General features: G+C 38.2%; 3 protein-coding genes across 5 annotated transcripts in view; all 3 read left to right on the top strand.

The window, feature by feature from the left end:
* Window positions 1-7,609, top strand: part of LOC110005928 (uncharacterized) — a 14,896-nt gene extending 7,287 nt beyond the window's left edge. For all 3 annotated transcript variants that reach the window (XM_065950746.1, XM_065950757.1, XM_065950749.1), the window contains 5 exons: window positions 1,572-1,625; window positions 1,748-2,380; window positions 2,478-2,537; window positions 3,917-5,110; window positions 5,263-7,609. In XM_065950746.1, coding sequence (XP_065806818.1) covers window positions 1,572-1,625; window positions 1,748-2,380; window positions 2,478-2,537; window positions 3,917-5,110; window positions 5,263-6,830 — 3,509 coding nt within the window. In that variant the 3' untranslated portion in view covers window positions 6,831-7,609. The remainder of the gene's footprint in view (window positions 1-1,571; window positions 1,626-1,747; window positions 2,381-2,477; window positions 2,538-3,916; window positions 5,111-5,262) is intronic.
* A 12,561-nt stretch (window positions 7,610-20,170) lies between these two features.
* Window positions 20,171-31,911, top strand: LOC110001163 (uncharacterized). The gene is made up of 7 exons (XM_065950770.1): window positions 20,171-20,194; window positions 21,674-21,742; window positions 25,873-25,926; window positions 26,074-26,706; window positions 26,804-26,851; window positions 28,240-29,430; window positions 29,584-31,911. Exons 2-7 carry the CDS (start codon window positions 21,724-21,726, stop codon window positions 31,149-31,151), a joined length of 3,513 nt encoding a protein of 1,170 aa, XP_065806842.1. The 5' UTR covers window positions 20,171-20,194; window positions 21,674-21,723; the 3' UTR covers window positions 31,152-31,911.
* Window positions 31,912-39,195: 7,284 nt separating this feature from the next.
* Window positions 39,196-70,727, top strand: LOC110001167 (GTPase IMAP family member 8-like). Its single transcript, XM_065950789.1, is given in 8 exon segments — window positions 39,196-39,261; window positions 41,983-42,051; window positions 46,215-46,268; window positions 46,416-47,048; window positions 47,146-47,193; window positions 67,903-69,096; window positions 69,247-70,036; window positions 70,038-70,727. Coding segments are annotated over 7 exon segments (3,120 nt in total). The 5' UTR covers window positions 39,196-39,261; window positions 41,983-42,032; the 3' UTR covers window positions 70,420-70,727.
* Window positions 70,728-72,089: the final 1,362 nt, after the last annotated feature.

Raw genomic sequence — 72,089 nt, 5'->3', positions numbered from 1 at the left:
TCGTCTCCACTTCTTTTTAAAGCCAACTGTCACCCTACAGAGGCTCTGCCTTAAAAAGGAGAGGCATTTTTAGTTTTAATAATAAAAACAAGCGATTATCACGTCAGGCCAAATCTTGACCTTAAACAAAGAAATCTAAAAACATGTTCAAAACTTTTTCACCTATAATAATAATAATAATAATAATAATAATAATGATGCATTTTATTTAAGGGTGCCTTTCATGTCACTCAAGGTCACCTTACAGACACAGCAGTAGAGTAAAAAACACGAACACTATCAACTACTTATAAACAAAAACACAAAAACAGCAGCTGTGAGCTGTGATCTGAAGGTGGGGAGATAGTTAATGTCATGGATGGTTTGTGAGAGAGAGAGTTCCAGAGACGGGGGGCCGTACGGCTAAATGCTCGAGATCCCATTGATGATAGGCAGAAAGGAGGTGTGGTGAGGAGCATGGAGGAGGCAGAACGGGGGGACCAAGAGGGTGTGCAGGCAGGGTCCGAAATTAACTTTTTGACTCACCGGCCAAGGTGGCAGGTAGATGAACAATTTCATATCAGTCGATATATAAATAATAATAAATTTAAAATCAGATTTTTGTTCCTGAGTGAAAGATGAAGAAACCAGATGGTTAATTATGGTTTAATTATTCTTTATTGTCAGAACATGAAGAATTATAATTAAACAGGAACATTTCACCATCATAAGCTCAGAGCACGGAGGTAAACAAATCAAGTAAAAAAAGGCAGTGACTAACAATAAATAATACACACACATGTAGGCACACACACACAGACTTACCTTTAAATAGAAAGACATTTTAGCTGTGGACTTCCAGCTGAATGTGAATGTTTGATAGTTGTGTGGGTTTATTTACAATGTTACAATTCACTTAGCAGACGCTTAGCGCTCAGTCTGTAGGGACTTGGGTTGGGAACCGGAGGGTCGCCGGTTCAAGTCCCATTGTGGACCAAATATGGAAGTTGGTCTGGTAGCTGGAGAGGTGCCAGATCACCTCCTGAACACTGCCGAGGTGCCCTTGAGCAAGGCACCAAACCCCCTCCCCACCACCAGCTCAGGAGCGCCTGCTGTGGGCAGCTCCGTCACTCTGACATCTCTCCATTAGTGCATGTCCATAGGATCCTGTTTGTGCATGTGTGTATATTTCAGCCTGTGTGTGTGTTGCATGAACTACAGAGTGTAAAAACTGAAATTTCCCCTTGTGGGGATCAATAAAAGTAAATCTTAAATCTTATTACCGCTGTTTTGGATGAAAAAGATAGTCATCTACCGTTGTCTCCAAGCGTTTCTACAACAAACTAGGCCTACATCATGTCCGGTCCTGACAGTGGAGATGACTCACGGCCAACTTCCACCAGATGCATTATCTCACACTGTCGCCAGTTAGTTTGTTTAATTACCGCTATTAAAGTTATAACTTGCACGCTTTATAAAATGTGTTAGTTCATTTCACCTCCCAGGCTCCGTAGACTTCTAATTTATTTATGTGTAAAATGACATGAAAGACTGTGCACACCTATGACAAAATGTACTTGTTTCAATCATAGATGATCCGCATCCCCTGAGGCGCTGTAACAGTATTGAAGGGTTGCCACCTGACAGTGAGTGAAACTTCTATCCATTTGTATAAGAATATCTGTTTTGGTCACATCTGTATAAACAGAAAGAAAACTGGATTTAAAAAAAATAGCCAGTTAGTCTGTTTACATTTTTCTTTTCACAGTGTCTGAGTTGAGGGTTGTTCTGCTGGGGAACTCATGGTCTGAGAGGAGTTCAGTGGGGAACGTCATAATGAGAGAGACTGTGTTCAACACTGGAAAAGAAGCAGACCAATGTGAGAAAGTCAGGAGACAAATAAAGGAGAAAGACATAGTTCTTATCAACACTCCAGATCTGCTGCATCCCACCATCTCTGAAGACAAACTGACAGAACATCTGACAGACTGTGTGAGACTCTCTGATCCTGGACCTCATGTGTTCCTGTTGGTTCTCCAGCCTGATGACTTCACAGAGGAATATAAACAGAGATTCTGTAGAGTTCTTAAACGCTTCAGAGATCAGTCATTTGAGCATTCACTGATACTGATATCAACACCCAGAGAGCAGGGCTCAAGTGTTGTTAAAATATATTTGCAAAATCAACCCTTAAAAGAGATGATCAGAGAATGTAGATACAGATATATGGAGGAGGCAAACCTTGAACTTCCAGAGCTGTTGACCCGTTTCAGTCAAATTGTGAAAGAACACAATGGAGAGCATGTCATCTGTGAAGGGTTCATGGATGCCCCTGATGATATACAAAGAATACCAAAAAAGGAAACAATGTCCAGAATCGTGGATGCTGTTAGATCTTCTGGTAAGAGATCTGTTCTAATCAAAATGTTTAAACTCAAAATCATTACTGATCTCATGAGAATATGAAGCTGATAGTCAATGATGTCATCTTTTCACAGCTCTTTTTACAGGTATTTTTAGCTGGGCTAACAGGGTGACACCCCCTCCCTCAGGGGAAAGTAAGTAAACTTTCATAAATAGACACATTTTATTATTACTGACCAGTACAATATTGGCGCCACTGTGGTTGACCCTTATCCCCCCAAAACTCATCTCCCTTTAGAGAAAACTTGGGAAATTATAATCACTTTTATTTTATTTTATTATTATTATAAATATATTGTATCCAAAAATGTGAAACCGGAATCCAATAGAGACTTGACTGTATGATCTGATAGCAGTACAAAGTTCAGCTCCCGCACTAAAAAACAACTTGGGCCCATGCCCATAATGCAACAGGTGGTGAGCCATTTTGTACTGATTTACAATCAATCAATCTTTATTTGTATAGTGCCAATTCATAACAAATGCTGTCTTTAGACACAAAAATAGTAGATCTAGACGGTACTCTTTATATTATTTACAAAGACCCAACATTAATCTACCATGAGCACAGTAAAGTTACAGTGGCAGGGAAAAACTGTCTTTTAACAGGAAGGAATCTGGAGCATCACCAGACTCACCAAAAGAGTGAGTTGTATAATTAAAATAATGCATATTTAAGCCATGAACAAGGTTCAAGGTTCAAGGTTGTCTTTATTATCCCTGCTAGAGGGCAATTTGTTTTGCAGTCAGCAGTAAAACACACACATACATACAGCCCGAAATGAGCAAACAACATAGAAAGGACAGTAAATAATAGATAAGAAACAGAGGCAACACAGTTAGTGGTTTAAAAAGGTGATGGCAGCAGGAACAAATGAGTTTCAGGGTGCATATTCAAAATCAGTCCTCTCGAAGGCTTTATCCGATCCAACCCAATTTGGTCTTGGTACCGTAGATACCTTGGAGAAAAAAATGTATTAAACGCTTAAGTTTTGTTAAAGGGCGTGGCCATGGCTGGGGGGTTAAAATGTATGTAAAATTACAGAAAATCACTGTAAGTTTATATATGCAAGGTCCAGCACTGTGAAGCGCAGAAGTTAAATAAGTAATAAAGTGTATTTGTATGTATTTGTGTAAACTGCTTAGCAAAAGTTATGCTGTAATAAATTAAAAGTTATGGACACATTAAATCAGGAAGCATACATGTAAATTACTGTATACTTCCTGTTTTAATGTGACGGTTTAACAGTTTGTAAACAGGTTGAGGAATATAAATATATATAATGATTATGTAGGTATGAACAGACACACACAGACAGATATTGATTTAATGGTTTATATTTTCCTGCTACTGTCTGGATTAAGCTAATTAGAAGCTAACATGAAGATTATGAGTTTTCCTTTCATTAAACCATTGAAAGCTAAATATGGAAAACAGAATGTAAGCTTTAGTTTAACCATGTGGCATGACTTAATGTCTCTCTACACGTTACATTTTATTTTTCTATTACAGTCAGAATTCTGCTGCTGGGGATAAAGGACGACAAAACAACAAAACTTGGAGACTTTATCACCGGAAAAGAACAACACAGGTCAAACTTTAAAGCAAAGCTTTCCTCAGCCAAACAAGTGGTGCAGAGTGGAGAATGGAGAGGAAAGTCTCTAACAGTTGTGAAAACTCCAGAAGTTTTCAGTGTTTCTTTGGAGAAGTGGAGAGAAGAGATGAAGAAGGCTGTGAGTCTCTGTCCTCCTGGACCAAATGTTGTGCTGCTGTTAGTGAAACCTTCTGATTTCACTGAAGAGAACAGACTAACACTGAAGTTCATCCTGAGTTTGTTTGGTCAAGATGCTTTCAAACACTCAGTGGTCATCAGCACACATAAGGAGGATAAAACAGATGTCTCTTTTAGAAGACTCATTAAAGACTGTGGAGAACGACACTACAGTATGGCTGACAACAACCGTGATGTATTAATGCAAAAGATTGAGAAAACTGTTTTTGAAAACAAAGGAACCTTTCTCACTGTCATTGAGGATTCAGTCGCCCCAAAGTCTGGTCTTATGAAAACAGCTTTGAACCTGGTTCTGTGTGGAAGGAGAGGAGCAGGGAAAACTTCAGCAGCTGAGGCCATTTTAGGTCAGACAGATCTTCATTCAGTCTCCAGCTCATCAGAGTGTGTTAAACATCAGGGAGAGGTGTGTGGACATTGGGTTTCCCTGGTGGAGCTTCCTGCCCTGTATGGAAAACCTCAGGAGGAGGTGATGAGGGAATCACTCAGGTGTGTCTCTCTCTGTGATCCTGAGGGCGTCCATGCCTTCATCCTGGTTCTACCTGTGGGTCCACTCACTGATGAAGACAAAGGAGAGTTGGAGACCATCAAGAACACATTTGGGAGTCGATTCAATGACATCACTGTGTTGCTGTTCACTGTTGAGTCAGATCCCTCAGCTCCAGCTGTTGTTAACTTTGTAAATGAAACCAAGTCCATCCAGGAGCTTCTTCAGAGCTGTGGAGGAAGATCTTTGGTTCTAAACATCAAGGACAAGCAGCAGATCCCAGAGCTGCTGGACATGGTGGAAAAGATGCACAAAGATAAATCCAAATCATTCATCTTCACAACACAAACATTTGCACATGCCCAAATAGAAACGATCACAACTCTACAGGCTGAGCTGAACAACCTGAAAACAAAAGACCCAATCATCTGTAAGTACTTTTTATTTTATTTTATAAATATAAATTATACTAAATCACTTTTTAAAATAAACAACCTATTGTTAATCATACCAAAAGTCTATTAATTGTACTCTATAAATTTGTTAGCATTAAAGATAACTCTAGGTCTTCTTTTTTCACAGGTGATGATGATAAGCTGAGTCAAGAGAGTCTCAGGATTGTGCTGATAGGGAAGACTGGCAATGGGAAGAGTTCTTCAGGAAACACCATTCTGGGAGGAAAGACATTTGAAGCCAATTCATCCCAAACATCAGTCACCAAATTGTGTCAGAAAGTACAAAGTGATGTGAACGGTCGTCCGGTCACTGTGGTCGACACTCCTGGTCTGTTTGACGATAGCTTGTCTAATGAAGAGGTTCAAGAAGAGCTGATTAAATGCATCAGTCTTCTGGCTCCAGGACCACATGTCTTCCTGTTGGTGTTACAAATCGGCAGATTTACATCAGAAGAGAAGGAGACATTACAACTCATCAAGAAAGTCTTTGGGAAGAATGCTGAAAAGTTCACCATCGTTCTTCTAACTAGAGGAGATTCATTAAAGCATGATAACAAGTCCATTGAAGAATACATTGAAGAGGAATGTGATGATTCCTTTAAGAAACTGATTGCTGACTGTGGAGGAAGATATCACGTGTTTGATAACTGTGAGGAACAAAAAAGAACACAAATCAGTGAGCTGATAACCAAGATTGAAACAATTGTGACACTAAATGGAGGCAGCTGCTACACTAATGAGATGCTGCAAGAAGCTGAAGCTGCTATAATGAAAGAAATGAAGAGACTCTTGAAGGAGAAGGAAGAAGAGATGAAGAGAGAGATGGATGAGCTTCAAAAGAAACACGAGGAAGAAATGAAAGAAAAGGAAAGAAGAATGGAAGAACAGAGGATAGAAATTGAAAAGGAGAGAAAACTGAGAGAAAAACAACTCCAAGAAAAGCAGGAGAGGATCAACAAGGAGTGTGAGGAGAGAAAGAAAGAACAGCAAAACAGAGAAGAAGAAAACAGGAAAAGAGAGCAAGAGGAAGAAATTAAGAAACAGGAATGGGAACAGAAACTCTCAGCTTTGGAGAAACAGATAAAATCTGAATCAGAATCAAAGGAAACCACAGACAAAAAGCTGGAGGAGACTAGAGAAGAGATGAGAAAGAAACAAGAGACTTGGGAGAAAGAAAGAAGAGAATGGTGGACAAAACGGACACAAGAAGATGAACAGAGACAACAGGAGGAACGAGCAAAACTTAAAAAGCTCCAAGATGAATATGAAAAAGAAAGAGAGATTAATGAAAAGAAAAGAAAGGAAGAGGACAAATACAAAAGAGAACAGGAGGAGAAGGAGAGAAGTGATATGGAGGAAAACTACAAGAAACAAATGAAGGAAATGAAGAATAAGAATGAAGTGGAGGCCAGAAAACAAGCTGAAGAACTCAATGATTTCAGACAGAAATACATGAAGGACTTCAGTGCACTGATAGAGAAACACATGGAGGAAATGTGTGAGTTGAAGCGAAGACAAGAAAGACAACTGCACAAGGCAGAAGAGAGACGTGACAAAGATTACAATCTTTTACAAAACCTCTCAGAAAGCAAAGAAAAACATCTGAAAGAAGAAAGAGAGGAATTGAAGAAAAAGCACGAACAAGAAATAAATGAAATGAAACAAAAATACAAAAGCAAATGTATTATCCTCTGATGGTTCCATCAACTCTGGCTTATGACATTAGCTGATTGAACACCGTCCGTTTTAGTTTTGTGTCTAGCTGGACCAGTGTCTAAGAACGCCACAAAGACACTTCCAATAGCAACTTAGTTCTTGCTAAAGTTTATGGATGTGATGTCATGTAAAACAAACACATGATACCTGTGCCCTAATGAAAAGGACAAGTGCTCATCCAAACACTGGGACCATGACGTCCTTGGAGGAAAATGTTTAAATGCAGACGTTGCTGACGCTGTGTTCTGGCCAGGAGAAATCCGCCACCCAAGCTGATTTGACTCAGTCGGTGACTTCATCTAACATTTAACATAACTAAAATGGTGTCATCTTTTGCTGTTTTATATACTGTAGAAAATTGTAAGAGAGATGCTGCCACAAGAGGGCGCCCTGTGTATACAGTAAAACAGGCCTGTTCCTGCTAAGAAGTGATTCCTGTTTGACTTCTCAATTCAGTTTAGATGTAAATCAAACACAATCTGAATCAGATTGTGTAATTAGTAATTTCAGGTTTTATGATCTTTGTATTTTAAAAAATGTTATCTTTTATTGTAAAATATGTTTTTTCGTTTCCTATAGTTGGTTATACACATTCAAGTTATTTCATTTATTCAAAAAATTAACATCAAGGATTTTAAGGAAATATTTTGGTAATTTTTTCAAGTTTACTTATTTTTGTAGAAATGTTCTGAGGTAAAACTTGTTTTGTTTTTCTTTTTTCTATGTCTGTGATAATAAAAAAAATCTGAACAAAACAATATATTTTCAGTTGTTGCCTTTATCATGGGGAAGTAATATTCTTACTATGTGATCTTACATTTAATAGAAGATATATGAATATCATCTAATCTACAGAGTGATTATCCCACAAATCAGCTGCTGCCTTTCATGATTTAGTTTTAAAGCTGACTTCTAAATTGTACTTTTTATGTCCGGTTAAAATGAATCAGTCAATAGTAGCCACGTTATAAACAAGTCTCTGAGAAACATAAAGCTCTAGCTTTAGAGACACGACATTTACAAACATGTTTTACGTTTCTGAGTGAAGGCTTTCTGCACACAAAGTCTGTTTTCTTTTATATCCAAAATTGCCACTGGTTTGAAAAAAAGGATCTCATGTTGTGTAAATCATGTTTGCACACTGACCCAGAAAGTTTTTCATCATTTTCTTTTTCAGAACAGGTTTGATTTTCTGTGTTTCTGCCTCCATCTCTTTTTGTCTCAGTGTTCAGGATCAATTATGTTTTAATGTGTGGTTACAGTAGAAGGCAGCAGTCTGTCTAACTCGACTTCTGACATCCTGAAATACACCTGGAAGTGATCAGGATAACTCTGCAGCTCTTATTAATGAGGAAACTCTCCTTGATATTGTCTTGTTTTCAGCAAAAGGATGAACCACATGTTTTTATTTTTTCCAACTGAAATGACCACAATATCATCTTCACTAACTGATGAGAACAGTGCGTTCATCCAATCAGCAACAATTCATGTCACCTGAAGGTACCTGGCTTTCCTGTTAGAGGTTAATGTCCTTCTCTGTTTTGTGATTTGTTGATGTTTTTTGTGATACAAAAAAAAATCCTCCGATTTAAAAAAAAAAATGCATGGACATGACGTCGCTGAGTACAGTCTCAGTGTCGTCACCTTTACTTGAGGACATTCACAGAGTTAATGGTAACCGTAAGCCTACAGGAAAACTCAAAATCAACAGCATAATACAGTTTTTCACAAATGCTACAGAAAGACACACTTCTTGAAACCTTCCTCCCTTTAATCAAAACGATGAACAGAAAACCCAGTTTTGAAATACATTCACAAAACCTCTGATTCTTCTGACAGACTCAAACAATCACATGAAAGCAGTTTTTTCTGTGCCACAATCACACACTGTTTTCACATCATACACACAGCAGTCAAAATAAAAACACCACAGAGCAGACGTCACACACTACATCCAAAAAACAAACCTGGTGGTTAGGGATCGCTCCTGAATTATTATTTTTTAATTATTTAGGAAGCAAGTAAGAAACATTAATAAAAATAAATGATACAATTACTGAAATTGCAGTTCAGTTTTCCAAGATAAATATTGATAAAGAAAACCTTTTGCACACCTGGACAGGTGCATAGGAGAGATGTCGACGAACAAAATAGAAAATGACCCCCGCACTCTGTCGTCTGCATTGTACTTTATTGCTTCACTTTAGTACTCCGAACTTCAACAGGTTGATTAATCAAAACTATGGATGGAAGCTCACTGAATATTCAGTAATACATCACAACTTTTACAATTCTTTCACTAAGTTAGTGACTTATATTTATCTATATGTTAATTTCATGTCCATGCACATTTGTTGTTGTTCTTGTACTTTTGTATATTGTTTTTAATCCTTATATTTGGTATTTTTGTATTAGATTTTTAAAATCATTTTATACTGAGCTTGCACCGTGGTTCAGAGAGAAACCTTTTTTTTGATCTTTCTGTGTGTCCAGCACTTATGGAAAAATTGACAATAAAGATGACTTTGACTTTTTGCGCTGTAATGGAGACAAATTACAGAAAAAAGAAACAATGGACCATCTTACCTCCATTTAGTAGAGGTGTGGTCTCTGAAGCGCTTACAGCAGACTTGTGAGAGAGGTTGATTAATCATCAGAATCAACCTGTTGAAGATCCGCAAGTGCAGACGACATTGTGCAGGAGTCTTTTTGTCTTGTATTGTTTTCAAAACTCAGTCACAGTTTACATATTGCATAGCCTATGTGTGATTTTTCATTCAGCCTCAGCATCGTGCCTTTCTGTTTGATCAGGCCGGAGGTCTTCATCCACATCACAGGCAATATTGTCTCTTCCTCATCTAACTCTCAGATTGTATTAATTTAAGGTGTGCACTCTGAAATGGCTTATGTTGGCTTAATTACATCATTAGCAACACATTCAGATTTTAGTCGTTGTGTGTAAACTGTGAAAACTGTGCTGTATTTGTGTTTAACTTCTGTCACCTGTTACCATTATGCTTCACAGGTGTACCATCATGTAGTAAGCGAGAAGTGTTTAGAGTTTTGCAAAAAAGAGAATGAGATTTGCAATTTGTGTCTTTGTAGGTGGACTGTATCTGTTATCACTTCTAAAGCTTCATGGACGGATCCACCTGAAGGGGGAAGGTGGGGGGGGGGTCGGTACCACTCTGTCCACCTGCCTCGTAGAATAGGTATAATATATAGACTGCTCTCATCCATATGCGATTATTATAATGTTTAACCATTAATAGTGTATATTATTCAAACAAAAAGCGGACACATTTCAGAAAGTCAAGTGTCCATTCTGTCCAACATCCCCCTCCCGAAATCTCTGCCGGTTGCTATGCGACCAACTCCGTAGATCGGCACATTTGAGCCAGCTAGCCAACCGACTCCTCTCAACTCTCAACAGCTTGATTACCACAGAAGAGGGAATTTAAACGTCATTTCAGCGGCACAAACTAAAGAAAAACTACAGAAGAAATCTTTAGTCAACTTCTGTTTACAAGTTAACTTGAAGATACTCCTCGGAGATTTGTTCTGAAGCGACGTGAGTCATAGAAGAAAATCAAGCTAGGTACGATGAGTCAAAAATAATTCAATTCAATTCAAAAAACTTTATTTGTCCCCGGGGGGCAATTCAAAGGCACACAGAGCAGTAAATTAACAACAGTGCAAGTAAACGAAACATTTTAACCTAAATATAAAGTGTCAATTTAAATACAACTTAAAGCTTAAACTTAACTTAAAAATACAAAATATAAAAGAGTAGATAAAAGTGGGCAGTGATCGGACTAACAGACGTAAACAGATGTAACCATAACTATGTGCAGTAGTGACCAGATGTAAACAGAACTATGTGCATTAAACGAGAAATAAATATATATATACAGAGCTATGTGCAAGTAGGCAAATACTAAATGATAAATTAATGACAGTTTGGCTGTGTGGTTCTGCAGTCATCAGTGTAGAGGATGAAGAGCAGAGGTGAGAGCACGCAGCCCTGAGGGGAGCCAGTTGAGGTGTGTTGGAGGTTGGAGAAGGTGTTGAAGCAAGTTGAAAGTTTGTCAGCCAGGATGTGAGGCTGCAGGGTGTTGAATGCAGAGGAGAAGTCTGCAAACAGGAGTCTGGCTGAGGTGTTGGGGTGCTCCAGGTGTTTTTGAACAGTGTCTATTATGAATGTTTTTGCATCATCGACACCTCTGCCTGCACGATAAGCAAATTGTAGCGGGTCCATCTGGGAGTCGGTTTCTCTGATGATGTGTTGCTTTACGATCCTCTCCATGGCCTTCATCACCAGAGACGTGAGGGCCACAGGCCTGAGGTCGTCCAGTGATTTGGCGTGGCTTTTCTTGGGGATGGGGATAACTGTGGACTGTTTCCACAGCTGGGGGACTGTGCTGCTGTCCATAGAGCTCTGGAACAGGGTCTGAAACACGCCCCCTAGCTGCTCGGCACAGTGCTTCAGGATGCGGCCACTGATGTTGTCTGGACCAGGTGAGCTGCTCTCCCTTGTCCTCCTGAGGGCTCTCACCACATCCTCTCTGCTGAAGGTGAGTGCAGAGTCACTGGGCTTGAGCATGGACACTGTTCCTTCCAGCTGTGTGGTGTTGTCCTTCTGGAATCTGGTGTAGAATGAGTTGAGATCGTAGAGGAGAGAAGTAGAGCTGCTGCCTGAAACCTCGATGGTTTTGATGTTGGTAGCAGCAGTGTTCACAGTAGCCATGTTTTTGAGGCCCTGCCAAGCTGAGTGGAGGTTCCCCTGTGTGAATTTTTCCTCCACTTTGTTCTTGTACTTGAGTTTGGCAGTTTTTATGGCGTGCTTGACTTCTCTGTTTACCTCCTTTTTCTCCATTTCGGAGCCGGTGAAGAAGACCCTTTTCTTCTTGTTGACGACCTCCTTGAGCTCTTTGGTGATCCAAGGTTTATTGTTGGGAAAGATTGTGACTGTTTTGGAGGGGATGATGTTGTCCACACAGAAGGAGATGTACGATGAAACAGTGTCCACATGCTCATTAATGTTGTTGGAGGGGGCAAAGAGGTTATCCCAGTCAGTGGATTCAAAGCATCCTTGTAGTGTAAGAATGCTTTCGTTGGTCCACTGCTTGATGTTCTTAACAACTTTCTTAACCCTCTTTATTATAGGAGTATATGCTGGAGCAAGCAGGATGGCATGGTGGTCAGCAGAGCCAAGAGGGGGGAGAGCAACAGATCTGTATGCGTTAGGAACTGAACCATAGCATTTATCCAGTGTCTTCCCCAGGCGGGTGCTGCATGTAATGTACTGCTGGTAGCCTTTTAGTGCTTTTTCAGGAGAGCAATGGTTGAAATCGCCCAAGATGAATTTGGGAGAGTCCGGTGATATGAGTTCCAGTTTATTTAATTAAGTTTGTGACGTGTTCAGTGGCTGTGGCTGCGTTAGCTCTGGGGTGGATGTAAACCAGGATGAGAAAAAGCTGTGGAAATTCTCTGGGGAGATAGAAAGGGCGAAGGGAGACAGCCAGAAGCTCAATGTCCGAGGTGCACAGTTTCTCCCTCATGACGATCGTCGAGCACCAGCGTGTGTTTACATAAAGACACACGCCGCCGCCATGTTGTTTCCCAGTGAGCTCACTGTCTCGATCAAGTCTTAAAGAGGCGGAAACCATCAACGTGCAGCGTGTTATCATCGTTGTTCTTATTTAACCACGTCTCAGTAAAAGCAAGAACAGAGGCAGTCCTGTACTCATGCATGTGGTTAATGTTGGCCTGTAACTCGTCCGTTTTATTACGGAGGGAGCGTACGTTAGCCAGGATGATAGATGGAAGCGGCCGTTGTTTACATGTCTCCCGTTTAAGCCTGGCTCTGATTCCTCCCTTTCTCTTTCCCCTCCTGGTTACCTTGTTATTTTTGTGAGCGGAGTTGTCTTGGCTGACTGAGTTATCCCGGAGAATTTCTTCTGGAAGCATGTCTGTATTGATGGCATGATGAGTTTTAAATCCGAGCTGCAGCAGAATGTCTCGTGTGAGATACTGCTTGACTTAATCATATTTAACACAATCGATATGATCACTGAGTCTTTTACAAAAAGTAAATGTGAATAAATTTGTGATAGATCGACAGTTAACGGGAGACTGGATTCAAATTCTGGGTTGACTGAGTCAACTCTGCAGGGGCTCCACAAGATGGCGCCGCTGACCGGCTAAAAACAGATGGAGGTAGGTTGACAATTTGCTCTTTATCACTACTTTAGCGTTTTTTTAATCCCAAATATCTGGTCCTCTTTTTTTTAGACGTGTATTATATAAATGTATTCAGGAATTGTAGAATGAATATAATCAGAAAGCCTTCAACTTTACAATAACCTTCAAAGAAGTAAAGTTAAAGATTTGTAAAAATTACTATTAAAAATATGTTGTAACGAGGGCTGTCGCTATAACCGCAAAAATGAATTACCGCTGTGTAAACATGCTAATTGCGTTAAACGGAGGCAACCCCCATAAGCACTAAACCTGTTCTCTACTGTAAGGGGAAAGCAGTTTCATGAGTGATTCATATAACAGGTAGGGGTCCTACAAGAAGACCATGAAACAAATCTACAGAGACTTTAAGGTAAACGACCTGACATCTTAGGCAGCTTTAAGAAAAGACAATTAATGAAGGAAACTCAAATCATGAAGGATCATCAAGGTGTCGATAACGTTGGAGACTAAAGGAAACCTTTATGAACCAGACTACATGGAGGAATAACTTTTGCAGAAAGAGACGGCCGAGGAAGAAAGATGAAAAACGTGTGTGGTGTTTGGTAAGTTGTTTTATTTATTTAGTACTACTTTCCTGGTGGTTGGTATAGCAGCTCTCTTTTTATGTTGAGGTGGTTTTATACCTCCAAACTTGTATAACTTTATTTAATTAACTTCAGTTTCATAATAATAATAATAATAATAATAATAATAAATTAGATTATATAGCGCTTTTCTAAATACTCAAAGACGCTGAGTTTAACCTTCAGGACTAGAGAAACTAGGCAAATGTATTCTCTACTAAACCTTATCTGATAACAAACATTATCGTGATATATCGTGAATTTGATAACAAACATTTAATGTCTAACAATGATCTTTTGTATGTCCTTTTTTATTATTTGGTACTAAAAGCATTATATATCAGAGTACCATATGCTTTGCTCAATGTTAGCTGACATATTGAGTCTGTAGATAATATCAATGCTTTCTTAAATCTGTTTTTCTCTGCATAGTTTTGTTATAAAGAGCCCTTTGCTGTCTGCCATTTTTTTTGTTTACATCTCAGACACCAGGTTATCTCTCCTTTATAATACCACCGTTTATAATGAAAAACAAAATCATGTAAACTATTCATCAGATGAGTTAAATATGATAAATTATGACTTCACAGACAACATTTGATTCATATTGTGTATTTAAAAAACAACAGACTTCAGTAAGTGATTGACCTGTTGCTTCACCAAATCTTGAAGTTGTATGATTACATAAAGTGCCTGCGCTGCCACAAGAGGGCGCACTGTCTATTTAAACTGGCTTTTTCTCCAGATATTTTTTTTCATTTCTGTTAAAGGAGCTGCAGTTGAATATTTCTTCTCACCTCAGTGTTTATGTAATTCATACTTTCATACTCATACCTACTTTTTCCCATTCCTCTTATCACTTATTCTTCAGTTTTGATCGTAGATTAAACCTGGCTTCGTAACTTTCTGACAAGGTCTACATATTTACTATATTTGATCACAGTGGAAGCAACATCACCTCGTCGTCATAGACAAACCACATGCAGGTAAATCATGCTATTGCTCTCGGAGACTTGGAATGCCCAAGATGGGAAGACCATCTCTTGATCTCTTACAGGGTTAGACTCTGGGCTACTAATGGGTATGTACATCCATGTTTTTCTTCTCCTACGTAGGTAGACTGTCAGGTAAGTCTATTGTCATCTCTCAATGCAGTTACAGTGCAGAAACCTCAGGCATCATCGGCACCAAATCAACAATCTCTAAACTCGACAGTTTTTCTCTGGCTATTAACCACTCCTCAGTTTCTCCCTCCCCTCAGGTTAAGAGTCTGGGTGTCATCCTAGACAGAACACTATCATTCCAAGCTCACATCAATAATGTCACCCGGTCTGCTTATTTCAATCTTCGTAACATTAATCGCCTCCGCCCGTCCCTCCCTCCCAAACAGTACCGCCATCCTCGTCAACACCTTGATAACATCCCGTTTTGACTACTGCAACTCCCTTCTCTTTGGTCTCCCTCTCAAGTCCATCCACAAACTTCAACTGGTCCAGAACTCTGCCGCTCGCATCATCACCAGAACGCCCTCTGGTAATCACATCACTCCTGTTCTACAGCAGCTTCATTGGCTCCCGGTTAAACATCGCATCACCTTCACAATTCTGTTCCTCACCTTCAAGGCCATCCACAACCTCGCTCCGCTTTACCTCTCTGAACTCCTGCACATCAACACACCTACCCGCACTCTCAGGTCTTCTTCTTCCATTCAACTCACTGCACCACCCGCCCACCTGTCCACCATGGGGTCCAGGGCCTTCAGCTGCTCTGCCCCCCACCTCTGGAACTCCCTCCCACCACACATCCGTAATATCGACTCTCTTTCCAAATCTTATCTCAAAACACATCTTTTTCAACTGGCATAGTCAGTCTGATCATTCTCCATCCGGTCTCAGAAATCCTTTACATCCTGTGCATTTGTGTTTTTTTTGTGGTTTTAATGTTAATTTTATCGTTGTGTTGTTACTTTGCTGTTTTTATCTCTGCTTTGTAAAGTGACCTGGAGAGTTTTGAAATGCGCCTTTAAATAAAATGTATTATTATTATTATTTGAATCCTTTTTCTGTCGCAGCAAGAAATTCAAGGGGTTAATTAACTTGACGAAAACTAGATACACAAGTATGAACAAGTAATAATAGAATACCTCTATAATTTAAAGGTTATCAGATAACATATTACTAAGATTACATTAAATTTATTGTTAAATCTCATCAACACCTACTCTAATGACCGAACTCTAATAAAACATTCAGATAGTAGGCCTTTTAGGTCAACATCACAAAGCGTCCTCCTGTAAGTCTGCTGTTAAGATCCTATCACAGTAACTGATCTAAAAACAGTGATCCATGAATACTTTTCCTGAAGTAACCTGCACCCCATGTGTTCAGCCCATTGATATGGTTTTTATTCCTCTTGAGGTGATGACCTATCAGTCAGATTTAAACTTAGCCTAAGGATTTACCAACAAATAAAAAAGGTTAACTTATGATCAGTAGGACTGATTAAACAACTAAGCAAGGTGATAGTTTCTGCCAGTGATGAGAATGTAATTAGTTCCTCTTGTGGGGTGTTATCCAGTTCAAAGCATCTGACCTAAACTAGTCGAACAGCATTCTGTTCACTCACACAACACAGTGACTGATAAAGACTCTGAATCTGACAAACCTATCTTCAATCTAATGACTTCAGATTATTTTTGGATAGAATTGAAATGTTGAAGTCAGAAAGTATTGGATTGAACTACAGCCAAAAGGTCTTAGACTTAGAAACTTTATTTATCCCTGAGGGCAATTTGGTTCCAGAGTCCACCCAGACCATGTATACATTTACAAACAAACAACAGATGGAGTATGTCAGAGACAACAAACAAATCAGTACTTGACAAAGATGAGCGCTGACACCCTCTTGTGGTTACTTTGGGCAATGACACCCTTTATTCTTAATGTATTCTTAAAGTGTTTATTTCTCTTCTGAGTCTTTGTAACTTCATGGCTGTGGATGAAGATATTTAGTCTCTGTGATGTGAATTCTTCCCATGTGGCATAAATGGTGGCCCATGGTGTCCAGAGTTATCACTATAACTAAATGTCTTGCTGGAGTTATACGTGTGCTTTCAGCCACTATATAAGATCCCGTAAGTGTTGTACTTTTCTTCAAGTTAAGGGAACTGAAGAGTTGATCTTGATTCCCCCTCACAAACAGATTCAGTTCATCAGTGTGTTAGACTAAGATAAAGTGCTCAGATCTTGCACTTTAATAAAACCAGTTATACCTCAGTTTCAAAAGTAGTCATTTACATGTTTGGAATACATCATTTATATAAACAAGTCATTTTGTGTGTGAACTTCTTCCTGTCGACAGCAACAGCCGGCTGCTGTAAAAGTGCCTCCTTCCTGTTGGCTGCTACCAGGAAGTGGTGGGACTTGTTTTCCATAGCCAATCGGTAGTCGACATAACTGACACAGCCAATAAGAACAGAGTCCCAGTTCAGTTACTCTGACTGACACATTTTTAACCAATTACATTATACAAATAATCACGAGCTCATGTTCCACCCTCAACTCCACTCTCGTTTCACTTTCAATTATTTTTTGTGTCACAGCAAGAATTTAATCGGGTGAGTTACCAGAAAACTAGATACTCAAAAATGAACAAGTAGCCTGATGTTACCTGTATAGTTTAAAGGTTATCAGATAACGTTTTACTAAGATTATATAAATTTTATTGTCAATTCTTAGTAGGAGATCCATGAAAACTTTTCTGCTGTTTCTGCTGTTTCTGCTCTATTCCTCCTACAAGTCAGCAAGCTCATATTGAAAGTGAATTTATTATATTACAAACAACATTTTGAAAAAAGATTTGTGTGGTATTTTGGTTTGAGTTTTTAATACATTTTTCTAAAAAATTCTCTGAGCTGAGGTGATTTATTGAGAAGTTTGTAACAATCATTCAGGCAGCTTTCATGGCGGCAGTTCGATGTTGTAAAAATCAGTAGGTGAGATTTGCTGAACTACCACTTACAGTTTGCTGATGTATTCGCTATGGGGCTTCAGTAAAAATACACCTGAGATGGATTAATCTTCAGATTCACACACTGTGCTGCATTTATTATTCAGACAGGAAAATATTTGTGTGGTTTTCCGTAATCATAAAAATAAAGGACATAATGAAAAATCCATTATATGCGAGTTATTAAACACAACACTGCAACCTTACTCCAATGTACAGAGATAACCAACATAACTGATATGAACATGAGAGACTGTATTCTTTACTGACCTAACATCGCGATGGCAAAAAATACTGTAAATATCAGTTCTCATAAAAATAACTTCCTTCATGTATTTATATGAACATAAATACAGAAGATGAATAGATACTGGGCAGCACTATTGAAGTTACAGTCACACCTGCATGCTAATGTTTATTAAAGGTACACTTGAGGAGCGCCTCTTTACTAGTCCCTCTGAATACCTGAGAAATTAACATTTTATATCAGTACACCATTGCCACACATTACATACAGTTGTTGCTTCTCGCCTGTAATCATTCGCTGTACTTTGCATTTGCTCATACAATCGGAACTATCCTGGCTAATGAGTATAAGCTTTCATTTCAAATGTCCACTCCTATATGAAATGAAAAGAAAACCTACAAACTCTATGAACACAGACATGTTCTAACTGTCCAAACGATGGAGAGCTAAATAACTTGAATCTTTTACAGAACTAAGGGACAGCTGACTGGCCAACAGCAATGCACAGTAGGCGCGACAGATAGACTAAGGCATATAAGAGTAATATAAAAGAACAAGTAGAAATGCATGAAAGGATATGCAATCTTCATAACAATCAGCGTGAATATTCAGCTATTTCTATAAGCTTAATGTAATTCATGCCCAGAACTAAGCAGAGACTGTGAGACTCTTCACTTTTTCCCACCTGTCACTCAAATCTTCATTCATATCAAATCACATAATTCTCTAAAGTTGTTCATTTTGCGATAATTGACCTTTGCTTGTGTAACATTGCAGCACTTACTATCCTGGGTTTGTTTGTGTAAGCATTATGTTACAGTTCATACCAAAGTACAAAGTAAGTAAAAGCAAACACACAGCTTTGATTTAGTTCAGTCAATTTTTATTTAGTTTCAGGATTTGCACAATATAATTGTTGTTCTCTTTATCGGATACTTACCTTTATTTATTCTTTTGTTCAGTTCCCCATGTGGTCCTGCAGCTAAAGGGGCTGGTTCAGCACTTCCTGGGTATTTATGAGATTGATGATGTTATCACTGACATCATTGGGGCAAATCGACTGTAGTGTTTATCTTGAGTTATGTTGTCTTTGTTTTTTTATTTCTTGCCTATTTGAGTTATTAGTAGAATATAATTTAATGTTTAAAGTTAATTGGGTTGGGTTAATGAGCTAAGGTTCATTTTAGGGTTCATGTTGATTTCTTTGGTTTCAGAGAAAAGTGTACACCCACCCTTTGAGTTATGTTACACCAAGCTGCAGCTAATTTGTTATTGTGGCAGTCTATAAAGCCAGGAAAAGTTTGCTATTGCTGAAAGAGAGGTGAGGCCTTTGACACATGCCTTAGTAGGGCTGGGAAATATATTGAGTTTTTAAGATATATCGATATATTTTCAAACAAGATATAGGGTAAGACAATATTGTTAATATCGATATAGTTTATGTTACATTAAAATAATGTGATAGAGGTGCCAGGTCACCTTTTTCTCATCCCACTGATGATGACTGACTGTCTGTCTCTCTTAACCCTGCTCCTCCTCTCTCTCTCTTTTATTGTATTTAAGGAACATTTTTATTTTATAATATTAATTTTTAAATTCACAAACAGATAGTTTATTTTCCATGTGTTTTCATTGTTAATAAAATACATATTGATATATATCGAGTATCGCCATTCAGCTAAACAATATCAAGATATGAGTTTTGGTCCAGAGTTATCACTATAACTAAATGTCTTGCTGGAGTTATACGTGTGCTTTCAGCCACTATATAAGATCCCATAAGTGTTGTACTTTTCTTCAAGTTAAGGGAACTGAAGAGTTGATCTTGATTCCCCCTCACAAACAGATTCAGTTCATCAGTGTGTTAGACTAAGATAAAGTGCTCAGATCTTGCACTTTAATAAAACCAGTTATACCTCAGTTTCAAAAGTAGTCATTTACATGTTCGGAATACATAATTTATATAAACAAGTCATTTTGTGTGTGAACTTCTTCCTGTCGACAGCAACAGCCGGCTGCTGTAAAAGTGCCTCCTTCCTGTTGGCTGCTACCAGGAAGGGGTGGGACTTGTTTTCCATAGCCAATCGGTAGTCGACATAACTGACACAGCCAATAAGAACAGAGTCCCAGTTCAGTTACTCTGACTGACACATTTTTAACCAATTACATTATACAAATAATCACGAGCTCATGTTCTACCCTCAACTCCACTCTCGTTTCACTTTCAATTATTTTTTGTGTCGCAGCAAGAAATTCATCAGGTGAGTTACCAGAAAACTAGATACTCAAAAATGAACAAGTAGCCTAATGTTACCTGTATAGTTTAAAAGTTATCAGATAAAGTTTTACTAAGATTATATACATTTTATTGTCAATTCTTAGTAGGAGATCCATGAAAACTTTTCTGCTGTTTCTGCTGTTTCTGCTCTATTCCTCCTACAAGTCAGCAAGCTCATATTGAAAGTGAATTTATTATATTACAAACAACATTTTGAAAAAAGATTTGTGTGGTATTTTGGTTTGAGGTTTTAATACATTTTTCTAAAAAATTCTCTGAGCTGAGGTGATTTATTGAGAAGTTTGTAACAATCATTCAGGCAGCTTTCATGGCGGCAGTTCGATGTTGTAAAAATCAGTAGGTGAGATTTGCTGAACTACCACTTACAGTTTGCTGGTGTATTCGCTATGGGGCTTCAGTAAAAATACACCTGAGATGGATTAATCTTCAGATTCACACACTGTGCTGCATTTATTATTCAGACAGGAAAATATTTGTGTGGTTTTCCGTAATCATAAAAATAAAGGACATAATGAAAAATCCATTATATGCGAGTTATTAAACACAACACTACAACCTTACTCCAATGTACAGAGATAACCAACATAACTGATATGAACATGAGAGACTGTATTCTTTACTGATAATTTATAATTTAATGTTTAAAGTTAATTGGGTTGGGTTAATGAGCTAAGGTTCATTTTAGGGTTCATGTTGATTTCTTTGGTTTCAGAGAAAAGTGTACACCCACCCTTTGAGTTATGTTACACCAAGCTGCAGCTAATTTGTTATTGTGGCAGTCTATAAAGCCAGGAAAAGTTTGCTATTGCTGAAAGAGAGGTGAGGCCTTTGACACATGCCTTAGTAGGGCTGGGAAATATATTGAGTTTTTAAAGTATATCGATATATTTTCAAACAAGATATAGGGTAAGAGAATATCGTAAATATTGATATAGTTTATGTTACATTAAAATAATGTGATAGAGGTGCCAGGTCACCTTTTTCTCATCTCACCTCTCTCTCTCTTTTATTGTATTTAAGGAACATTTTTATTTTATAATATTAATTTTTAAATTCACAAACAGATAGTTTATTTTCCATGTGTTTTCATTGTTAATAAAATACATATTGATATATATCGAGTATCGCCATTCAGCTAAACAATATCAAGATATGAGTTTTGGTCCATATCGTCCAGCCCTATGCCTTAGTTTGATTTAGTTTTGAGGTAATTTACCTTTTTTCCTTTGAACTTTTGTTTTTATTAACTTAAATGAAGTCTGCTGAAATGCCTTCCTACCACCTTCCTAATCACTTGAGCTAAACTACTTTACAAGTATATGAATTCAGTGATATTACAGGAATTGCTATGAATGATGTCTGCACTCATTGATTTCTTTACTAATGAGTAATGTGCTACTGTACATGTTCCCCTTTTAAATATTTTAAATCCTTTCTCTAGGTTCTCAAACAGAGCTATTCTTTCCATTGGAATTAGTCTCTGATGACATCATGGCGACTGCAGCAGCAGGTGAGTCCAGTCAGACTCTGTTTTATCCTCTGTCTACATGTTTAAAGACTCCAAAAGAGATACTGAGACATTTAAGCAGGTCAGTGAGTCTTGGATTTAAGAAATAGTAACAGCCTTAACACTTTTTATTTTCTTGAGCAGATATATTTTATGCATCACTACATACAATATATCATTCTAAACACAGAGGGGTCTGGTGTATGTCCTTAACTTTATAAAGGATGAATGTGCACCTGGCTGTTTGGCCAACCACTCTCCCCTTGCGTTAGCACATAGTTATCAAACTGTCAAATTGTCAAAGTCCCTGCTCCTCTCCGCTCACATCACCGCTCCCTCTCGCTCTGCCCGACCCTGAGCAGGTTAGATGACAGAGCAAGGTGCTCTAACTATGCGAGGTGTTGCATGTAATGTGGTAAAATATAGAAATGTATGCTCATTTAGATATAATAGTAATGTGACTGGGCTTAGACAGGCTACATAAACTTAATTGAAAGGCTCAAATATATTTTTCGGCTCCAGATGGATATGTATTTTTTTCTTCACATTGCGATGACGATGCTGTAACAATATATCGTGCAGCCCTATAGTGAATTAAATGCAGAGAAATATAATGGTGATTGAGTCTGTAGTAAAGGCTTTCTTCTCAGAAAAACATATGACATTCAAAATTCCCTCTTAAAATATCACAGTGCAGCATATAAGTGCAATTAGCCTTCTTTCATATTTTAGGACAAAATAAGTTTCTATGTCTACCTGCATTCCAAAACTAAAAGAGATTAATGTCAATAAATAATGAAAGCAATGTTTGCATATATGTAAGACAGACATAGTTAGTATTTGTAAGTTTCTCTTTCTCTTAAGTAACTCTCTTCACGATGGTTTGACATCCTAATATATATAATAGGCCTATTTTTCATGTTTCATTCTGTTGACATATTTCACAACAGGAAGTTTTCCTGCACTCCTTCATAAAGTGATCATTTCACTCTCAGACTGTACGGCACTATTGTCTGAAATCTCTGAATAAAGTTGAACTTTTATTTGTCATCATAGTTTTAGCTTACCTTGTGCATTTTAATTTGATATTTTTAATCCTCCATCATTCAATATTTTGCTCTATTTCTGTTATTGGGCTATTTTCTTACCTTGTGCCGTTGGACCACCTAACTGTGTTCAAAATACATGAACTCCAGTATGTGTTCAAACTCATCTCTGTGTGTTCTCAAAGTGAATTATTAAAGAGGGAAAACACACAAACAGAAATGATACAAAGTTATTTTGGGTAAGAAGCATAAAACAGGGTTTTTCCTGCATAAACAATTCTTTGGCGCCCCCCAAAGAGGTTTTACCCAGCGCCAAAGGAAAATCCAGAGCGCCAAAAGAAAAAAAAGACGATGAAAATTGCAAATCAAATCCTCCCTGAATGTTAAAAGTATCAATACATCAAACGACTGTTGAACAAGCAGAACAAAAACTTAAATACGACGTCTCTGACTTCTAGCAGTCATCTCCCCTCTCATCCGTTTACGCATGTGGCTCGCGCTGGATAGCCAGCTGATTGACTGTTCGTTTCTTTTGATTGGTTCCGTCCGCTCCGCTGACACCCACAAGCGCTAAATTCAGGTTGATTTTCCGTTTGGAGTTAATTTCAAAGAGCAATGCTCTTCATGGCGGTAAATATTTATCCCAACAGTCATGTTAAAACTATACTAAACCGCGTATGACGTATAGCTGCGGCTACTTGTCCCTGCTCCTCTGCTGTCTGCAGACGGGTCATCAGGGGGGGGCACGCCGAGACGAGACACACCAACATACATGGCTGCAAACGCGCACACACACACCGGAACACCAACCACCGCACACACCTGTTGACTTGTCGTGAAACGGAACCCGGTTGATCCGCTATCCGTATGGACCGAGTCGGGAACGCACGTTCAACTTTTCTCTGTTCAATTCCAACGTGTCTGCTTTTATCAACAATCAATATCTTAACGACTGTAACGTCAGCCAGCTGTAGTCTGTGAACTTCTCCACACAGACTGTCAACCAGCGCTGCGTTAGAGCCAGCAAATATATTTTTATTATTTCTCAATTTCCTGATCTGATCAAATGATCCAAATTATCTGTGACTTAAATCTGTGATTATTTGACATAATACCTTAGTAATTCAAATAAATGTACTTTTGGCAGGATGTGACCTCGCCTCTCCCAATCTCATTACACCCCTCTCCCTCAAAATCCCTCTCCTCCCATGTTTCATTGTTGTAATTAAAAAAAATTCTTTACCAGATTGAATTGGGATTTCAGTAACTTAAGCATAATGATAATATTATTTATAAAATGGTCAGAAATAACAGGAAATGCACAGATTTCTGTCAAATAAGGTAATACTGAGCCAGGACAAACCCTGTAAAAGTATAAAATCCTCCCACTTCTCGTCTCCACTTCTTTTTAAAGCCAACTGTCACCCTACAGAGGCTCTGCCTTAAAAAGGAGAGGCATTTTTAGCTTTAATAATAAAAACAAGCGATTATTATGTCAGGCCAAATCTTGACCTTAAACAAAGAAATCTAAAAACATGTTCAAAACTTTTTCACCTATAATAATAATAATAATAATAATAATAATAATAATAATAATAATGATAATAATAATAATAATAATAATAATAATAATAATAATAATGATGCATTTTATTTAAGGGTGCCTTTCATGTCACTCAAGGTCACCTTACAGACACAGCAGTAGAGTAAAAAACACGAACACTATCAACTACTTAAAAACAAAAACACAAAAACAGCAGCTGTGAGCTGTGATCTGAAGGTGGGGAGATAGTTAATGTCATGGATGGTTTGTGAGAGAGAGTTCCAGAGACGGGGGGCCGTACGGCTAAATGCTCGAGATCCCATTGATGATAGGCGGAAAGGAGGTGTGGTGAGGAGCATGGAGGAGGCAGAACGGGGGGACCAAGAGGGTGTGCAGGCAGGGTCCGAAATTAACTTTTTGACTCACCGGCCAAGGTGGCAGGTAGATGAACAATTTCATATCAGTCGATATATAAATAATAATACATTTAAAAGCTGATTTTTGTTCCTGAGTGAAAGATGAAGAAACCAGATGGTTAATTATGGTTTAATTATTCTTTATTGTCAGAACATGAAGAATTATAATTAAACAGGAACATTTCACCATCATAAGCTCAGAGCACGGAGGTAAACAAATCAAGCAAAAAAAGGCAGTGACTAACAATAAATAATACACACACATGTAGGCACACACACACAGACTTACCTTTAAATAGAAAGACATTTTAGCTGTGGACTTCCAGCTGAATGTGAATGTTTGATAGTTGTGTGGGTTTATTCACAATGTTACAATTCACTTAGCAGACGCTTAGCGCTCAGTCTGTAGGGACTTGGGTTGGGTACCGGAGGGTCGCCGGTTCAAGTCCCGTTGTGGACCAAATATGGAAGTTGGTCTGGTAGCTGGAGAGGTGCCAGATCACTTCCTGAGCACTGCCGAGGTGCCCTTGAGCAAGGCACCAAACCCCCTCCCCACCACCAGCTCAGGAGCGCCTGCTGTGGGCAGCTCCGTCACTCTGACATCTCTCCATTAGTGCATGTCCATAGGATCCTGTTTGTGCATGTGTGTGTATATTTCAGCCTGTGTGTGTGTTGCATGATCTACAGAGTGTAAAAACTGAAATTTCCCCTTGCAGGGATCAATAAAAGTAAATCTTAAATCTTATTACCGCTGTTTTGGATGATAAAGATAGTCATCTACCGTTGTCTCCAAGCGTTTCTACAACAAACTAGGCCTACATCATGTCCGGTCCTGACAGTGGAGATGACTCACGACCAACTTCCACCAGATGCGTGTCCGGTCCATCTCCGTTTTTTTACATGTTTATAAGGTTTATATAGAGTTTTATACCACATACATCATATTATGTCGCACTGTCGCCAGTTAGTTTGTTTAATTACCGCTATTAAAGTTATAACTTGCACGCTTTATAAAATGTGTGAGTTCATGTCACCTCCCAGGCTCCGTAGACTTCTACTTTATTTATGTGTAAAATGTCATGAAAGACTGTGCACACCTATGACAAAATGTACTTGTTTCAATCATAGATGATCTGCATCCCCTGAGGCGCTGTTGGAGTATTGAATGGATGCCACCTGACAGTGAGTGAAACTTCTATCCATTTGTATAAGAATATCTGTTTTGGTCACATCTGTAAAAACAGTAGGTAATCAAATCCCAAAATAAAGAATGAAAACTGGATTTAAAAAAAATAGCCAGTTAGTCTGTTTAAATTTTTCTTTCCACAGTGTCTGAGTTGAGGGTTGTTCTTCTGGGGAACAGCTGGTCTGAGAGGAGTTCAGTGGGGAACCTCGTACTGGGAGAGACGATGTTCAACACTGAGGAAGAACCAAACAGCGTTTTGAAAGTCAGGAGACAAATAAAGGAGAAAGACATAGTTCTTATCAACACTCCAGATCTGCTGCATCCCACCATCTCTGAAGACAAACTGACAGAACATGTGACAGAATGTGTGAGACTCTCTGATCCTGGACCTCATGTGTTCCTGTTGGTTCTCCAGCCTGATGACTTCACAGAGGAACACAAACAGAGATTCTGTAGAGTTCTTAAACGCTTCAGTGATCAGTCATTTGATCATTCACTGTTACTGATATCAACACCCAGAGAGCAGGGCTCAAGTGGTGTTAAGATATATTTGCAAAATCAACCCTTAAAAGAGATGATCAGAGAATGTAGATACAGATATTTGGCGGAGGCAAACCTTGAACTTCCAGAGCTGTTGACCCGTTTGGGTCAAATTGTGAAAGAACACAATGGAGAGCATGTCATCTGTGAAGGGTTCATGGATGCCACGGATGATATACAAAGAATACAACAAAAGGAAACATGGCCCAGAATCCTGGATGCTGTTATGTCTTCTGGTAAGAGATCTGTTCTAATCAAAATGTTTAAACTCAAAATCATTACTGATCTCATGAGAATATGAAGCTGATAGTCAATGATGTCATCTTTTTACAGGTATTTTTAGCTGGGCTAACATGGTGACACCCCCTCCCTCAGGGGAAAGTAAGTAAACTTTCATAAATAGACACATTTTATTATTACTGACCAGTACAATATTGGCGCCACTGTGGTTGACCCTTATCCCCCCAAAACTCATCTCCCTTTAGAGAAAACTTGGGAAATTATAATCACTTTTTTTTTTAATTATTATTATAAATATATTGTATCCAAAAATGCGAAACCGGAATCCAATAGAGACTTGACTATATTATCTGAGAGCAGTACAAAGTTCAGCTCCCGCACTAAAAAACAACTTGGGCCCATGCCCATAATGCAAAAGGTGGTGAGCCATTTTGTACTGATTTACAATCAATCAATCTTTATTTGTATAGTGCCAATTCATAACAAATGCTGTCTTTAGACACAAAAATAGTAGATCTAGACCGTACTCTTTATATTATTTACAAAGACCCAACATTAATCTACCATGAGCACAGTAAAGTAACAGTGGCAGGGAAAAACTGCCTTTTAACAGGAAGGAATCTGGAGCATCACCAGACTCACCAAAAGAGTGAGTTGTATAATTAAAATAATGCCTATTTAAGCCATGAACAAGGTTCAAGGTTCAAGGTTCAAGGTTGTCTTTATTATCCCTGCTAGAGGGCAATTTGTTTTGCAGTCAGCAGTAAAACACACACATACATACAGCCCGAAATGAGCAAACAACATAGAAAGGACAGTAAATAATAGATAAGAAACAGAGGCAACACAGTTAGTGGTTTAAAAAGGTGATGGCAGCAGGAACAAATGAGTTTCAGGGTGCATATTCAAAATCAGTCCTCTTGAAGGCTTTATCCGATCCAACCCAATTTGGTCTTTGTACCGTAGATACCTTGGAGAATAAAATGTATTAAAAGTTTAAGTTTTGTTAAAGGGCGTGGCCATGGCTGGGGGGTTCAAATGTATGTAAAATTACAGAAAATCACTGTAAGTTTATATATGCAAGGTCCAGCACTGTGAAGCGCAGAAGTTAAATCAGTAATAAAGTGTATTTGTATGTATGTATGTAAACTGCTTAGCAAAAGTTATGCTGTAATAAAGTAAAAGTTATGGGCACATTAAATCAGGAAGCATACATGTAAATTACTGTATACTTCCTGTTTTAATGTGACGGTTTAACAGTTTGTAAACAGGTTGAGGAATATAAATATATATAATGATTATGTAGGTATGAACAGACACACACAGACAGATATTGATTTAATGGTTCATAGTTTTTTTTCCTGTTACTGTCTTGATTAAGCTAATTAGAAGCTAACATGAAGATTATGAGTTTTCCTTTCATTAAACCATTGAAAGCTAAATATGGAAAACAGAGTGTAAGCTTTAGTTTAACCATGTGGCATGACTTAATGTCTCTCTACACGTTACATTTTATTTTTCTATTACAGTCAGAATTCTGCTGCTGGGGACAGACGACAAAACAACAAAACTTGGAGACTTTATCACTGGAAAAGAACAACACAGCTCAATCATTAAAACAAAGCTTTCCTCAGCCAAACAAGTGGTGCAGAGTGGAGAATGGAGAGGAAAGTCTCTTACAGTTGTGAAAACTCCAGAAGTTTTCAGAGTTTCTTTGGAGAAGCGGAGAGAAGAGATGAAGAAGGCTGTGAGTCTCTGTCCTCCTGGACCAAATGTTGTGCTGCTGTTAGTGAAACCTTCTGATTTCACTGAAGAGAACAGACAAACACTGAAGTTCATCCTGAGTTTGTTTGGTCAAGATGCTTTCAAACACTCAGTGGTCATAAGCACACATAAGGAGGATAAAACAGGTGTCTCTTTTAGAAGTCTCATTAAAGACTGTGGAGAACGACACTACAGTATGGCTGACAACAACCGTGATGTATTAATGCAAAAGATTAAGAAAACTCTTCATGAAAACAAAGGAACCTTTCTCACTGTCATTGAGGATTCAGTCACCCCAAAGTCTGGTCTTATGAAAACAGCTTTGAGCCTGGTTCTGTGTGGAAGGAGAGGAGCAGGGAAGACTTCAGCAGCTGAGGCCATTTTAGGTCAGACAGATCTTCAATCAGTCTCCAGCTCATCAGAGTGTGTTAAACATCAGGGAGAGGTGTGTGGACATTGGGTTTCCCTGGTGGAGCTTCCTGCCCTGTATGGAAAACCTCAGGAGGAGGTGATGAAGGAATCATTCAGGTGTATCTCTCTCTGTGATCCTGAGGGCGTCCGTGCCTTCATCCTGGTTCTACCTGTGGGTCCACTCACTGATGAAGACAAAGGAGAGTTGGAGACCATGAAGAACACATTTGGGAGTCGATTCAATGACATCACTGTGTTGCTGTTCACTGTTGAGTCAGATCCCTCAGATCCAGCTGTTGTTAACTTTCTAAAAGAAACCAAGTCCATCCAGGAGCTTCTTCAGAGCTGTGGAGGAAGATCTTTGGTTCTAAACATCAGGGACAAGCAGCAGATCCCAGAGCTGCTGGACATGGTGGAAAAGATGCACAAAGATAAATCCAAATCATTCATCTTCACAACACAAACATTTGCACATGCCCAAATAGAAAAGATCGTAACTCTACAGGCTGAGCTGAAGAACCTGAAAACAAAAGACCCAGTCATCTGTAAGTATTATTTATTTTAACTTGTAAACATAAATTATACTAATTCACTTATTTTTTTTATAAACAACCTATTGTTAATCATACCTTTAATTCTATATTGTTCAAAATAAATGTTCAGCATTAAAGGTAACTCTAGGTCTTCTTTTTTCACAGGTGATGATGATAAGCTGAGTGAAGAGAGTCTCAGGATTGTGCTGGTAGGGAAGACTGGCAATGGGAAGAGTTCTTCAGGAAACACCATTCTAGGAGGAAAGACATTTAAAGCCAAATCATCCCAAACATCAATCACCAAATTGTGTCAGAAAGCACAAAGTGATGTGAACGGTCGTCCTGTCACTGTGGTTGACACTCCTGGTCTGTTTGACACAACTTTGTCCCATGAAGAGGTTCAAGAAGAGATGATTAAATGCATCAGTCTTCTGGCTCCAGGACCACATGTCTTCCTGTTGGTGTTAAGCATCTGCAGATTTACATCAGAGGAGAAGGAGACATTAAAACTCATCAAGAAAGGCTTTGGGAAGAATGCTGAAAAGTTCACCATCGTTCTTCTAACTGGAGGAGATTCATTAAAGCGTGATAACATGTCCATTGAAGAATACTTTGAAGAGGAATGTGATGATTCCTTTAAAAAACTCCTTGCTGACTGTGGAGGAAGATACCATGTGTTTGATAACTGTGAGGAACAAAACAGAATTCAAGTCAGTGAGCTGATAACCAAGATTGAAGAAATGGTGAGAACTAATGGAGGCAGCTGCTACACTAATGAGATGCTGCAAGAAGCTGAAGCCGCTATAAAGAAAGAAACGGAGAGACTCTTGAAGGAGAAGGAAGAAGAGATGAAGAGAGAGATGGAGGAGCTTCAAAAGAAACACGAGGAAGAAATGAAAGAAATGAAAAGAAGAATGGAAGAACAGAGGATAGAAATTGAAAAGGAGCGACAACTGAGAGAAAAACAACTCCAAGAAAAGCAGGAGAGGATCAACAAGGACTGTGAGGAGAGAAAGAAAGAACAGCAAAACAGAGAAGAAGAAAACAGGAAAAGAGAGCAAGAGGAAGAAATTAAGAAACAGGAATGGGAACAGAAACTCTCAGCTTTGGAGAAACAGATAAAATCTGAATCAGAATCAAAGGAAACCACAGACAAAAAGCTGGAGGAGACTAGAGAAGAGATGAGAAAGCAACAAGAGACTTGGGAGAAGGAAAGAAGAGAATGGTGGACAAAACGGACACAAGAAGATGAACAGAGACAACAGGAGGAACGAGCAAAACTTAAAAAGCTCCAAGATGAATATGAAAAAGAAAGAGAGATTAATGAAAAGAAAAGAAAGGAAGAGGACAAATACAGAAGAGAACAGGAGGAGAAGGAGAGAAGTGATATGGAGGAAAACTACAAGAAACAAATGAAGGAAATGAAGAATAAGTATGAAGTGGAGGCCAGAAAACAAGCTGAAGAACTCAATGATTTCAGACAGAAATACACGAAGGACTTCAATGCTCTGGCAGAGAAACACATGAAGGAAATGTGTGAGTTGAAGCAAAGACAAGAAAGACAACTGCACGAGGCAGAAGAGAGACGTGACAAAGATTACAATCTTTTACAAAACCTCTCAAAAAGCAACGAAAAACATCTGAAAGAAGAAAGAGAGGAATTGAAGAAAAAGCACGAACAAGAAATAAATGAAATGAAACAAAAATGCGAAAGCAAATGTATCATCCTCTGATGGTTCCATCAACTCTGGCTTATGACATTAGCTGATTGAACACCGTCCGTTTTAGTTTTGTGTCTAGCTGGACCAGTGTCCAAGAACGCCACAAAGACACTTCCAACAGCAACTTAGTTCTTGCTAAAGTTTATGGATGTGATGTCATGTAAAACAAACACATGATACCTGTGCCCTAATGAAAAGGACAAGTGCTCATCCAAACACTGGGACCATGACGTCCTTGGAGGAAAATGTTTAAATGCAGACGTTGCTGACGCTGTGTTCTGGCCAGGAGAAATCCGCCACCCAAGCTGATCTGACTCAGTCGGTGACTTCATCTAACATTTAACATAACTAAAATGGTGTCATCTTTTGCTGTTTTATATACTGTAGAAAATTGTAAGAGAGATGCTGCCACAAGAGGGCGCCCTGTGTATACAGTAAAACAGGCCTGTTCCTGCTAAGAAGTGATTCCTGTTTGACTTCTCAATTCAGTTTAGATATAAATCAAACACAATCTGAATCAGATTGTGTAATTATTAATTTCAGGTTTTATGATCTTTGTATTTTAAAAAAATTTGTCTTTTATTGTAAAATATGTTTTTTCGTTTCCTATAGTTGGTTATACACATTCAAGTTATTTCATTTATTCAAAAAATGAACATCAAGGATTTTAAGGAAATATTTTGGTAATTTTTTCAAGTTTACTTATTTTTGTAGAAATGTTCTGAGGTAAAACTTGTTTTGTTTTTCTTTTTTCTGTCTGTGATAATTAAAAAAATCTGAACAAAACAATATATTTTCAGTTGTTGCCTTTATCATGGGGAAGTAATATTCTTACTATGTGATCTTACATTTAATAGAAGATATATGAATATCATCTTATCTACAGAGTGATTATCCCACAAATCAGCTGCTGCCTTTCATGATTTAGTTTTAAAGCTGACTTCTAAATTGTACTTTTTATGTCCGGTTAAAATGAATCAGTCTATAGTAGCCACGTTGTAAACAAGGCTCTGAGAAACATAAAGCTCTAGCTTTAGAGACACGACATTTACAAACATGTTTTACGTTTCTGAGTGAAGGCTTTTTGCACACAAAGTCTGTTTTCTTTTATATCCAAAATTGCCACTGGTTTGAAAAAAAGGATCTCATGTTGTGTAAATCATGTTTGCACACTGACCCAGAAAGTTTTTCATTATTTTTTTTTTTCAGAACAGGTTTGATTTTCTGTGTGTTTCTGCCTCCATCTCTTTTTGTCTCAGTGTTCAGGATCAATTACATTTTAATGTGTGGTTACAGTAGAAGGCAGCAGTCAGTCAAACTTGACTTCTGACCTGAAATACACCTGGAAGTGATCAGAATAACTCTGCAGCTCTTATTAATGAGGAAACTCTCCTTGATATTGTCTTGTTTTCAGCAAGGGATGGACCACATGTTTTTATTTTTTCCAACTGAAATGGCCACAATATCATCTTCACTACCTGATGAGAACAGTGCGTTCATCCAATCAGCAACGATTCATGTCACCTGAAGGTACCTGGCTTTCCTGTTAGAGGTTAATGTCCTTCTCTGTTTTGTGATTTGTTGATGTTTTTTGTGATATGAAAAAAAATCCTCCGATTTAAAAAAAAAAAAATGCATGGACATGACGTCGCTGAGTACAGTCTCAGTGTCGTCACCTTTACTTGAGGACATTCACAGAGTTAATGGTAACCGTAAGCCTGCAGGAAAACTCAAAATCAACAGCATAATACAGTTTTTCACAATTGCTACAGAAAGACACACTTCTTGAAACCTTCCTCCCTTTCATCAAAACTGTGAACAGAAAACCCAGTTTTGAAATACATTCACAAAACCTCTGATTCTTCTGACAGACTCAAACAATCACATGAAAGCAGTTTTTTCTGTGCCACAATCACACACTGTTTTCACATCATACACACAGCAGTCAAAATAAAAACACCACAGAGCAGACGCCACACATTACATCCAAAAAACAAACCTGGTGGTTAGGGATCGCTCCAGAATTATTATTTTTTAATTATTTAGGAAGCAAGTAAGAAACATTAATAAAAATAAATGATACAATTACTGAAACTGCAGTTCAGTTTTCCAAGAGAAATATTGATAAAGAAAACCTTTTGCACACCTGGACAGGTGCATAGGAGAGATGTCGACGAACAAAATAAAAAATACTTTATTGCTTCACAACGTTTAGTACTCCGAACTTCAACAGGTTGATTAATCAAAACTATTGATGGAAGCTCACTGAATATTCAGTAATACATCACAACTTTTACAATTCTTTCACTAAGTTAGTGACTTATATTTATTTATATGTTAATTTCATGTCCATGCACATTTGTTGTTGTTCTTGTACTTTTGTATATTGTTTTTGATCCTTATATTTGGTATTTTTGTATTAGATTTTTAAAATCATTTTATACTGAGCTTGCACCACAGAGCAGTAAATTAACAACAGTGCAAGTAAACGAAACATTTTAACGTAAATATAAAGTGTCAATTTAAATACAACTTAAAGCTTAAACTTAACTTAAAAATACAAAATATAAAAGAGTAGATATAAGTGGACAGTGATCGGACTAACAGATGTAAACAGAACTATGTGCATTAAACGAGAAATAAATATATATATACAGAGCTATGTGCAAGTAGGCAAATACTAAATGATAAGTTAATGACAGTTTGGCTGTGTGGTTCTGCAGTCATCGGTGTAGAGGATAAAGAGCAGAGGTGAGAGCATGCAGCCCTGAGGGGAGCCAGTTGAGGTGTGTTGGAGGTTGGAGAAGGTGTTGAAGCAAGTTGAAAGTTTGTCAGCCAGGATGTGAGGCTGCAGGGTGTTGAATGCAGAGGAGAAGTCTGCAAACAGGAGTCTGGCTGAGGTGTTGGGGTGCTCCAGGTGTTTGTGAACAGTGTCTATTATGAATGTTTTTGCATCATTGACACCTCTGCCTGCACGATAAGCAAATTGTAGCGGGTCCATCTGGGAGTCGGTTTCTCTGATGATGTGTTGCTTTACGATCCTCTCCATGGCCTTCATCACCAGAGACGTGAGGGCCACAGGCCTGAGGTCGTCCAGTGATTTGGCGGGGCTTTTCTTGGGGATGGGGATAACTGTGGAGTGTTTCCACAGCTGGGGGACTGTGCTGCTGTCCATAGAGCTCTGGAACAGGGTCTGAAACACGCCCCCTAGCTGCTCGGCACAGTGCTTCAGGATGCGGCCACTGATGTTGTCTGGACCAGGTGAGCTGCTCTCCCTTGTCCTCCTGAGCTGGGTGGAGGTTCCCCTGTGTGAATTTTTCCTCCACTTTGTTCTTGTACTTGAGTTTGGCAGTTTTTATGGCGTGCTTGACTTCTCTGTTTACCTCCTTTTTCTCCATTTCGGAGCCGGTGAAGAAGACCCTTTTCTTCTTGTTGACGACCTCCTTGAGCTCTTTGGTGATCCAAGGTTTATTGTTGGGAAAGATTGTGACTGTTTTGGAGGGGATGATGTTGTCCACACAGAAGGAGATGTACGATGAAACAGTGTCCACATGCTCATTAATGTTGTTGGAGGGGGCAAAGAGGTTATCCCAGTCAGTGGATTCAAAGCATCCTTGTAGTGTAAGAATGCTTTCGTTGGTCCACTGCTTGATGTTCTTAACAACTTTCTTAACCCTCTTTATTACAGGAGTATATGCTGGAGCAAGCAGGATGGCATGGTGGTCAGCAGAGCCAAGAGGGGGGAGAGCAACAGATCTGTATGCGTTAGGAACTGAACCATAGCATTTATCCAGTGTCTTCCCCAGGCGGGTGCTGCATGTAATGTACTGCTGGTAGCCTTTTAGTGCTTTTTCAGGAGAGCAATGGTTGAAATCGCCCAAGATGAATTTGGGAGAGTCCAGTGATATGAGTTCCAGTTTATTTAATAAGTTTGTGACATGTTCAGTGGCTGTGGCTGCGTTAGCTCTGGGGTGGATGTAAACCAGGATGAGAAAAAGCTGTGGAAATTCTCTGGGGAGATAGAAAGGGCGAAGGGAGACAGCCAGAAGCTCAATGTCCGAGGTGCACAGTTTCTCCCTCATGACGATCGTCGAGCAAAAGCGTGTGTTTACATAAAGACACACGCCGCCGCCATGTTGTTTCCCAGTGAGCTCACTGTCTCGATCAAGTCTTAAAGAGGCGGAAACCATCAACGTGCAGCGTGTTATCATCGTTGTTCTTATTTAACCACGTCTCAGTAAAAGCAAGAACAGAGGCAGTCCTGTACTCATGCATGTGGTTAATGTTGGCCTGTAACTCGTCCGTTTTATTGCGGAGGGAGCGTACGTTAGCCAGGATGATAGATGGAAGCGGCCGTTGTTTACATGTCTCCCGTTTAAGCCTGGCTCTGATTCCTCCCTTTCTCTTTCCCCTCCTGGTTACCTTGTTATTTTTGTGAGCGGAGTTGTCTTGGCTGACTGAGTTATCCCGGAGAATTTCTTCTGGAAGCATGTCTGTATTGATGGCATGATGAGTTTTAAATCCGAGCTGCAGCAGAATGTCTCGTGTGAGATACTGCTTGACTTAATCATATTTAACACAATCGATATGATCACTGAGTCTTTTACAAAAAGTAAATGTGAATAAATTTGTGATAGATCGACAGTTAACGGGAGACTGGATTCAAATTCTGGGTTGACTGAGTCAACTCTGCAGGGGCTCCACAAGATGGCGCCGCTGACCGGCTAAAAACAGATGGAGGTAGGTTGACAATTTGCTCTTTATAACTACTTTAGTGTTTTTTTAATCCCAAATATCTGGTCCTTTTATTTTAGACGTGTATTATATAAATGTATTCAGGAATTGTAGAATGAATATAATCAGAAAGCCTTCAACTTTACAATAACCTTCAAAGAAGTAAAGTTAAAGATATGTAAAAATTACTATTAAAAATATGTTGTAACGAGGGCTGTCGCTATAACCGCAAAAATGAATTACCGCTGTGTAAACATGCTAAATGCGGTAAACGGAAGCAACCCCCATAACCACTAAACCTGTTCTCTACTGTAAGGGGAAAGCAGTTTCATGAGTGATTCATATAACAGGTAGGGGTCCTACAAGAAGACCATGAAACACATCTACAGAGACTTTAAGGTAAACGACCTGACATCTTAGGCAGCTTTAAGAAAAGACAATTAATGAAGGAAACTCAAATCATGAAGGATCATCAAAGTGTCGATAACGTTGGAGACTAAAGGAAACCTTTATGAACCAGACTACATGGAGGAATAACTTTTGCAGAAAGAGACGGCCGAGGAAGAAAGATGAAAAACGTGTGTGCTGTTTGGTAAGTTGTTTTATTTATTAATTTATTTAGTACTACTTTCCTGGTGGTTGGTATAGAAGCTCTCTTTTTATGTTGTTGTGGTTTTATACCTCCAAACTTGTATAACTTTATTTAATTAACTTCAGTTTAATAATAATAATAATAATAATAATAATAAATTAGATTATATAGCGCTTTTCTAAATACTCAAAGACGCTTAGTTTAACCTTCAGGACTAGAGAAACTAGGCAAATGTATTCTCTACTAAACCTTATCTGATAACAAACATTATCGTGAATTTGATAAGAAACATTTAATGTCCAACAATGATCTTTTGTATGTCCTTTTTTATTATTTGGTACTAAAAGCATTATATATCAGAGTACCATACGCTTTGCTCAATGTTAGCTGACATATTGAGTCTGTAGATAATATCAATGCTTTCTTGTGGTCTCTTTGGGCAATGACACCCTTTATTCTTAATGTATTCTTAAAGTGTTTACTTCTCTTCTGAGTCTTTGTAACTTCATGGCTGTGGATGAAGATATTTAGTCTCTGTGATGTGAATTCTTCCCATGTGGCATAAATGGTGGCCCATGGTGTCCAGAGTTATCACTATAACTAAATGTCTTGCTGGAGTTATACGTGTGCTTTCAGCCACTATATAAGATCCCATAAGTGTTGTACTTTTCTTCAAGTTAAGGGAACTGAAGAGTTGATCTTGATTCCCCCTCACAAACAGATTCAGTTCATCAGTGTGTTAGACTAAGATAAAGTGCTCAGATCTTGCACTTTAATAAAACCAGTTATACCTCAGTTTCAAAAGTAGTCATTTACATGTTTGGAATACATAATTTATATAAACAAGTCATTTTGTGTGTGAACTTCTTCCTGTCGACAGCAACAGCCGGCTGCTGTAAAAGTGCCTCCTTCCTGTTGGCTGCTACCAGGAAGGGGTGGGACTTGTTTTCCATAGCCAATCGGTAGTCGACATAACTGACACAGCCAATAAGAACAGAGTCCCAGTTCAGTTACTCTGACTGACACATTTTTAACCAATTACATTATACAAATAATCACGAGCTCATGTTCCACCCTCAACTCCACTCTCGTTTCACTTTCAATTATTTTTTGTGTCACAGCAAGAAATTCATCGGGTGAGTTACCAGAAAACTAGATACTCAAAAATGAACAAGTAGCCTGATGTTACCTGTATAGTTTAAAGGTTATCAGATAACGTTTTACTAAGATTATATACATTTTATTGTCAATTCTTAGTAGGAGATCCATGAAAACTTTTCTGCTGTTTCTGCTGTTTCTGCTCTATTCCTCCTACAAGTCAGCAAGCTCATATTGAAAGTGAATTTATTATATTACAAACAACATTTTGAAAAAAGATTTGTGTGGTATTTTGGTTTGAGTTTTTAATACATTTTTCAAAAAAATTCTCTGAGCTGAGGTGATTTATTGAGACGTTTGTAACAATCATTCAGGCAGCTTTCATGGCGGCAGTTCGATGTTGTAAAAATCAGTAGGTGAGATTTGCTGAACTACCACTTACAGTTTGCTGGTGTATTCGCTATGGGGCTTCAGTAAAAATACACCTGAGATGGATTAATCTTCAGATTCACACACTGTGCTGCATTTATTATTCAGACAGGAAAATATTTGTGTGGTTTTCCGTAATCATAAAAATAAAGGACATAATGAAAAATCCATCATATGCGAGTTATTAAACACAACACTGCAACCTTACTCCAATGTACAGAGATAACCAACATAACTGATATGAACATGAGAGACTGTATTCTTTACTGACCTAACATCGCGATGGCAAAAAATACTGTAAATATCAGTTCTCATAAAAATAACTTCCTTCATGTATTTATATGAACATAAATACAGAAGATGAATAGATACTGGGCAGCACTATTGAAGTTACAGTCACACCTGCATGCTAATGTTTATTAAAGGTACACTTGAGGAGCGCCTCTTTACTAGTCCCTCTGAATACCTGAGAAATTAACATTTTATATCAGTACACCATTGCCACACATTACATACAGTTGTTGCTTCTCGCCTGTAATCATTCGCTGTACTTTGCATTTGCTCATACAATCGGAACTATCCTGGCTAATGAGTATAAGCTTTCATTTCAAATGTCCACTCCTATATGAAATGAAAAGAAAACCTACAAACTCTATGAACACAGACATGTTCTAACTGTCCAAACGATGGAGAGCTAAATAACTTGAATCTTTTACAGAACTAAGGGACCGCTGACTGGCCAACAGCAATGCACAGTAGGCGCGACAGATAGACTAAGGCATATAAGAGTAATATAAAAGAACAAGTAGAAATGCATGAAAGGATATGCAATCTTCATAACAATCAGCGTGAATATTCAGCTATTTCTATAAGCTTAATGTAATTCATGCCCAGAACTAAGCGAGAACTAAGCAGAGACTGTGAGACTCTTCACTTTTTCCCACCTGTCACTCAAATCTTCATTCAAATCAAATCACATAATTCTCTAAAGTTGTTCATTTTGCGATAATTGACCTTTGCTTGTGTAACATTGCAGCACTTACTGTCCTGGGTTTGTTTGTGTAAGCATTATGTTACAGTTCATACCAAAGTACAAAGTAAGTTAAAGCAAACACACAGCTTTGATTTAGTTCAGTCAATTTTTATTTAGTTTCAGGATTTGCACAATATAATTGTTGTTCTCTTTATCGGATCCTTACCTTTATTTATTCTTTTGTTCAGTTCCCCATGTGGTCCTGCAGCTAAAGGGGCTGGTTCAGCACTTCCTGGGTATTTATAAGACTGATGATGTTATCACTGACATCATTGGGGCAAATCGACTGTAGTGTTTATCTTGAGTTATGTTGTCTTTGTTTTTTTATTTCTTGCCTATTTGAGTTATTAGTAGAATATAATTTAATGTTTAAAGTTAATTGGGTTGGGTTAATGAGCTAAGGTTCATTTTAGGGTTCATGTTGATTTCTTTGGTTTCAGAGAAAAGTGTACACCCACCCTTTGAGTTATGTTACACCAAGCTGCAGCTAATTTGTTATTGTGGCAGTCTATAAAGCCAGGAAAAGTTTGCTATTGCTGAAAGAGAGGTGAGGCCTTTGACACATGCCTTAGTAGGGCTGGGAAATATATTGAGTTTTTAAGATATATCGATATATTTTCAAACAAGATATAGGGTAAGACAATATCGTAAATATTGATATAGTTTATGTTACATTAAAATAATGTGATAGAGGTGCCAGGTCACCTTTTTCTCATCTCACTGATGATGACTGACTGTCTGTCTCTCTGAACCCTGCTCCTCCTCTCTCTCTCTTTTATTGTATTTAAGGAACATTTTTATTTTATAATATTAATTTTTAAATTCACAAACAGATAGTTTATTTTCCATGTGTTGTCATTGTTAATAAAATACATATTGATATATATCGAGTATCGCCATTCAGCTAAACAATATCAAGATATGAGTTTTGGTCCAGAGTTATCACTATAACTAAATGTCTTGCTGGAGTTATACGTGTGCTTTCAGCCACTATATAAGATCCCATAAGTGTTGTACTTTTCTTCAAGTTAAGGGAACTGAAGAGTTGATCTTGATTCCCCCTCACAAACAGATTCAGTTCATCAGTGTGTTAGACTAAGATAAAGTGCTCAGATCTTGCACTTTAATAAAACCAGTTATACCTCAGTTTCAAAAGTAGTCATTTACATGTTCGGAATACATAATTTATATAAACAAGTCATTTTGTGTGTGAACTTCTTCCTGTCGACAGCAACAGCCGGCTGCTGTAAAAGTGCCTCTTTCCTGTTGGCTGCTACCAGGAAGGGGTGGGACTTGTTTTCCATAGCCAATCGGTAGTCGACATAACTGACACAGCCAATAAGAACAGAGTCCCAGTTTAGTTACTCTGACTGACATATTTTTAACCACTTACATTATACAAATAATCACGAGCTCATGTTCCACCCTCAACTCCACTCTCGTTTCACTTTCAATTATTTTTTGTGTCGCAGCAAGAAATTCATCAGGTGAGTTACCAGAAAACTAGATACTCAAAAATGAACAAGTAGCCTAATGTTACCTGTATAGTTTAAAAGTTATCAGATAAAGTTTTACTAAGATTATATACATTTTATTATCAATTCTTAGTAGGTGATCCATGAAAACTTTTCTGCTGTTTCTGCTCTATTCCTCCTACAAGTCAGCAAGCTCATATTGAAAGTGAATTTATTATATTACAAACAACATTTTGAAAAAAGATTTGTGTGGTATTTTGGTTTGAGTTTTTAATACATTTTTCAAAAAAATTCTCTGAGCTGAGGTGATTTATTGAGACGTTTGTAACAATCATTCAGGCAGCTTTCATGGCGGCAGTTCGATGTTGTAAAAATCAGTAGGTGAGATTTGCTGAACTACCACTTACAGTTTGCTGGTGTATTCGCTATGGGGCTTCAGTAAAAATACACCTGAGATGGATTAATCTTCAGATTCACACACTGTGCTGCATTTATTATTCAGACAGGGAAATATTTGTGTGGTTTTCCGTAATCATAAAAATAAAGGACATAATGAAAAATCCATTATATGCGAGTTATTAAACACAACACTGCCACCTTACTCCAATGTACAGAGATAACCAACATAACTGATATGAACATGAGAGACTGTATTCTTTACTGATAATTTATAATTTAATGTTTAAAGTTAATTGGGTTGGGTTAATGAGCTAAGGTTCATTTTAGGGTTCATGTTGATTTCTTTGGTTTCAGAGAAAAGTGTACACCCACCCTTTGAGTTATGTTACACCAAGCTGCAGCTAATTTGTTATTGTGGCAGTCTATAAAGCCAGGAAAAGTTTGCTATTGCTGAAAGAGAGGTGAGGCCTTTGACACATGCCTTAGTAGGGCTGGGAAATATATTGAGTTTTTAAGGTATATCGATATATTTTCAAACAAGATATAGGGTAAGAGAATATCGTAAATATTGATATAGTTTATGTTACATTAAAATAATGTGATAGAGGTGCCAGGTCATCTTTTTCTCATCTCACCTCTCTCTCTCTTTTATTGTATTTAAGGAACATTTTTATTTTATAATATTAATTTTTAAATTCACAAACAGATAGTTTATTTTTCATGTGTTTTCATTGTTAATAAAATACATATTGATATATATCGAGTATCGCCATTCAGCTAAACAATATCAAGATATGAGTTTTGGTCCATATCGTCCAGCCCTATGCCTTAGTTTGATTTAGTTTTGAGGTAATTTACCTTTTTTCCTTTGAACTTTTGTTTTTATTAACTTAAATGAAGTCTGCTGAAATGCCTTCCTACCACCTTCCTAATCACTTGAGCTAAACTACTTTACAAGTATATGAATTCAGTGATATTACAGGAATTGCTATGAATGATGTCTGCACTCATTGATTTCTTTACTAATGAGTAATGTGCTACTGTACATGTTACCCTTTTAAATATTTTAAATCCTTTCTCTAGGTTCTCAAACAGAGCTGTTCTTTCCATTGGAATTAGTCTCTGATGACATCATGGCGACTGCAGCAGCAGGTGAGTCCAGTCAGACTCTGTTTTATCCTCTGTCTACATGTTTAAAGACTCCAAAAGAGATACTGAGACATTTAAGCAGGTCAGTGAGTCTTGGATTTAAGAAATAGTAACAGCCTTAACACTTTTTATTTTCTTGAGCAGATATATTTTATGCATCACTACATACAATATATCATTCTAAACACAGAGGGGTCTGGTGTATGTCCTTAACTTTATAAAGGATGAATGTGCACCTTTTTTGATCCAGTAGATGTCGTCCTTGAGCACCAGCATGAAACCAAAATCAACTGCTGTTTGGCCAACCACTCTCCCCTTGCGTTAGCACATAGTTATCAAACTGTCAGATTGTCAAAGTCCCTGCTCCTCTCCGCTCACATCACCGCTCCCTCTCGCTCTGCCCGACCCTGAGCAGGTTAGATGACAGAGCGCTGAGAAGGTGCTCTAACTGTGCGAGGTGTTGCATGTAATGTGGTGAAATATAGAAATGTATGCTCATTTAGATATAATAGTAATGTGAATGGGCTTAGACAGGCTACATAAACTTAATTGAAAGGCTGAAATATATTTTTCGGCTCCAGATGGATATGTATTTTTTTCTTCACATCGCGATGACGATGCTGTAACAATATATCGTGCAGCCCTATAGTGAATTAAATGCAGAGAAATATAATGGTGATTGAGTCTGTAGTAAAGGCTTTCTTCTCAGAAAAACATATGACATTTCAAAATTCCCTCTTTAAATATCACAGTGCAGCATATAAGTGCAATTAGCCTTCTTTCATATTTTAGGACAAAATAAGTTTCTATGTCTACCTGCATTCCAAAACTAAAAGAGATTAATGTCAATAAATAATGAAAGCAATGTTTGCATATATGTAAGACAGACATAGTTAGTATTTGTAAGTTTCTCTTTCTCTTAAGTAACTCTCTTCACGATGGTTTGACATCCTAATATATATAATAGGCCTATTTTTCATGTTTCATTCTGTTGACATATTTCACAACAGGAAGTTTTCCTGCACTCCTTCATAAAGTGATCATTTCACTCTCAGACTGTACGGCACTATTGTCTGAAATCTCTGAATAAAGTTGAACTTTTATTTGTCATCATAGTTTTAGCTTACCTTGTGCATTTTAATTTGATATTTTTAATCCTCCATCATTCAATATTTTGCTCTATTTCTGTTATTGGGCTATTTTCTTACCTTGTGCCGTTGGACCACCTAACTGTGTTCAAAATACATGAACTCCAGTATGTGTTCAAACTCATCTCTGTGTGTTCTCAAAGTGAATTATTAAAGAGGGAAAACACACAAACAAAAACTGATACAAAGTTATTTTGGGTAAGAAGCATAAAACAGGGTTTTTCCTGCATAAACAATTCTTTGGCGCCCCCCAAAGAGGTTTTACCCAGCGCCAAAGGAAAATCCAGAGCGCCAAAAGAAAAAAAAGACGATGAAAACTGCAAATCAAATCCTCCCTGAATGTTAAAAGTATCAATACATCAAACGACTGTTGAACAAGCAGAACATAAACTTAAATACGACGTCTCTGACTTCTAGCAGTCATCTCCCCTCTCATCCGTTTACGCATGTGGCTCGCGCTGGATAGCCAGCTGATTGACTGTTCGTTTCTTTTGATTGGTTCCGTCCGCTCCGCTGACACCCACAAGCGCTAAATTCAGGTTGATTTTCCGTTTGGCGAGTTAATTTCAAAGAGCAATGCTCTTCATGGCGGTAAATATTTATCCCAACAGTCATGTTAAAACTATACTAAACCGCGTATGACGTATAGCTGCGGCTACTTGTCCCTGCTCCTCTGCTGTCTGCAGACGGGTCATCGGGGGGGGCACGCCGAGACGAGACACACCAACATACATGGCTGCAAACGCGCACACACACCGGAACACCAACCACCGCACACACCTGTTGACTTGTCGTGAAACGGAACCCGGTTGATCCGCTATCCGTATGGACCGAGTCGGGAACGCACGTTCAACTTTTCTCTGTTCAATTCCAACGTGTCTGCTTTTATCAACAATCAATATCTTAACGACTGTAACGTCAGCCAGCTGTAGTCTGTGAACTTCTCCACACAGACTGTCAACCAGCGCTGCGTTAGAGCCAGCAAATATATTTTTATTATTTCTCAATTTCCTGATCTGATCAAATGATCCAAATTATCTGTGACTTAAATCTGTGATTATTTGACATAATACCTTAGTAATTCAAATAAATGTACTTTTGGCAGGATGTGACCTCGCCTCTCCCAATCTCATTACACCCCTCTCCCTCAAAATCCCTCTCCTCCCATGTTTCATTGTTGCAATTAAAAAAAAATTCTTTACCAGATTGAATTGGGGTTTCAGTAACTTAAGCATAATGATAATATTATTTATAAAATGGTCAGAAATAACAGGAAATGCACAGATTTCTGTCAAATAAGGTAATACTGAGCCAGGACAAACCCTGTAAAAGTATAAAATCTTCCCACTTGTCGTCTCCACTAGTTTTTAAAGCCAACTGTCACCCTACAGAGGCTCTGCCTTAAAAAGGAGAGGCATTTTTAGCTTTAATAATAAAAACAAGCGATTATTACGTCAGGCCAAATCTTGACCTTAAACAAAGAAATCTAAAAACATGTTCAAAACTTTTTCACCTATAATAATAATAATAATAATAATAATAATAATAATAATAATAATAATAATAATAATGATGCATTTTATTTAAGGGTGCCTTTCATGTCACTCATGGTCACCTTACAGACACAGCAGTAGAGTAAAAAACACGAACACTCTCAACTACTTAAAAACAAAAACACAAAAACAGCAGCTGTGAGCTGTGATCTGAAGGTGGGGAGATAGTTAATGTCATGGATGGTTTGTGAAAGAGAGAGTTCCAGAGACGGGGGGCCGTACGGCTAAATGCTCGAGATCCCATTGATGATAGGCGGAAAGGAGGTGTGGTGAGGAGCATGGAGGAGGCAGAACGGGGGGACCAAGAGGGTGTGCAGGCAGGGTCCGAAATTAACTTTTTGACTCACCGGCCAAGGTGGCAGGTAGATGAAAAATTTCATATCAGTCGATATATAAATAATAATACATTTAAAAGCTGATTTTTGTTCCTGAGTGAAAGATGAAGAAACCAGATGGTTAATTATGGTTTAATTATTCTTTATTGTCAGAACATGAAGAATTATAATTAAACAGGAACATTTCACCATCATAAGCTCAGAGCACGGAGGTAAACAAATCAAGCAAAAAAAGGCAGTGACTAACAATAAATAATACACACACATGTAGGCACACACACACAGACTTACCTTTAAATAGAAAGACATTTTAGCTGTGGACTTCCAGCTGAATGTGAATGTTTGATAGTTGTGTGGGTTTATTCACAATGTTACAATTCACTTAGCAGACGCTTAGCGCTCAGTCTGTAGGGACTTGGGTTGGGAACCGGAGGGTCGCCGGTTCAAGTCCCGTTGTGGACCAAATATGGAAGTTGGTCTGGTAGCTGGAGAGGTGCCAGATCACTTCCTGAACACTGCCGAGGTGCCCTTGAGCAAAGCACCAAACCCCCTCCCCACCACCAGCTCAGGAGCGCCTGCTGTGGGCAGCTCCGTCACTCTGACATCTCTCCATTAGTGCATGTCCATAGGATCCTGTTTGTGCATGTGTGTGTATATTTCAGCCTATGTGTGTGTTGCATGAACTACAGAGTGTAAAAACTGAAATTTCCCCTTGCAGGGATCAATAAAAGTAAATCTTAAATCTTATTACCGCTGTTTTGGATGATAAAGATAGTCATCTACCGTTGTCTCCAAGCGTTTCTACAACAAACTAGGCCTACATCATGTCCGGTCCTGACAGTGGAGATGACTCACGACCAACTTCCACCAGATGCGTGTCCGGTCCGTCTCCGCTTTTTTACGTGTTTATAAGGTTTCTATAGAGTTTTATACCACATACATCATATTATCTCGCACTGTCGTCAGTTAGTTTGTTTAATTACCGCTATTAAAGTTATAACTTGCACGCTTTATAAAATGTGTTAGTTCATGTCACCTCCCAGGCTCCGTAGACTTCTACTTTATTTAGGTGTAAAATGTCATGAAAGACTGTGCACACCTATGACAAAATGTACTTGTTTCAATCACAGATGATCTGCATCCCCTGAGGCGCTGTAGGAGTATTGAAGGGTTGCCACCTCACAGTGAGTAAAACTTCTATCCATTTGTATAAGAATATCTGTTTTGGTCACATCTGTAAAAACAGCAGGTAATCAAATCCCAAAATAAACCAAGAAAACTGGATTAAAAAAAAATAGCCAGTTAGTCTGTTTACATTTTTCTTTTCACAGTGTCTGAGTTGAGGGTTGTTCTGCTGGGGAACTCATGGTCTGAGAGGAGTTCAGTGGGGAACGTCATAATGAGAGAGACTGTGTTCAACACTGAGGAAGAACCAAACAGTTGTTTGAAAGTCAGAGGACATATAAAGGAGAAAGACATAGTTCTTATCAACACTCCAGATCTGCTGCATCCCACCATCTCTGAAGACAAACTGACAGAACATCTGACAGACTGTGTGAGACTCTCTGATCCTGGACCTCATGTGTTTCTGTTGGTTCTCCAGCCTGATGACTTCACTGAGGAATATAAACAGAGATTCTGTAGAGTTCTTAAACGCTTCAGTGATCAATCATTTGAGCATTCACTGATACTGATATCAACACCCAGAGAGCAGGGCTCAAGTAGTGTTAAGATATATTTACAAAATCAACCCTTAAAAGAGATGATCAGAGAATGTAGATACAGATATATGGAGGAGGCAAACCTTGAACTTCCAGAGCTGTTGACCCGTTTGGGTCAAATTGTGAAAGAACACAATGGAGAGCATGTCAGCTGTGATGTGTTCATGGATGCCCCTGATGATATACAAAGAATACAACAAAAGGAAACAAGGCCCAGAATCGTGGATGCTGTTATGTCTTCTGGTAAGAGATCTGTTCTAATCAAAATGTTTAAACTCAAAATCATTACTGATCTCATGAGAATATGAAGCTGATAGTCAATGATGTCATCTTTTAACAGGTCTTCTTACCAGGGATAACATGGTGACACCCCCTCCCTCAGGGGAAAGTAAGTAAACTTTCAGAAATAGACAAATTTTATTATTACTGACCAGTACCATATTGGTGCCACTGTGGTTGACCCTTATCCCCCCAAAACTCATCTCCCTTTAGAGAAAACTTGGGAAATTATAATCACTTTTTCATATTATAAATATATTGTATCCAAAAATGTGAAACAGGAATCCAATAGAGACTTGACTATATTATCTGATAGCAGTACAAAGTTCAGCTCCCGCACTAAAAAACTACTTGGGCCCATGCCCATAATGCAAAAGGTGGTGAGCCATTTTGTACTGATTTACAATCAATCAATCTTTATTTGTATAGTGCCAATTCATAACAAATGTTGTCTTTAGACACAAAAATTGTAGATAGTAGATCTAGACCGTACTCTTTTATATTATTTACAAAGACCCAACATTAATCTACCATGAGCACAGTAAAGTTACAGTGGCAGGGAAAAACTGTCTTTTAACAGGAAGGAATCTGGAGCATCACCAGACTCACCAAAAGAGTGAGTTGTATAATTAAAATAATGCCTATTTAAGCCATGAACAAGGTTCAAGGTTCAAGGTTGTCTTTATTATCCCTGCTAGAGGGCAATTTGTTTTGCAGTCAGCAGTAAAATACACACATACATACAGCCCGAAATGAGCAAACAACATAGAAAGGACAGTAAATAATAGATAAGAAACAGAGGCAACACAGTTAGTGGTTTAAAAATGTGATGGCAGCAGGAACAAATGAGTTTCAGGGTGCATATTCAAAATCAGTCCTCTTGAAGGCTTTATCCAATCCAACCCAATTTGGTCTTGGTAACGTAGATACCTTGGAGAATAAAATGTATTAAAAGCTTAAGTTTTGTTAAAGGGCGTGGCCATGGCTGGGGGGTTAAAATGTATGTAAAATTACAGAAAATCACTGTAAGTTTATATATGCAAGGTCCAGCACTGTAAAGTGCAGAAGTTAAATAAGTAATAAAGTGTATTTGTATGTATTTGTGTAAACTGCTTAGCAAAAGTTATGCTGTAATAAAGTAAAAGTTATGGACACATTAAATCAGGAAGCATACATGTAAATTACTGTATACTTCCTGTTTTAATGTGACGGTTTAACAGTTTGTAAACAGGTTGAGGAATATAAATATATATAATGATTATGTAGGTATGAACAGACACACACAGACAGACATTGATTTAATGGTTCATAGTTTTTTTTTCCTGCTACTGTCTTGATTAAGCTAGTTAGAAGCCAACATGAAGATTATGAGTTTTTCTTTCATTAAACCATTGAAAGCTAAATATAGAAAACAGAATGTAAGCTTTAGTTTAACCATGTGGCATGACTTAATGTCTCTCTACACGTTACATTTTATTTTTCTATTACAGTCAGAATTCTGCTGCTGGGGATAAAGGACGACAAAACAACAAAACTTGGAGACTTTATCACCGGGAAAGAACAACACAGCTCAGGCTTCATATCAATGCCTTTTGCAAACAAACAAATGGTGCAGAGTGGAGAATGGAGAGGAAAGCCTCTTACAGTTGTGAAAACTCCAGATGTTTTCAGTGTTTCTGTGAAAAGGCTGAGAGAAGAGATGAAGAAGGCTGTGAGTCTCTGTCCTCCTGGACCAAATGTTGTGCTGCTGTTAGTGAAACCTTCTGATTTCACTGAAGAGAACAGACAAACACTGAAGTTCATCCTGAGTTTCTTCAGTCAAGATGCTTTCAAACACTCAGTGGTCATCAGCACACATAAGGAGGATAAAACAGGTGTCTCTTTTAGAAGACTCATTAAAGACTGTGGAGAACGACACTACTGTATGGCTGACAACAACCGTGATGTATTAATGCAAAAGATTGAGAAAACTGTTCATGACAACAAAGGAACCTTTCTCACTGTCATCGAGGATTCAGTCGCCCCAAAGTCTGGTCTTATGAAAACAGCTTTGAGCCTGGTTCTGTGTGGAAGGAGAGGAGCAGGGAAGACTTCAGCAGCTGAGGCCATTTTAGGTCAGACAGATCTTCATTCAGTCTCCAGCTCATCAGAGTGTGTTAAACATCAGGGAGAGGTGTGTGGACAGTGGGTTTCCCTGGTGGAGCTTCCTGCCCTGTATGGAAAACCTCAGGAGGAGGTGATGAACGAATCACTCAGGTGTGTCTCTCTCTGTGATCCTGAGGGCGTCCATGCCTTCATCCTGGTTCTACCTGTGGGTCCACTCACTGATGAAGACAAAGGAGAGTTGGAGACCATGAAGAACACATTTGGGAGTCGATTCAATGACATCACTGTGTTGCTGTTCACTGTTGAGTCAGATCCCTCAGATCCAGCTGTTGTTAACTTTCTAAAAGAAACCAAGTCCATCCAGGAGCTTCTTCAGAGCTGTGGAGGAAGATCTTTGGTTCTAAACATCAGGGACAAGCAGCAGATCCCAGAGCTGCTGGACATGGTGGAAAAGATGCACAAAGATAAATCCAAATCATTCATCTTCACAACACAAACATTTGCACATGCCCAAATAGAAAAGATCACAACTCTACAGGCTGAGCTGAAGAACCTGAAAACAAAAGACCCAATCATCTGTAAGTATTATTTATTTTAACTTGTAAATATAAATCCTACTAATTCACTTTTTGAAATAAACAACCTATTGTTAATCATACCTTAAAGTCTGTATCTATACTGTGCAATTGTCAGCATTGAAGGTAACTCTAGGTCCTCTTTTTTCACAGGTGATGATGATAAGCTGAGTCAAGAGAGTCTCAGGATTGTGCTGATAGGGAAGACTGGCAATGGGAAGAGTTCTTCAGGAAACACCATTCTAGGAGGAAAGACATTTGAAGCCAAATCATCCCAAACATCAGTCACAAAATGTTGTCAGAAAGCACAAAGTGATGTGAACGGTCGTCCGGTCACTGTGGTTGACACTCCTGGTCTGTTTGACACAACTTTGTCCCATGAAGAGGTTCAAGAAGAGATAATTAAATGCATCAGTCTTCTGGCTCCAGGACCACATGTCTTCCTGTTGGTGTTACGCATAGGCAGATTTACATCAGAGGAGAAGGACACATTAAAACTCATCAAGAAAGTCTTTGGGATGAATGCTGAAAAGTTCACCATCGTTCTTCTAACTAGAGGAGATTCATTAAAGCGTGAGAACATGTCCATTGAAGAATACATTGAAAAGAGATGTGATGATTCCTTTAAAAAGCTGCTTGCCGACTGTGGAGGAAGATACCACATGTTTGATAACTGTGAGGAACAAAACAGAACTCAAGTCAGTGAGCTGATAACCAAGATTGAATTTATGGTGAGAACTAATGGAGGCAGCTGCTACACTAATGAGGTGCTGCAAGAAGCTGAAGCCGCTATAAAGAAAGAAATGGAGAGACTCTTGCAGGAGAAGGAAGAAGAGATGAAGAGAGAGATGGATGAGCTTCTAAAGAAACACGAGGAAGAAATGAAAGAAAAGGGAAGAAGAAGAATAGAACAACAGAAGAGAGAAATTGAAAAGGAGCGACAACTGAGAAAAACAACTCAAAGAAAAGCAGGAGAGGATCAACAAGGAGTGTGAGGAGAGAAAGAAAGAACAGCAAAAGAGAGAAGAAGAAAACAGGAAAAGAGATGAACAGGAAGAAATTAAGAAACAGGAATGGGAACAGAAACTCTCAGCTTTGGAGAAATCAGAATCAAAGGAAACCATTGACATGGTGCTGGAGGAGACTAGAGAAGAGATGAGAAAGCAACAAGAGACTTTGGAGAATGAAAACAAGATGAACAGAGACAACAGGAGGGACAAACAAAACTTGAAGCAAGGACAAGCAAGACAAAGTGACAGAGTAGAATCTTTTACAAAACCTCTCAAAAACCAAAGAAAGACGTGTAAAAGAAGAAATAGAGGAATTAAAGCAACAGCACGAACAAGAAATAAATGAAATGAAACAAAAATATGAAAGCAAATGTATCATCTGCTGATTGTTCCATCAACTCTTGATTATGTCATTTGCTGATTGAACACCGTCTGTTTGGTGTTTCTGCTGGACCACACAGGGTATGCCGCTAGTAGACTGTAATTTTCTTCTAAATGACTTATTGATAAACAAAAAATCCCCCTGGAACATGCTCAACGGTGTCCAAGAAGAACATCAAGAGACTTTTGATAAAATAAATGTTCTAAGTTCTCGCTAATAATGTTTTCTACAAACATTCTAGGACATAATTTAAAGTAAACACAAGATAATAAACAGGATGAGTCCTCGTTGAGAAACATGCCTGTCACAAAAAGCATTCTGACAGGTACATTTTACTTTCAACGTTGACATGGAAACCTTTCAAACTAAATGGAACATGTGGGGTGTTTCAGTTCATCGAGTGACCCTGTAAACTGGTGACTTTCAGCCGAAAACACGGTGGCTGCAATTGTCTTTATTTCATTTTTCATTAAATACAATAAATACACATCTAATGAGTATATTTTGACATGACAATGAAAAACTATCGCTGGCATTCATGGACACATTCAGTTGAAAGTCAACAGTTAAAGGTCACTCGTTAAACCAAACAACGGGACCATGGCGTCCTTACACGGAGAAAAATGTTGGCGAGCAGACGCTGCTGACGCTGTGTTCTGACCACGAGTCATCAGCCACCCAAACTGATCAGACTCAGTCGGTGACTCCATCTAACATAACTGATATGGTGTCATTTTTGCTGTTTTATATATATGTATACTGTAGAAAGTTGTAAGAGAGATGCTGCCACAAGAGGGCGCCCTGTGTATACAGTAAAACAGGCCTGTTCCTGCTAAGAAGTGATTCCTGTTTGACTTCTCAATTCAGTTTAGATGTAAATCAAACACAAGGTCGCCATTGTTCCAAATATTGTTTGTATAATTTTAGGGTTTTGATTATTTCAGGGCTTATGATCTCTGTATTTTCAATTGTTTTTATGTTATTGTAAAATATGTTTTTTTGCTTCCTATAGTTGGTTATAAATACTTATACAAGTTATGTCATTTATTCAAAAAATGTAGATAAAGGATTTTAAGAAATATTTTGGTATTTTTTTCAAGATTACATAATTTTATACTCACAAATGTCTAATTCCCTGAGGTAAAAGTTGTTTTTCTTTATTCTATGTCTGTGATAATAAAAATAATCTGAACAAAATAACACCTTTTCAAACGTCACCTTTAGGAAATAATACTCTTACATTTAATAGACCTGAAGCTATATGAGTATTATCTAATCTACAGAGTGATAATCCAACAGATCAGCTGCTACCTTTCATGATTTAGTTTTTAAAGTTGACTTTTAAATTGTACTTTTTATGTCTGGTTAGAATAAGAATAAATCAGTCAATAGTAGCCACGTTGTAAACAAGGCTCTAAGAAACCTAAAGCTGTAGCTTTAGTGACACGAGTTTTACAAACATGTTTTTAATTTCTGAGTAAAGGCATTTTGCAAACAAAGTCTGTTTTCTTTTCTGTCCGAGAAAAGGATCTCATGTTGTGTAAATCATGTTTGCACAACGACTCAGAAACTTTTCCATCATTTTTTTCAGAACAGGTTAGAGTTTCTGTGTGTTTCTGCCTCCATCTCTTTTTGTCTCAGTGTTCAGGATCAATTGCATTTTGATGTGTGGTTACAGTAGAAGGCAGCAGTCTGTCAAACTTGACTTCTGTCATCCTGAAATACATCTGGAAGTGATCTATGGAGTTAGATCAGTCGCAGTATTAACAAATGCACACAGAAGGATTCACAAGTGTATTTCAATGCACACACAGATATATTTCATTCTATATAAATGTAAAACAAATCCAGAAATAAAAAAAAAAGATTCACAAATGATTCACACAAATATTTATAGTTTTGTATATATGTAATAGAAATCCCCAAATATATAATATACATATACATATATAAAAAACACATTTGTACCTTATATGTTACATTTATATACAAAGTGTCGTGGTTAGATTGACAAATGCATTTTTTTCAGCAGGGATATGTCTTTCCATCTATAGTACGACAATCACAGACTATTTGTGCTGGTCAGATCAAAGATGATTTAATCAGATTGTCTGATAGCGAGGCTAATCGCTTTATGCGCAGATGTAACACTAAAGTGGTAAATACCTATTTAAATATACCTTCAAAGTCTTTGTAAACGTTTCCTAAAAGTGTGAAAAATGAGCAATAACCAAACATTATGAAATAGATTTTTGTGCTTGAATTACTTTTTTCAGAATATGTCGGGGACTTGATGGCACTGGTGTTGGAGAAGGTGTTTCAGGACCCAGGAATTTTCATGAAATTCATTCATCTTGGTAACTTTGTGAAATGTATTATTCAAGTCTGTCTACCACCTGTTAACACTCCTACCTTTAGGTGTCTGAAGCTGTAACCTTATATGGGTGAAGCACCTAAATAGTAGCAGATCTTTATTTGGATAGGAGCCAACTATATGTTGTCAGCAACTGTTTGCTGGACAGAGAGTCTACATCTGATACGTATACAAATCAGTGTCATGTCATCTTTATTGTTTATAGTGATGCACCCAAATAGAAAGGAATTTGTGGGTTGCACCTTTTTGACAGAATATAAGCAGCACTGTGAACACGGTTACTTTGTCAGCACTTTGTCAGTGAAGTGATTTGGAAGCATGCTTGTTTGGTGAAGTTGTCTGACCTCGGCCGATTAAATGGTGTTATAATCTCCAGTCTGTTTCACGATTTCTTCATTGGATTTATACAGCAGAAACAACCCCCACCTAACACATTGTATATTTACACGTATAGATCTGCACATCTAACTTTTTTTAAACCTTAGCAGAGAATAAAGAACTTTCAACAGATGATTTTCTCACTTGTTTACTTTTATTCCTCTGAAATAGTGAAACTGAATGAATTTGATTGAAGATGTAAATAATTATTTATAATGAACATACTCTTCTGCAGTTCTCTGGGATGTTCTCCTCTGAAGATGTTGTGGATGCTTTGAAGTGTATATGGGTTTAAACAGTCCTGGATGTTTTTAGTACAAGGAACAGGTAGAAAATTCATTCTCCTGATGAAAGAAGAAGATACTGATTAAAATTAAATAGTGTTCAATAAGAAGGAAAATAATAACAGAGGAGGAAACATTATTGCATGAGATATTGATCCAAGAAACACGTGATTATTACCTGGGCTTTGGTAGTAAAAGTAACTATAGCAGTCTATGATGTCATTGATACTTACAATAGCTCACTGAATTTTTAATCACAGCAAGGGGACGATTTACAATGCAGAGGTGAGTGGCTGCAATAATAGATAGAATCTTTATTATCATTGTATATAAAGACACAACAAAACTTTGTTAGCAGCAATCCTAAACAGCAGCATTTACAATTGCTGTTCAGTGAATGAATGATAATAATAATAAATAAATAAATAGACTGAAATAATATATACAGTTATTATTTTACAGTGACTGATTAATTAAACAAATATAAACAACAAAGTACTAATGTAAATGTAAAAAATTGTATTGTACAGAACATAGTTGTGGCCAATAATCATATTGTAATCAAGCCAAAGTTTGTGAAGTCACGAGTAAGATATATATTGATTAGGTAAATATGTTGGTAGTGTTGTGGATTTTTCTGTTGGTAATGAAAGCTCTCAAGTCAAAGTCTTTTGTCTTTGTGTATTTTATTGCATATAATAAAAAGTTCTTTTGCAAAAGGGGTAATCAGCTACAAAAGTAACATCAGTCACAAGTGCATCAAAGATTCCCGGGGCAGTCCAGGTTGCAGAGCATATTTATACTTTCACAGGGTGTAGGTATGTTACATATACATGAGTGATACATCGTCATTGGTTTCAGCTTGCCCTAGTGACTACGCCTTCTGCTAGTTTGCCTGGTGATTTATCTATGCAAGGTACCTGGTATGGAGGAACACCAACAGAAACTCCTGTGTCCGGAGGGCACTGATTTAGGATCATGCTGTACCCAGATCCTGAGGAGTGTTCCTGTTGGAGATACAGACCAAGGCCATACAGAGAAACAGTTTTTAATTGCTAAATGACGCACGAACATCTAAATCTTTTAAGGTCAAACGAAGGCAACAGACAGATGGTATTTTTCCACTACAGTAGCTCCAGTCAGTGAAATTGGAAGAGGCTAACATATTTTTAAACACAATAACAGTGAGTGTTTTTTATGATAAAAAAGACTTGATACAAACGTAACATACGTTGCTATATCCCGGTTATAGTATTCTGGTTGCGATACGTATAAGGATCTTTGGGGTGAGTCACCTACACGCACCCCTCAAACAGACAGGACAGTTGCACACACATTCAGGTGAGGCAGGATACACCTTCATGTTTACGCAACACGTAAGGAGAGCCATTAAGTTACAGGCTCACTGGCCTTAGCGTTAGGCAACGTTAGGCGCAAGGATAGCATTTAGCTGTGGGGTTGTGTAGCGGCGTAACAATTAGTGATTGTGAATGTATTTAGTAGGCACATAGATTAAATATATGAACCCATAAAAGGGCATAATATGATACCTTTAAAGGCTGATTATTTACACGATTACGATTTTCATTGCAAGTAATTTTTTTTACTTCAGTGAGATTACATCTCTCAAAGTCTTATTGTTGTTTGCAATTTTAGAAGTTTTGTTTGATTTTTTTTTGCACAATTATGATTCCATATAGTCTGAGTGTGCGTGTTGAACGCAGCTAGAAACACAGGAAGTGTAGGGCTGTCTGTGACTTTGTAGCGTTTTTGTATAAGTATTTTCAAGGTAAAAGCCATTTTCTGTCTTTGTTTTTAAAAACCGAGACCGAGGTGTCCTCATAACCGATTTTGGCCTTGGGCTATAGTCACGTATACTTCCCTTGTGAGTGTCTTTTGTCTTTCACTCCACTGTCAGACTCTGCAGACAGAGGACCGTGGAATGGGGCGGAGACGGATAAAAGGAACAACACTGTTCTTATTGGATAGCCTGAAACAACACATAATGTCCCGCAGAAATTGAAAAAGGCCTAGGCTACGTTGTCGCCTGTAACGTTTATAAATATAAATAGCCTTTAAGGCTACAGCTACAAATGAAAAAGAAAGGTTATTAATGGTAAATTATGTTTTCTTGCGTGCTGTTGTTTAGGGTCATTAGACTTAGGTTTCATTTGAGAAGTGTTATACGATCCATTCAATTGATGATTCCCAGTCATTATAGCCCTCTCATTTGCTTCTTAAAAATGTCTTCCCGTTAGGTTAGAAAGATTAGCCATAACATTTTTAAGACTACTTTTCTTAATATGGAAAATAAACTCTTTAGATCTAATCACGAAAACATTATGTGTTAAATGTTAAATTGGATATTTCTCTGACTCAATATTGTATTTATGTTTACTTTTTCATTCACAGTTCAACATAGTTAGATGTGGCCTGAAGTGCCAACCAAGTACCCATTTTTTCAAAATTCTTCCACTTCTGTTTATAATCTCATCTGGACTGAAATGGTCTTTCAGGGGATCAAGCTTGTCTTTCTCAGCAAACAGCCATGTTGTTCAGAGTTGGTTTCCACCTGCATCACAAAATCCTGAACACCATATAACTATAGGCTACTCAGTTCTTAAGAATGATATCATTGTCATATCTTTTGTTATCAAATGTGCATCATTTAATTTATACTATTAATTTCACAGTTTTTTACTTTTAAGCAGACGATTTCCACTGGATTCTGGTTCCTGTTTGGTTCCCAGGTGGTCGTTATGTGTTAGTGACATGTATTTACTTGTTATTATAGCTCAACACTTTTACAAAACGTGATCAGTATCAGTGTTTGAAGTATTTAGGCTCAAAGTTTGTATGTGTGTTCTGATGTTTATTGTTGTATCTATTTTACAGATAATGAAGACACAATACAGATACATCTTTGTTTAGATTCCCTTAATGGCGTCCATGATGAACAGTAAATGGAAACATTATGGTTATTAGGACAAAAGATGTGTTCAGTTCAATGTTTCGTTCTTTACCACTACTTTGTGATTTTGTCACCTTTTCATATCCATTGAAGTAGACCACAGAGAGACCCATTTGAATCATCCTTGTTGCCTTTTTAGAGAGTCTTGTTTGTGTGGTGCACATACTTTAAGAAATTTGCCAGTGATCATACTGGTCCGGGGCCCTTACTAATGTCACATCTTTTAAAGATGGATCTGACAGAATGGACACTTACACTAGTGTTAGACTGAGTTTGAGAGGTTGCAGTACTGTCACTTTGTAAAATCATATTCATCATTGAAACGCAGATAAAAATCATTCAGTGCATTTGTAAGCTCTGTGTGTGATTTAAAAACAACCATGTTGATCCCCTCATTTTTCCTATTGTCCTGGCCAGTCGTGGTTTTCACGCCATCCCACACTGCCTTTAGGTCATTACTATAAAATCTGTCCTCTATCTTATTCTCATATTGGAGCTTAGCCCTCTTGATTTCATATCTGGCCTCTTTCTTAGCTTCTGCTTTCTCCACAACCCCACCATGCACAAACGTGTCATGTTTCCTGTGCAGTGCTATATGTGTTATATTTTAGGATTATCAAGGCAAAAGAATTAAAGTGTCAGAGGAAATGACGTACAGTTTGTTGCCTCCACCTCTTCATTGTTAACTTAGAAATTGAAATTGATAATAACAATAATAATTTCATAATAATGGTCTAAATAACTAAACAATGAAGCTAAAGTTATTCACATTTATATTTAATTATAAGTTTATATTTGTATTTCTTCCACAAAGCATGAACATTGAATACGGTTTCCTGAGGCTACAGGAATACAACATTAACAGTAATGACTCCATGATAATGAACAGAATAATTAAACAGTGAAGCAAAAAAACAACCCATAGCCTATTTATAATTATTTATAGGGTATATTTGTGGTTCTTGCACTCATCCAGCAGATGGTGTTTTTTGTGTCACAACAACAACCATTCAGGCCAGACCATGCCCATCTGATGTCCGCCGCCCGGGATATCCAATAAGAACAGTGACGGAGAGGCGTCGGACATCCGACCCTACCCCATTCCACGATTATTGTGCAGACCTCCACTGTGAGTACCCCCTGACTGCAGTGTGCAATTCGGGGCGGAGCACAATGTGGGCGGCGTTTGACTCCGCCCTCCCATACACGTTTGACTCCGCCCATCCAATCCAACCTAGCTTTAAGAAAAACAAGATTGGTTGAGCTTGCTGTTACATGACAACGTTTCGCTAACAGGCTAGCTAGTTAAGCTAACACAAAATGTACTAATAACCTTGTTATGCCGCTGTGAACGTAGTTTATATTTTCCACAACACAAACTACACGATAGTAAAGCACTTGCATTTACATAAACACTATAACAACCACAAAAATTTAAAAAATACTTAGAAGAAGAAACAATATCATTAGCAATGGATTGTGGGATGGGTAGTTTCTTGACTCCGGACGAAATGATGTACACGGTCTTGTATTTTTGCCTTTTTTCCCGTTTTTTAATGCCGTTTTGGTGCCGTTTTTTAATTGTAATATAGTCATGAGTATTGGGGTAGCTGGCTACGAGCAAAGTGAACAGTCAGCGCTAGCATTAGCAGACTAACACAACAATCTGCTGGGAGAAAAACTAAACTGTGAAATGATGGCTACAAAATTCATCACAGCCTGTCAGAACCTCAGGACAACCAGTGGAACCTGAACACACACACACACACACACACACACACACACACACACACACACACACACACACACACACACACACACACACACACACAGTCAAAGGGTGAAAGGCAGAAATACACAACACTTGTGTTAACCTCATAAACTCATGTTTATTTCCTCTTTCTTATTAATCATCTTTGGATTTTAGCAGCTTTTTGGCAGCTGGAATCCACAAAAGCTACATTACTGCCATCTGCTGGACTTCTCCTTCTAATAATAGACGCACGTTTTTTCATCTTCTTCGATGTTTTTTGAGATGTTGCCATGTGGGCGGAGTCAGACGTTTGACTCCGCCCACATGCCAACATAAAAAAACACAGAAGCTCCTCCCCGAATTGCACATTGTAGTCAGGGGCTTCTCCTGTGGGATGCCGCCACTGTCAGGACTGGAAGTGACGTATTTCGTGTGGCCCTTGTAGACTCTTGAAGACAACGGTATGTGATTATTCCTTATTATCCAAAACAGAGAATAACTTATGTATGCAACGTAACAGACATGGGAGTAAGTCACACATGTACAAGTCTCAAGCAAGTCGCAAGTCAAGTCATACAAAATTCTGATTACCCAGTTTCCACATTTAAATCAGTTAAGTTGGTCATCTTTATGTTGTTTTTCTTAATATAAGCTTAATTATGTGGCACACCTGGTACCCTTCTGTTTCTTTAACTACAATTTAATAATACAAACTATTTATTTAGCATTTTTCCTGTCATTTCAACTAATGTTGTCAGGAAAAATGCATTAAAGTGAACAAATGGTTGCTCATTATGATGTGAATATCTATTGTACCGTATTAGTTTATTTGTACATTTGTAGCATTATTTGTCTGACTTTAAATCGGATGCTACGTTATTATGAACAGTGCTCAGTTTACAAATAGGCGGACTCCATAAAAAAAGGGACGCGCAGTTGAGTCTGCGTCTGCACATCGGAGAACAACACAGAGAACATGACAGCTACTTTACTGACTTTGAAGCTAATGTTGATTCACTTTAATCAGAAACAGCCATACATAAATGAAAGAGATGTGCGGCCGGATCCGCGGCCAAGTGTCCGCGGCCAAATCATGTTAGTCAGATACAGCCAGAACACTCCGGGATTTCTCCGTAATGAAGGCTGTCAGCGTTGTGTATCTGCATGCTTGTGCATGAACTGTACCGTGCCGAAGCACACCTCTCCAAAGCGTGCCAGGTGGAGCGATCACACTGGTCAAACGAAATGGACTTTAGGGGTGAAGCGTGCTTATAGGCACGGTACAGAGTGCCAGTGTGATCGCGCCCTGAGTACCTGTTACCATTGGCTTGGCCTCTGCTGCTGGTCTGCTGCGTGCGCCCCTCTTAATCGCATTGCACTTAATCACCCAATCATGCACCCCCCACAAAAAAAAAAAATCCTCACTTCTCGAAAAAATGCTAAATAAAAGTCCTAAAAGTAAAGTAATTTCAAGTCATCTGTCTCAAGTCTAAGTCAAGTCTTGTTTGAAACATTTAGAGAAATTATGAAAAAAAAGATGCCAAAACAATAACAGGTGCATGCAAAGCCACGCCCCCTTCACACTAACGCTTTGTTACAATGGTAACCGTTTGAACCCTAGAAATGTCTTCACAGCTGAGGATCAGTCAGCTCTCTTTATACCTGTTTATTTTAATTTATTTAATTTTAACCCTGCCAGTCTCAAGTCCTCAAATTTGCGACTCTAGTCTGACTTGAGTCAAGTCATGTGACTCGAGTCCCCCACCTCTGCAACGTAACTTGCATTTGTTCACCTTTATATACTTTAAATAATTCTAGACTTCAATCAAACAAGTAATTGAATGTGGCACAAGTGACGAAGTAGTTACATGAAAGGGGGCTAGTGTTAGCTGCGTTAGCTATGTTAATTTTAATGGAGAGTGAGCTTGTTTTCTGTCGGAGTACTGTGTATTTGGCTTAATTAAACGTTTTGTGAAGAGATGTTGCTTAACAGTTTAGTTATTTGTGATCTTAAAGGGTTCAAAGTTTGTCATAAAGAAGAAAAGTTTTACTGTCGTTGAAGCCGTTCAGCGAAAATATCAGCAGTTTTCACATTTAAACCGCATAAACACATTGCTGTGCTGTATGAGTAAATCAATTTTAATCTGAAGTTTGTCTACCAAGTGGGCATTAGTTGTGGTAACACTTTTTCTGTCTTTTGTAGATGCATCATTCAATCATTTCTGGTGGTGCAAAGCCTAAAGTCGACACTGTGCCCTAAACCGTCAAAAGAATACAAGATTCAGATTCACCTGGACATCCCCACAAAAAATGCCATTCCGTTTAAAGCAGAAGTTGGATGACATTATTGAGGTCAGTTTTGTAATGCATTTTTAGGTTGTATTTGTTTGTTTTTTACTTTACTCATATGCCAATAATAATCATAATAATAATATTCATACTTATGAAGCACCTTTATAAACACAAGTTTATAAAGTCATTTTACAACCTAGCAAATTCAACCAAATGGGTAACTCAAAAAGTAACAAGCAAATCACAGTCTCAGTTTATCGACCATTCCAGACACCATTTGTTCCTCCATTCAGTCTTTAACACCAACTATTTTGACTAAAATGAGGGGAGCACATTCTTTCCATGTTAACCCCTAATGTGCGCTGAATGTAGAGACTGTGCCATTCCATGAGTTATTATAGTCCTTTATGATTTAAAGTCTCACCTTATGATGTTTTAAAGTTTTTTTTGAAAGATAAAAAAAGAGGGGGAGAAACTCGAGGCTGTGCAGGCTAACAGCTCTCTTCAAAACAATGTGAAGGCAACAGAGGAAGAGGTAGTATTCCTTCCAGTCTGTATTTCTTACCCAGAGGGATACCCATCCTATGGGGTATTCTAACAAGCAGTGTGTGGCTTTGCTATATTCAATACTCAGATAACCTTCTTTTCTCTTTTTTTCCCCCAAAGACCTGGGAAAAGATTGTACACCATTGTAAAAAAAGGTGCAGAATAGATTCAGGCTAACCCACATTTATTTGCAGCCACAGTGGACTTGCCTGGCAGGGCCAAGTGGCTATTGTAGAGGCTGTAAAGCAGTTTGCCAAGCTCTGGGTTGAAGAAACGTGAGAGACCATAGAAGATGAGAGGGAAGAAATCTTGGAGCCATTCAAGTTCATCTTTCACAACATGGAAGACATGTTTAAGTTCTTGGAAGAAATTGTTGACAACAGAGGGTATATGGCATACTGTGCATGCAGCATAAATGACGATTAGTGAAATATGTACTTGGTGGCATGTCATTAGAAACACTTACTAAATATATTGTAAACAGTGGCGGTCATAAAGAATAGATTAACAGTTACTTAAATAACTTTGCAGTGGTTACATTAGAGACAAATAAGTTTGCAGTTGTTTTTTGAAAATAATTGTACAATGCTGCAACCTTCAATAAATAAATAAAGTTTCTTTAAGTACTAGGGCAAAAGCTGTTCCTGAGTCTGTTTGTTCTTGTAAAGATTGTTTTGAGCCTGCCTGAAGGAAGGGGGTAAACAGAGTCCAGGATTTTATGGGTCCTTCATGATGTTTGAGGCTCGGCACGGTCATAATAAAGTTGAACAGAACATTTTATCATTTTTTTAATTGTATTTTTGCTAAAGAAATATATTTTTTAAATAAAGCAAACAATTTACTCTGAGCTCACATGGAGCTGAGTTTACAAACATTTTCAGTTGGTGTATTTTAAAATGAGCCCCTTCACTGACACAGGTGGTCCAACGGCACACGGTAAGAAAAAAGCACAATATGACAAATAGAGCTAAATGTTGAATGATGGTGAAGAGTAAAATATAAAATTTATTTACTAAATTAAGTATACGACTGGAAACAAAACACGATATTCAGTAATCTTTTACACAGAAATACAGGAATAAAACGCTTTAACCGGTTATTACTATCCAATTTTATTTTGAAAAACTAACGCTAAACTGGAAGTGCAAGTCGATTTTATTGTCGTGTATTTCCGGTCCTGACCGTCCTATGGTCCTGACAGTGGCGCTCTGCAGCCAGACTCTTGGATTGTGTTTCAGCAAGATCTCCGCAAGGTGAGTAAACTAGGCTTCATACACTAGATACAGAAAGATATCGACATAATCAAGGCTACAGAAGAACAAGTGTTCTGTTAGTGGATCATTATGGGAGAAATGTGCTGTTTTTTCTGTAGAAGACATAAAAGACATGACAAATGGTTTGAAGTTGTTAGGAATAGAGAGGTCCTGTCAAGTTTTCATTTTCTGCTAAAGCTGTAAAATTGGGTGATTAACTGGAAAGTCTGTGACCAGCGTTTTAGGCGGAAGTGAGCAGTAAGCGCAGTACCAATACGTGAGAATGTGTCGTATGGGGCGTGGAAAGTGCCATGGATCAGCTAACTACTGAACTGAGCAGACAAACGTGACGGTCGTCGCGAGCATTGTCGTGACCGATGCCGTGTTGAACACACGCCGCTACGTCTTAACCTGTAAAAACTAACTTCCGCGCTAAAATAAAAATGTAAAAAGTGGGAGAAGTTAGAAATTCCCAGCTTTCCAGTGGTACCACAAATGTCTCATTCAGACGACTCCGCAGAACTAGTTGTGCGAACGCGTTCTGCAGCACCCCCTAAATCAGGCACATTAAAACCATCAGGTTATTATAAACTTACTAAGTCATAGTTTCTGCAGAGTGTTAGGCATACAACTCCCATCTGATCAGAGCTTCTGAAGACATGCTGAAGTGTTTCTGAGAGGTTTTCAACATATCAAAGAAACCATGGACGTTTGATTATCCTGTCATACAGAGCAGCAACTAGATTGATTTTATCCTAGATTTAGGAGTTTTAGTTGATTACTATTTTAATAACTGCAGAACAATCTCTAAAAGGGAGAGAGAGGTCATACAGATAAGCGAAAGTGTGCAATTAAGCACAGAGGTGGAGAGACTTTGGCTGAGGTGCCTTGCTCAAGGGCACCTCTGCAGTGCTCAGGAAGTGGACTGGCACCTCTCCAGCTAACCAGGCCAATTTCCGGACCTGGTCCGTGCCGGCACTTGAACCTCCGATTCCTAACCCAAGTCCCTACAGGCTGAGCTACTGCCGCCCAACTTGACAGTTCTGCGCCATGCGATAGTTAGGGCGCGGTCACACTGTCCATCTGTACGCACGATTGCCCCCCCGCTGCGCCATTCCCACGCTGGCTGACACGGCCCGCGGTCACACTACACAGGACTAACCGTGCCTAAAAGCACGATTACCTCTTGTACATAACGTCTTAATACAACACATGCACGCTTTATGTTATTATGAAGCGTGCTCAGTTTACAAGCAGGCGGACGAGAGAGAACGAGAGAGAGAGAAAAAGCATTTTTCTCTGTGTTGTAAGACTTATGCAGACCACAAACAAAGGACTGGATGGGTTTATTTCACATTTTGTGGGTCAGTAGACACTCAGGTTACCAAAATATATGTTCAAAAACACTGTAAAAGTGGATTTTTCATAATATGTCCCCTTTAAGGCTAGCACCAAAGTACATCACAACATCAGAAGGACCGATTGTCAGTTTTTTCTGTTGACATCCAATTCTCAGTTTTTACAGAGCATTGATTCTCCTTACTTGTTAATGGATGGGTAGGTGACATCTTGATTTATTATGTCATTTTGTTTTCTCGTCCAGTGATTAAACTGTCATCAAAGATTTTATTCTGACTCTTGCCTTTGATGAGACTCCAATTAGTCTTGAGGATTTATTTTAAATAAACGTTTGGCGGATGGCTGTTTTCACATTCCTCTGAACTGTTGAAACGCATAGGCTACTTTCTGTCATCTTAAAATGTTGGCTAGTGTTGGCTAGTGATTTTTAAATTTGAATTCAACTCAAAGTAAGAATGTGTGACATGTTTCACATAACTGTCTACAATGAGTGAGATGCTCGAGTCCCGCTGGCTGTGTTGTTGTTAGAACTGTGTTTACATTGACGGGACGGCCAGCTCCTCCGCTTGTGTATAAAAGCTGTTTTAGCCCAGGACAAGAGAAAAGAAGAATATGTAGTTATTTTTTATGGTTTATTTGATGGGGACAGATATAATATATTTAGACTAAGTTGTTTTTTCCCCCAGAATTTTTAAGTGTAAATGCACTCTACAGATTTGATTACTGACTGGTTAAAACATTGGACAGATGTGAAACTATTGAAGTATTTAAAAAAGGCTCAGGCGATTGTCAGACTATTTCTTATAATCCTTAAACAAAAAAGATTAGCCTTAATCTTTTGACAAATATTTTTAACATGGCTTTTAAAATGTAATTGAGAATCTTAAATGAACCCCAGATACTTCACCTCTGCAACTTGTTCGATAAGTTTTAATAGAGAAACAGACTGACTTACTTTTCTTGGTGTTTAGTGTTAAGCAAGAGGCATCCAGCCAGTTAGCCTGGTTAGTAATACAGGAAATCAAAGTGACACATTGTCAGCTTCAGACAAGTGACTTCAGGTTATTGCACATGTTAATTTAAATATTGGACGTAGATAGTGCTAAAATATGCTGGAAAAAATATTGTTTTATGAATTACAGTAATAAGTTGTTGTTTTTTTGGGCCATAATCTCAGTAGAAAAAATATCTGAAATTAAGCTCTACTGGCTGGAACTCTGCTAAAAGTTGAGTGTTAGTTTCTTAACTGTTATATGACTTTAACATCACTAATTAAAATTTTCTTTCAAAGTTAACTATTTTTAATTTACTGACCCCTATAAGTATTTTGTTAGACATGTTAATGTAAAGGTGAAGGCTGGCAGCGATTATTTGATGGGAATCACAAGCATGTAGCAATACTCCTGAGTCTGTGGTACTAGGCTCCACATTCCTCTGTAAACCTTTTTTAATATTTTAAATTTTCTTTTAAGGTTCTGAAACACAGCTGTTATTTCCAGATCAATCAGTCCCTGATGTCCAGCAGAGTGGCATCATATGGCAACCGTAGCAGCAGGTGAGTCCAGTAAGATTTTAAGATTTGGGATAATTCTCCTACATATTTTGTAGATGCCAAAAGAGATTTGTAATAATTCACTCTGACGTTCTCCAGAATTTTTCCTGCCAGCCCCCTAGTAAAATTTCTATACATACATACGTAACTTTTGTTCTATTTAATCTTTCCTGACTGCCAGAGGTGGTGCTTTAAGCACTGGGTGACTCATACCAACATAGTCATGAGGAATCCCCACACACCAACCACATTACATTGAAGCTGATTAATCTGGTAAAAGAATCACACCCAGCGGATAGGGGTTTGGGATGTTCACTCTGTAGAACCTTGTGAAGGTGCTCGGCAATGCCCAAGATGTCGCGGCAAAAATGTCCTCCAGGGGCCTGAGGGCCACGTTATGGGTTGAGGTGGGCCGCATTTGGCCCCCGGGCCGCCAGTTGCCCACCCCTGCCTTAGAGGCTCCAAAGATTGGCGATTGGAGTCCCAGGTCTGAGGCTGTCTGGAGGGCCGGCGATTTGGGCCTGAAAGTCCTAGGCTGCCCATCGGTGCTGGGCACTGAGGCTTCTGGTGACTACTGGCACAAGCTGGGGACTGTTAGCGGTGCTGAGGAGTGACCAAAACACTCCTAGGCCTAATATGGGGGGACATCCTCCTGCTGAGACCAGATAACTGCTGCCTGGTCTGTCCAGCCTGGATGGTCCATTCAAGAGCCTCTAGAGCAGTGGTTCTCAAACTTTTTAGACTGCGTACCACCTCTGAAAATATTGCGGAGATTTAAGACAGCGAAAGAGAGCAGAATCACATCAGCTTCAGAGCAAGAGAGAGAGAGGGAGGGAGGGGGAGCGATAAGGTCCGAACACTCTTGTAAATTCATCAAAACTGAAGCTTCTCCTGGCTCCGTTTTAAAAATGTAAATGTACAGCTGTAAATGTATTTTATGAAATAGGCAATTATTTTGATGGGGTGAACATCAAAACCTGTTAGAAATTATCGCCCTGAAAACATCAGTTTTTGATTTTGGTCTGATGAGTAGCTGTGGCTTAATGGTTCAGTGGCAGACCCTCCAAAATTTCTAATATTCAGCTCCTGCAGGTCAACCTAGAAACATAACATGATACTGATACTGATTATGACTAGACATAAAACCTCTTGGGTCCATGCCCCAAACTCTACAGGTGGTGAGCCAATTTGGATTGAATTTCAAAATAATGCCTATTTAAGCCATAAACCATAACTCCTCTTCTGGCTTTCATCCGATCCTACCAAAATTTGGTCTGGGTTGTGTAGAGACTTTGGGAAATTATTTAAAGCTAATAAAGAAGGTATAAAAAGCTAAGGTATTTTTAAAGGAGGGTGGGCATGGTTGGGGTTCAAATTTGATGCTTTACTCGTTTACAAAATGAGAAAATTGTTTTAAGTTTTATATGCATTGTTTAATCTCCAATATTTGCATGAATGATAGCAATGAATACTAAGAACAGAATTAGTAGAAATGTATTCCTTGAAAAACACATCAAGGTTGGTGTAAAGATAGTAAGTATACTGCTTAGCAGGAGTTATGCTGCAATATAGTAAAAAGTTATGAAGAGATTCCTGTCAGAAATACTTTTTAATAGTTTTTATCTTGTTACTGTATTGTTTAAGCTAGTCAGAAACAGAAAAGGAGCTTCAGGTTAAATGCTAATTTCTGGAAGGTTTATGAGGAAAAGGGATGTGGGACATGTTTCAACATGAAATAATGCATTTCAAGATGCTAGTTGTTGACCAATCTATACATATCTATATATGACAAGTGTAATTGTAATTTCATCATAACACAAAAATAGCTATTTTGATGTAAAAATGTTTAAGGTAAACATTTCTGAAAATGTGACTCTTCTGAAAAAATTACCATTTTAGCCCAATAACCAGATGTTGGTATAGCATCTTATTAAAAACACTATGTGGCATCTCTACACGTGACATTTCTTTTTTCTATTACAGTCAGAATTCTGCTGCTGGGGATAAAGGACGACAAAACAACAAAACTTGGAGACTTTATCACTGGAAAAGAACAACAGTGGTTCAGCTCTATAATAGAGGCTTTTGCAACCAAACAAATGGTGCAGAGTGGAGAATGGAGAGGAAAGCCTCTAACAGTTGTGAAAACTCCAGATGTTTTCAGTGTTTATGTGGAGATGCTGAGAAAAGAGATGAAGAAGGCTGTGAGTCTCTGTCCTCCTGGACCAAATGTTGTGCTGCTGTTAGTGAAACCTTCTGATTTCACTGAAGAGAACAGACAAACACTGAAGTTCATCCTGAGTTTGTTTGGTCAAGATGCTTTCAAACACTCAGTGGTCATCAGCACACTTAAGGAGGATAAAACAGGTGTCTCTTTTAGAAGTCTCATTAAAGACTGTGGAGAACGACACTACTGTATGGCTGACAACAACCGTGATGTATTAATGCAAAAGATTGAGAAAACTGATCATGACAACAATGGAACCTTTCTCACCGTCATTGAGGATTCAGTCGCCCCAAAGTCTGATCTTATAAAAACAGCTTTGAGCCTGGTTCTGTGTGGAAGGAGAGGAGCAGGGAAGACTTCAGCAGCTGAGGCCATTTTAGGTCAGACAGATCTTCAATCAGTCTCCAGCTCATCAGAGTGTGTTAAACATCAGGGAGAGGTGTGTGGACGTCGGGTTTCCCTGGTGGAGCTTCCTGCCCTGTATGGAAAACCTCAGGAGGAGGTGATGAAGGAATCATTCAGGTGTGTCTCTCTCTGTGATCCTGAGGGCGTCCATGCCTTCATCCTGGTTCTACCTGTGGATCCACTCACTGATGAAGACAAAGGAGAGTTGGAGACCATGAAGAACACATTTGGGAGTCGATTCAATGACATCACTGTGTTGCTGTTCACTGTTGAGTCAGATCCCTCAGATCCAACTGTTGTTAACTTTCTAAAAGAAACCAAGTCCATCCAGGAGCTTCTTCAGAGCTGTGGAGGAAGATCTTTGGTTCTAAACATCAAGGACAAGCAGCAGATCCCAGAGCTGTTGGACATGGTGGAAAAGATGCACGAAGATAAATCCAAATCATTCATCTTCACAACACAAACATTTGCACATGCCCAAATAGAAAAGATCACAACTCTACAGGCTGAGCTGAAGAACCTGAAAACAAAAGACCCAATCATCTGTAAGTACTTTTTATTTTAACTTGTAAATATAAATCCTACTAATTCACTTTTTGAAATAAACAACCTATTGTTAATCATACCTTAAAGTCTGTATCTATACTGTGCAATTGTCAGCATTGAAGATAACTCTAGGTCTTCTTTTTTCATAGGTGATGATGATAAGCTGAGTCAACAGAGTCTCAGGATTGTGCTGATAGGGAAGACTGGCACTGGGAAGAGTTCTTCAGGAAACACCATTCTAGGAGGAAAGACATTTGAAGCTAAATCATCCCAAACATCAGTCACAAAATGTTGTCAGAAAGCACAAAGTGATGTGAACGGTCGTCCGGTCACTGTGGTTGACACTCCTGGTCTGTTTAACAATAGCTTGTCCCATGAAGAGGTTCAAGAAGAGCTGATTAAATGCATCAGTCTTCTGGCTCCAGGACCACATGTCTTCCTGTTGGTGTTACGCATAGGCAGATTTACACCAGAGGAAAAGGAGACATTAAAACTCATCAAGGAAGTCTTTGGGATGAATGCTGAAAAGTTCACCATCGTTCTTCTAACTGGAGGAGATTCATTAAAGCGTGACAACATGTCCATTGAAGAATACATTGAAAAGAAATGTGATGATTCCTTTAAGAAACTGATTGCTGACTGTGGAGGAAGATACCACGTGTTTGATAACTGCGAGGAACAAAACAGAACTCAAGTCAGTGAGCTGATAACCAAGATTGAATTTATAGTGAGAACTAATGGAGACAGCTGCTATACCAATAAGGTGCTGCAAGAATCTGAAGCCGCTATAAAGAAAACAATGGAGAGACTCTTGCAGGAGAAGGAAGAAGAGATGAAGAGAGAGATGGATGAGCTTCTAAAGAAACACGAGGAAGAAATGAAAGAAAAGGGAAGAAGAATAGAACAACAGAAGAGAGAAATTGAAAAGGAGCGACAACTGAGAAAAACAACTCAAAGAAAAGCAGGAGAGGATCAACAGGGAGTGTGAGGAGAGAAAGAAAGAACAGCAAAAGAGAGAAGAAGAATTTCAGAAACAGGAATGGGAATGGAAACTCTCAGCTTTGGAGAAATCAGAATCAAAGGAAACCATTGACATGGTGCTGGAGGAGACTAGAGAAGAGATGAGAAAGCAACAAGAGACTTTGGAGAATGAAAACAAGATGAACAGAGACAACAGGAGGGACAAACAAAACTTGAAGCAAGGACAAGCAAGACAAAGTGACAGAGTAGAATCTTTTACAAAACCTCTCAAAAACCAAAGAAAGACGTGTAAAAGAAGAAATAGAGGAATTAAAGCAACAGCACGAACAAGAAATAAATGAAATGAAACAAAAATATGAAAGCAAATGTATCATCTGCTGATTGTTCCATCAACTCTTGATTATGTCATTTGCTGATTGAACACCGTCTGTTTGGTGTTTCTGCTGGACCACACAGGGTATGCCACTAGTAGACTGTAATTTTCTTCTAAATGACTTATTGATAAACAAAAAATCCCCCTGGAACATGCTCAACGGTGTCCAAGAAGAACATCAAGAGACTTTTGATAAAATAAATGTTATAAGTTCTCGCTAATAATTTTTTCTACAAACATTCTAGGACTTGATGAAATAAACGCACAATACTTGTCCCCTAATACAAAGGATGAGTTCTTGTTAACTCCTTGATCAGTCACAGTGCCTACCACCATTTAATTAGGCGCACACATGTGCATGATGGCTGCCTTGTTTGGTGCATTGGCTCTACACATTCTCAGAAATTCCTGTGATGCAGATGCCGTATGCACATGAAAAGAAGTGGGGTGGAGGGGGAATGGGATACAGCAGCAGGGGCAACAATGGCAAAAAGGTCTGGAGACAAGCTGATGGATTAAGTCTACAGTTATCCACATCTGTACGATGTGTCATTGTCACTGGACAGAGACAAACATGCCTTTCAAAAAAAGCATTCTGACAGGTACATTTTACTTTAACGTTGACATGGAAACCTTTAAAACTAATTGGAACAAGCTGGGTGTTTCAGTTTAACAAGTGACCCTGTAAACTGGCGACTTTCAGCCGAAAGCATGGTGGCTGCAACTGGCTTTGTCTGTTTTTCCATGAAATACAATAAATACACATCTAATGAGTATATTTTGACATGCTAACAAAATACTAGCACTGGCATTCATGGACAAATTTAGTTGAAAGCCGACAGTTAAGGTTCACTCGTTAAACCAAACACACCGACCGTGACATTCCTGCACAGAGGATAATGTTGAGTGCAGACGTTGCTGATGATGTGTTCTGACAATGAGTCATCAGTCACCCAAGCTGATCAGACTCAGGCGATGACTTAATTTAATGTAACTAAAATGGTGTCATCTTTTGCTGTTTAAAAAATGTGTCTTTTATTGTAATTTTTTTTTTTTTTAAATGTTTTCTATAGTTGGTTAGACATAGTCATACAAGTAATTTCATTTATTTAAAAAATGTACATCAAGTATTATAAGGAAATATTTTGGTATTTTTTTTCAAGTTTGCATATTTTTATAAACACAACTGTCTTATTCCCTGAGATAAAACTTGTTTTGTTTTTCTTTTTTCTAAGTCTGTGATAATTAAAAATATCTTAACAAAATAATATATTTTCAGTCATTTCCTTTATCATGGGGAAGTAATACTCTTCATAGATAGACCAAAAGATGTATGATAATATCTAATCCACAGAGTAAGTGATTATCCACCAGATCAGCAACTGCTACCTTTCATTTCTTAGTTTTAAAGTTGACTTTTAAATAGTACTTTTTATGTCTGGTTATGATCAGTCAATAGTAGCCATGTTGTAAACAAGGCTTTAAGAAACCTAAAGCTTTAGTTTTAGAGACACAACATTTACATTTCTGAGTAAAGACTTTTTGAACACCAAGTCCGTTTTCTTTTATATCCAAAATTGCCACTGGTTTGAAAAAAAGGATCTCATGTTGTGTAAATCATTGTTTGCAAACTTTCCC

This window comes from Labrus bergylta, chromosome 2 (assembly GCF_963930695.1).
Source record: "Labrus bergylta chromosome 2, fLabBer1.1, whole genome shotgun sequence".
In the NCBI taxonomy this organism is placed as follows: Eukaryota; Metazoa; Chordata; class Actinopteri; order Labriformes; family Labridae; genus Labrus; species Labrus bergylta.
Note: the sequence above shows the minus strand (reverse complement) of the source record. Positions and strands in the feature narration are given on the sequence as shown.

Bases quoted from the DNA above. Each gene is read 5' to 3' on its own strand.
- LOC110001163 (XM_065950770.1), top strand. The intron at 26,707-26,803 runs GTAAGAGATCTG...ATCTTTTTACAG, and splicing joins GGATGCTGTTATGTCTTCTG to GTATTTTTAGCTGGGCTAAC. The intron at 29,431-29,583 runs GTAAGTATTATT...CTTTTTTCACAG, and splicing joins AACAAAAGACCCAGTCATCT to GTGATGATGATAAGCTGAGT.